At 42.3% G+C, this 70,924-nt stretch overlaps 6 protein-coding genes and 1 pseudogene across 6 annotated transcripts; 5 read left to right on the top strand and 2 right to left on the bottom strand.

Moving 5' to 3' along the window:
- Nucleotides 1-1,717: 1,717 nt before the first annotated feature.
- On the top strand, nucleotides 1,718-6,038 carry LOC120026735 (sialoadhesin-like). Its single transcript, XM_038971455.1, has 5 exons — nucleotides 1,718-2,486; nucleotides 3,032-3,298; nucleotides 3,509-3,605; nucleotides 3,728-4,131; nucleotides 5,578-6,038. Exons 1-4 carry the CDS (start codon nucleotides 2,087-2,089, stop codon nucleotides 3,765-3,767), a joined length of 804 nt encoding a protein of 267 aa, XP_038827383.1. The 5' UTR covers nucleotides 1,718-2,086; the 3' UTR covers nucleotides 3,768-4,131; nucleotides 5,578-6,038.
- Nucleotides 6,039-12,321: 6,283 nt separating this feature from the next.
- On the top strand, nucleotides 12,322-18,018 carry il11b (interleukin 11b). Its single transcript, XM_038971616.1, has 3 exons — nucleotides 12,322-12,413; nucleotides 16,909-17,079; nucleotides 17,383-18,018. The coding sequence occupies exons 1-3, from the start codon at nucleotides 12,339-12,341 to the stop codon at nucleotides 17,545-17,547; spliced, it is 411 nt and encodes a 136-aa protein (XP_038827544.1). The 5' UTR covers nucleotides 12,322-12,338; the 3' UTR covers nucleotides 17,548-18,018.
- Nucleotides 18,019-21,177: 3,159 nt separating this feature from the next.
- Nucleotides 21,178-22,895, top strand: LOC120026793 (serine/threonine-protein kinase SBK1-like). The gene is made up of 5 exons (XM_038971511.1): nucleotides 21,178-21,198; nucleotides 21,508-21,652; nucleotides 21,764-21,966; nucleotides 22,101-22,587; nucleotides 22,666-22,895. The coding sequence occupies exons 1-5, from the start codon at nucleotides 21,178-21,180 to the stop codon at nucleotides 22,893-22,895; spliced, it is 1,086 nt and encodes a 361-aa protein (XP_038827439.1).
- Nucleotides 22,896-37,068: 14,173 nt separating this feature from the next.
- LOC120026752 (adaptin ear-binding coat-associated protein 1-like) lies at nucleotides 37,069-39,660 on the bottom strand. Its single transcript, XM_038971472.1, has 7 exons — nucleotides 39,566-39,660; nucleotides 38,635-38,735; nucleotides 38,375-38,479; nucleotides 38,058-38,139; nucleotides 37,708-37,816; nucleotides 37,386-37,533; nucleotides 37,069-37,154 (listed from the first exon to the last, which is right to left on the bottom strand). The coding sequence occupies exons 1-7, from the start codon at nucleotides 39,658-39,660 to the stop codon at nucleotides 37,069-37,071; spliced, it is 726 nt and encodes a 241-aa protein (XP_038827400.1).
- A 2,028-nt stretch (nucleotides 39,661-41,688) lies between these two features.
- Nucleotides 41,689-47,251, top strand: LOC120026790 (epsin-1-like). The gene is made up of 9 exons (XM_038971507.1): nucleotides 41,689-41,757; nucleotides 42,473-42,628; nucleotides 44,069-44,197; nucleotides 44,592-44,712; nucleotides 44,879-45,060; nucleotides 45,206-45,425; nucleotides 45,771-46,316; nucleotides 46,513-46,665; nucleotides 47,124-47,251. The coding sequence occupies exons 1-9, from the start codon at nucleotides 41,689-41,691 to the stop codon at nucleotides 47,249-47,251; spliced, it is 1,704 nt and encodes a 567-aa protein (XP_038827435.1).
- A 6,088-nt stretch (nucleotides 47,252-53,339) lies between these two features.
- LOC120026789 (germ cell-specific gene 1-like protein) lies at nucleotides 53,340-57,404 on the top strand. Its single transcript, XM_038971506.1, has 6 exons — nucleotides 53,340-53,535; nucleotides 54,114-54,308; nucleotides 55,302-55,349; nucleotides 55,606-55,764; nucleotides 55,962-56,073; nucleotides 57,020-57,404. The coding sequence occupies exons 1-6, from the start codon at nucleotides 53,340-53,342 to the stop codon at nucleotides 57,402-57,404; spliced, it is 1,095 nt and encodes a 364-aa protein (XP_038827434.1).
- Nucleotides 57,405-65,483: 8,079 nt separating this feature from the next.
- On the bottom strand, nucleotides 65,484-69,763 carry LOC120026787 (annotated as a pseudogene).
- Between the last annotated feature and the right edge of the window lie 1,161 nt (nucleotides 69,764-70,924).

Genomic DNA, 70,924 nt, shown 5'->3' with positions numbered 1-70,924 from the left:
TTCCCAGTCATGTGAAATCCATAGATTAGGGCCTCATTTATTTATTTAAATTGACTGATTTCCTTATATGAACTGTAACTCAGTAAAATCTTTGAAATTGTTGCATGTTGCGTTTATATTTTTGTACAGATTATCCATAATTCTGATCTACTTTTTCTATCTCTATGTTTATTTGAGGTGTATTCTTACTATGGAAGGCATCTCAACAACATCACAGATGTTTCTGGGGTTTATTGCTTTCATCACTTTTCTGTTGAAAGGTCAGTTTCTTCCCGATTGTGCATACTGTACTTCCCTCTTAACTTGTACACACTTTGACTTAATGACAATGATATCATCTCTGCAATATGTGCTTGGGTGTTTCGACAAATGTGTGTGAGATTGATAAACCTTTGTGTGTGTGTGTGTGTCCGTGTGTGTGTGTGCAGACAAATGTGTTTTGCTGTTCAGCCTGGCCTCAAAGAGTAAATGTAACACAGTAAATGTGAATATGTGACACTCAAATGAGTATGATATGTTACGTTTGGTTACGTAAAACAGAAGATTACTTTAGCCAAAAACTAAAGGAGGGAGGTTGGTTGGGGAGGATGGGTAGGCGTATAACACGAATGTCTAGGTTCGAACAATCACATCAAGGACAACTTTAGCATTTGAGCTAATTAGCAACTTTTCAACTATTTACTACTTTTTAGCTACTTTGCAGTTGCTTAGCATGTTAGTTAACCCTTCCCCTAACCCTAACCTAACCATATCTCCTAACCCTAACCCCACCCTAGCACACATAGCCACCTAGCTAACGTTTGCCACAACAAAGTGGAATTCGTAACATGTCATACGTATTGCAAATTCGTAACATACAGTATCATATAAAATGGATGATGGACATCCACAAATTAATACATACCATACGAAACGTAACATGTCACACTAAATGGAGGGAGACAGATTAACATTTGCTATGTTACGCGTATCCCTGAGTCCAGGTTTTGCTGTTCAGTGTTTCTTGATGGTGCTGTGTTCTCCAGGTGCACTCTGCCAACAGTGGAGTCTGTGGACGCCCCAAAGCATTGTGGCTGTTGGTGGATCCTGCCTACTGGTCCCATGTACATTTGAGATCCTTGCTACATTTGATGCTGACTTGAAAAACTGCACACCCACTGGGCTTTGGTCTAAAAACAAATGGGGTGGAAATATAGTATTGAGCACAGCCAAAACGGATGACCAAAACATCATAAAGGGAGTGATGGTGGGAAATCTGTTGAGCAAGAACTGCACCACCCTTTTCAACAGTTTCCCTGCAGGATATGATGACACATATCTATTCAGGCTGGAATGTGCTGGAACAAATCGCCTCAAGTATATTTTCTACCCAGGAGTACATATCAGTCATACAGGTACACTGAATTTGACCTTACCTAAGATATTTATGGTTTCCAATTAAAACAAATATTGAGGGCTAAACATTCTAACAAAAGGACTACATTGAATTCTTGTGAATACTAACAGCAAACACAGGTTTAAAAACTTAACACCAGGGCCGGCTCTAGCCTTTTGGTTGCCCTAAGCAAGATTTGGTTGAGGGGCCCCCTCACCAAGCAGTTCTACACATTGTTGCCATGGGGCAAAGAGCAATTTTATAACAAATTTCATGAAATTGTACACATTTTGTCATGACTTATGCCATGTTAATGACATCTGAGTGAGAGTGACCAACAAAATCAATGGGGGCCCCATGGAGGTCAGGCCCCCTGAGCACCTGCATGCTCGGCTAAGATTACAAACATTTTAGATAACTGGCTAGACTAACTTACCAATCTAAAAATTGTTAGCTGAGATGGCTAATTGAGTGACTGACATTGACTGACAAAACGAGAAAAACTGCGGATTTTTTAATTTTTTTAAAATAAATTCAACCTTGCACTTTGTGTATTCTACTATTCTAACTCTCAACAGAAAGTTATTTTTTGGGTCGGGGGCCCTAAGCGACCGCTTATATCGCTTATGCCTGGAGCCGGCACTGCTTAACATGAAAAAGAGAGGGATGTTCTAAGCAGAGTTGGTTTAAACCTGGTTGCCCCATTACGGTATGTCATTGGGCTTTACCCAGGCCTCTTTCTGTCTTGTTATTGATTCTCTCGCTCTCTCTCTCTCCCACATACCTTTATTACCTCCAGACACCCCACCCAAACCCCAACTAACCCCTATTGGCAGCATCACAGAGGGGGAGCTGGTTAGACTGAGCTGCTCTGCCTCTGCCCCCTGCCCTACGTTCCCGCCCTCTCTGACCTGGACCTCTGGGCTGGGTGGCAGTGTTGAGAGCCAGCTACAGGAGGGTATAGATGGGCTCATGACCATGACCTCCACCCTTACCTTTACCGCCTCCCTCCTCCATCACGGGCTGATGGTCAAATGTTCTGCCCGCTACACGCTGCAGCCAGGGGGCACCACCAAGACGACTCTGGGGAACCTGACCCTCAATGTTCTGTGTGAGAGACCACAACAACCATAACCATATGACCACAACTATAAACAGTAGTGTAGTTATAGAATGAAACCAAGGAATCTCCTCATTCTGTTTGTGAACATGATTAGTTAATTGATAGATAATTGATACTGTTAAGTGCTAAACAGTATCAAAGAGCACAGGGCATAAAAAAAACATACTGGTTAACAACATGAATTAGCAGGTAATAAGCAGCCAGTTAGCTATTCATACCTATGCAGTGATTCTTCCCATCCTCATACACTGCATGTGTACCTTCTCAATATTGCTTTCTGGATCATGTTCTCAATAATATGGCAACCTTCCAGCTCACTTGTGAGACTTCAAAATGACACTAATCGTCATCTTTTTTTTCTTCTTCTTTTTTCTCTCATTCACACCAATACACTATTTCTATCGTTCGCACGCTCGTTGACACTCACATGACGAACGTTCCCTTGTGGAAACGGGCCGTTAATCTCACGGATCAAAATGAGCTCACGTACCTCATCAGGAAGTTGATTTAACTGTGTGGATTCTATCTTCCAGATGCACCTAAAAACACTGTAGCCCTGTCCAGCCCATCTGGGCCTGTGCCCGACGGGAGGGCAGTGACCCTGACCTGTCAGAGTGATGCCAACCCACCAGTGGAGCGCTACTCCTGGTACAAAGACATCAGTGGGCAGGTGACGTGGAAGGCTAATGGGCAGACACTAGTCCTCCTGGTCAGCAAGGCAGACAGCGGGCTGTACTTCTGTGAGGCCCACAATGAGAAGGGATCACAAAGGTCAAAGGTCATGCCTCTGGAGTTCAAAAGTAAATCATTTTGTTCACTTGATGACTAACACACAACATTTGACCTAATAGTGCACTGTATGAAATAGGGTGCCATTTTATTTGTTGAAAAGTGCCGTTGTTGAAAAGTGAACATTAAATCTCTATTTTAAATGGTTAACACTCAAGACAAATGGACAACAAATGAATAGTAAACTTTAAAAACCAATGTTCTATTCCCATTATTTGTAGGTGACCAATGTTCCGTGATGGTCCCCTACATCATCTGTGGAGTGATGGTGTTGCTCTATGTTCTAACCGTCACCGTGGATGTGTATAAATATAAAAGGTATCATTGTTTATATGTTCATGCCCATCGAGTTTAGGAATACATTTATAGAAAACATTTATAAAAGGACTGTTCCGATCCACTTTGTTCTAACCCAAGTCCCCCCTTTTTCCTCCCCTAAGTCTGTCCAGAAGACTGAAAGTAAGAGGAACATTTTCATAATATTCTGTTTAATTAACTGAGCAATTTTAAGGCATTGGATGACGCAGTATGATACGATAGAGACAAACGTGTTTCTATGTCAAAGCTTTAACAATTCTCTTTATGACTATTACACATCTTGAATCTTTCACCAAATTCACGGTGGTTTTGTATAAAACGTGCAACACTAATGCTCCTATTACATTTGATATGGTATTGATACCTCTGAGACTGATAGTCTGTTGGATCAGATATAACTCCTCCGTTTAAATACAATTATTTCTCCTCAATATTCCAGCAGCAGCTAGAGCTGTCGGAGAAAGGAGACAACACGTACACTACCCTAACGGTCGCCAGCATCAGCTCTGACTATGACCAACTCCAGGTGATTACGAGGAAAAATGTCCAATATAAACTCACAACAACATACAATGTTGTCGTTTGTAGGTATTTAAGCTAACTGTTTTACGTGTGAGCATTCATTTGAATTAAGTAAAGTCAGTGGTGGAAAAAGTAACCAATCGTCATACTTAAGTGAAAGTAAAGATACCTTAATAGAAAATGACTCAAGTAAAAGTGAAAGTCACCCAGTAAAATACCACTTGAGTAAAAGCATTTGGTTTTAAATATACTTAAGTATCAAAAGTAGATGTAATTGCAAAAAATATACTTAAGTATCAAAAGTAGAAGTAAAAGTATAAATCATTTCAAATTACTTCTATTAGGCAAACCAAACACCACCATTTTCTTTTTACAGATAGTCAAGGGCACACTCCGACACAATTTACAAATTGAGCATTTGTGTTTTGTGAGTCTGCCAGATCAGAGGCAGTAGGGATGACCAGGGGCCTCATTTATAAAACGGACTTACGATCAATTTTGATCTTAAGTGTGACTTATGCAGAAATGTATAAGTAGTTATTTATAAAACCTTACTTTGACGTGGAAATGATCTTATCTCTACGCAAAGTCTAGACTTGACGTACGTGATTTTCCTGCTGGTTATGTCAGGCTATTCTTTTTTCCCCTTGTAGTTTAAGGTCAGACCATTTCTTTTTCTCATCAGCCACAGTTCTGTCTTGCTGCCCCACCTGGTTCACTGCAGCGGCGACACACTCCCAAGCTACCTTTTTGGCCCCCTATTTAGTCCACCGAATAATACGCGTTGCCTATCTTCAATCTCCTCTACCATCACCGTGATCTCGTCTTCCGAAAAGTTTGCTTTTTTCTTTTGGTCCATGGCTATTCCTGACTAAACCCTCATTTGTGCTAGCATTCTATAAGGGGAAATCGCTGATTGTAAAGCACGTTCAGGTGAGGTCAATTTGAAGTTAATTTGAGATTTATAGATCACAGGTGCGTAAGTTACAAATGGGCTACTTAGAACCTGCGTAAGCAAGGTTTTTTATGCTCAGTATCTTTTATGAATCGAACGTAAGCACACCGTCGGAAATGATCTTATGACTAAGTTCAAGAATAAATCTAAGAACATTTTTTATAAATGAGACCCCTGGGATGTTCTCTTGATAAGTGGGTGAATTGGACCATTTTCCTGTCCTGTTAAGCATTCAAAATGTAACGAGTACTTTTGGGTGTCAGGGAAAATGTATGGAGTAAATAATACATTATTTTCTTTAGGAATGTAGTGAAGTAAAAGTAAAGTTGTAAAAAATGTAAAGAAAGTAAAGATACCCCAAAAACTACTTAAGTAGTAATTGAAAGTATTTTTACTTAAGTACTTCACACCAGTGAGAAGTCAAACATCATCAATGTGTATGTGTGTGCACGCATGTATGTGTGTGTGTCTATTTGCAATGTCTTCCTTTGACAGATGACCAGGGCTGCCCGAGGTGAAGCTCACCCTAGCAGAAGAAGTGAAAGAGCTGCTCCTTGAAACCACATGGCAAAACAGATCCAGATTTGACCTTTGCATTTGAACTTTGTTGTATGGAAAATGTTCATCTTGTTATTTTTCTTCAGATCATACTGTATATTTCTGTCACAAAATACATGATATTATATATTTTAACCTGATGCCTCGATTTTATATACCTGTCAGCAACAGATGTGGCTGAAAAAGCCGAATCCACTAATTTGAAGGGTTGTCCACATACTTCTGACCATGTAGTGCAGTACTAAATTGTAGTTGAATGTTTTTGGTTTGTGGTTCAGCATCATCAGTGTATTTCTGTCTTCTTCTCTGTAGATGATGTTAAACCATGCAGGGGGTTGTGGTTTGTGTCAGTCAGGATTATAATGGGCATAATCAGTCGAATAAATCTCTTAATGCCATTCTACCGTGCCTTCTCTCTTGAAATTCCACACATTCCTTTGCCTTCATCAATGAACAGGAAAGAAAGTAGAGGAGTGGGTGGGCGGTGGAGGGGAAATGACGAAGCGGGGCGTGATCTGACATCACTTTTTTGACACCTCCCCAGATAACCAATTTTGATTCTGGGAATGTTACCCGAAGGTTGTGGAAACGTTCCCTGAACGTTGCACCAATGTTCCCCGAAGGATCAATCAGATGGTTTTCTTAATGTTCTTTGAATGTTCTCTTTTCGTGTTGTATGACGGTTCTGGGAATGTTCTCTGAATGTTACAAAGTTAGGAACGTTCTGGGAACGTTCTCTGAAGGTTACAAAGTTGGGAACACACACACCCAGGATTACACAATTAAATATGAACAATTGATACACAATTATAATTTCAGTTATCAATTTGTTTTATAAAACGGGTTCGGAGAAATCTGCAATCTGATTGGCAAACACACCTTTACATCCTCGGACCGAGGCCCGAACTCGGCGGTCCTCACTGCAGGAACTTCATCAACACTCTGGTCAGATTCAATCTCTGAGCTACTGGAACACGTATGCCTCTTTTTGCACATGACGCCAACCTTCCTCGACACACTGCTTCCCTCTACACTCAACTTCTTCTCGACAGTCATCACTGCACATGCCACCACATATAATTGATCCTCACTTTCGTCACTCTCAATTTCCTCAAGTTCTTCCAAAAGTTCAGCAAAATCCCTCATTCCATATTCCCTCATAACCATTTCCACTGTTCTCCTTTTTTTCCCTTGTCCATCATCTTTTCCTTCGCCAGATCTTTCAGAAGACCTGTGCCATCCCTCCACTCCATGTTTACTCATAATATGCTTCACTTTCCGCCTTATTTCCTTTTCCACCATCATCTCCAATCGCTCCCTTTCTACAAACATTTCTCTCTGTGCAACCTCTCCAATGCCATCTGTCATCTTGATAACAGCTCTCTATGGCTTGTGAAAGGAGAGTTCAATATTTTTTGGGAGGCGGGGAATAAAAGCGACTGAACAAAACTATAAATGCAATATGCAACAATTTCAACAATTTTACTGAGTTCATATAAGGAAATCAGTAAATTAAAATAAATAAATTAGACTCTAATCTATGGATTTCACATGAATCGGCAGGGGCGCAGCCATGGGTGGGCCTAGGAGGGTTGGGACTTGGGAGCCAGGGAGCCAGGCACAGCCAATCAGAATGAGTTTTTCCCCACAAAAAGGGCTTTATTACAGACAGAAATACACCTTAGTTTCATCAGCTGTTCTCAGACGATCCCGCAGGTGAAGAAGCTGGATGTGGAGGTCCTGGGTTGACGTGGTTTCACGTGGTCTGCGGTTGTGAGCCCGGTTGGTTGTACTGCCAAATTCTCTAAAACAACGTTGGTAGAGAAATTAACATTACATTCTCTGGCAACAGCTCTGGTGGACATTCCTGCAGTCAGCATGCCAATTGCATGCTGTCGAAACTTGAGACATCTGTGGCATTGTGTTGTATGACAAACCTGCAAATTTGCACCTGTGTAATGATCATGCTGTTAAATCAGCTTCTTGAAATGCCACACCTGTCAGGTGGATGGATTATCTTGGCAAATGAGAAATGCTCACTAACAGGGCTGTACACAAATTTGTTCACAACATTTTAGAGAAATACGCTTTTTGTGCATATGGAGAATTTCTGGGATCTTTCATTTCAGCTCATGAAACATGGGACCAACACTTTACATTTTGCATTTATATTTTTGTTCAGTATAGTTAGCTATTTAAAAAATGATGTGCATTCACATTCCGAGAATACAACATTCCCAGAATGTTCCCAGAACTTTTTTTCTTCCAACATCCAAACGGGAACCACAGGGGAACGTTGCGTAAAAGTTCTAATTCCTCTAGTTCCTAACCAGAACCCAACCAATGACCCCAACCAGTGTAAAGAAAGTTCTAATAATGTTATTTTATGAGGTTATTTGAACATTCTCAGAACAATGTGTTTCTACCTTACCAAAATAGCGACTTCCCTAAAGTGACTTCTTTCATTCTTAGAAAAATTACTTTTCCACAATGTTCTCAGAATGTTCTGTGAAAGTAATTTTTCTAAGAACCGAAGGAGAAATGAAGGATAACCTTTAGAGAACGTTGCAGGAACGTTCTATGCTAGCTGGGTCCCTCCCTTGCCCCCCATTTCCCACCAGGGGGGAAGTGGCAGATCTTTGATGACATCATGGCATGCTCATCTCCTTTGTCTGCTCTGTCTGAGTCTCTATCCGTTTGTGTCCATCCATTAAACAACATCAGGCAGAATGCTAGCGGAGAGATCTGACAGTACTTGCTACAGAGAGGGTTGGGTGGGGTGTTTTTTGTCGGGTGCAGAGTGGGGACATAGGGTCAGTGCCACTACTTTTGTGGGATTACCTAATTCACTAAAGGAGGGGAATGATATAAAACTCCTATAAAAAGGAATCACCACTTAGCAACCATTTCAAACATCAAACATATCTGATAAATATTAGTTTTGAATCATCTCTTTCAGAGAGATTGCAGCTCATCATATCAGAGTTACAGAGTGGGACAGTTTTTTTTAGCGTCTGATTGCATCACTATTTCAAACCCAAAATTATTCCATAGAAAGGCCTGATAATAGAACCCAATCAGTAGAACCTAACCGGTTTTAAGAACCCAACCAGTGAACCAAACCAGTATAAAAAACAATATAAAGAACCCAACTGGCATAAAGAACCCAACCAGTATAAAGAACCTAACCAGTACCCAACCAATGAACCCAACCAGTATAAAGAACCCAACTAGTATAAAGAACCTAACCAGTACCCAACCAATGAACCCCACCAGTATAAAGAACCCAACCAGTATGAAGAACCTAACCAGTACCCAACCAATGAAGCCAACCAGTGTAAAGAACCCAACTAGTATAAAGAACCTAACCAGTACCCAACCAATGAACCCCACCAGTATAAACTAGTACAAAGAACCTACTAGTACAAAGAACCTAACAAGAACCAAACCCATGACCCCAACCAGTGTAAAGAAACCCAACCAGTATAAAGACCCCTACCAGAACCGAACCAGTGTAAAGAACCTAACCTGTATAAAGACCTCAACCAGTGTAAAGAACCCAACCAGTACAAAGACCCCAACCAACCAGTGTAATGAACCCAACCAGTACAAAGACCCCAAACAACCAGTGTAATGAACCAAACCAGTACAAAGACCCCAACCAACCAGTGTAATGAACCCAACCAGTACAAAGACCCCAAACAACCAGTGTAATGAACCCAAGCAGTATAAAGACCCCAACCAACCAGTGTAATGAACCCAACCAGTACAAAGACCCCAAACAACCAGTGTAATGAACCCAAGCAGTATAAAGACCCCAACCAACCAGTGTAATGAACCCAACCAGTACAAAGACACCAAACAACCAGTGTAAAGAACCCAACCAGTACAAAGACCCCAACCAACCAGTGTAATGAACCCAACCAGTACAAAGACCCCAACCAACCAGTGTAATGAACCCAAGCAGTATAAAGACCCCAACCAACCAGTGTAAAGAACCCAAACAGTACAAAGACCCCAACCAACCAGTGTAATGAACCCAACCAGTACAAAGACCCCAAACAACCAGTGTAAAGAACCCAATCAGTACAAAGACCCCAAACAACCAGTGTAAAGAACCCAACCAGTACAAAGACCCCAAACAACTAGTGTAAAGAACCCAACCAGTACAAAGACCCCAAACAACCACTGTAAAGAACCCAACCAGTACAAAGACCCCAACCAACCAGTGTAAATAACCCAACCAGTACAAAGACCCCAAACAACCAGTGTAAAGAACCCAACCAGTACAAAGACCCCAAACAACCAGTGTAAAGAACCCAAGCAGTATAAAGACCCCAACCAACCAGTGTAATGAACGCAACCAGTACAAAGAAACCAACTGGTATAAAAAACCCAACCGGTATAATGAAAAACAAAGAAAGAAAGTGAACAGCCGTGTTTTGGGAGGGGGAGAGAGGGGCCTTGCGGGGGAGTTCTTCTATGAATGGAGAGGGTGACTCAGGTGATGTGTCATCGTACACATTCTATAAAAGAGAACGTTTGGATTTGTGAACTCATTTAGGGGGATGAAAGATTGGGGCTGCTGACAGTTTATTTACAACTTTTGGATTTTGGGGTGACAATGAAATGTAAGTATTTCTGATACTACACTATTGACTGGGGATGTAATGTGTCTGTGTGTATGTGTGTGTTTGTGTGTGGGAGGGGGGGGGGGGGGGGGGGGGGGGTGTATACATTTTGTAACCTGCCAACAATTCTGATTAAAGGTATAATTCAGCGATTTTGCATATTTAGATATTTGTTTCCTTACCTTGAAAGCAGTCTATGGAAAAGGAGTGACTGCAATCCACACTAGCACGTTTGGACCAATTCCTCACGCAAATCAATCTCCACCATTTAGCACCAAAATATTTAAAACCAAAATAGTCAAAATAGTTTGAGACCAACAAAATCCATTCAAGACATGATTTGGGCAAACAAAGTGGAAACAAATAAGCAAATAAATAAATATATAAAACGACTGACTAGTCAGCTAGTCACGCTGCATCGTTTGGAAGGGGTCGTAACCAAGCGTTTCATGGTACAGTCTACCAGATGTATTCGGCGCACATGTCAAATAAAATGTGATTTTGATTTTGATTTAAGCAATTTATTCTACTTAGGAGAGTAATACAGGCAGCTTCAAAACACTATAACGGTAGGTTTCCAGAAACGGAACTTAGACTAATACTGTTCCACTGTACGTAGACAAAGCTGTGCACTTACAAGCAGCAACGTGTGCAGAATTTCTCAAATACATGGGGGTGTTAGGTCAGCCCAAGGCTACGGGAAACTTCAGTGCAGCGCTTTCTGAATCAGCTGTACAGTATAAATACTGGGTCAGGAATAGCTTTTTGACAGTGCAAAAGGAACATACATTTTTTCAAAGAAATGACTGCACAGGAAATAGTGCGGGGGGGGGGGGGGGGGGGGTTCTAAGCAAAAATTTAGAATTGTTTTAAGTGGGGTCTTGTATTTGATAAAATATTGAATTTGGCCTTTACTACTAGAGCCCATAGGAACACATTGAATAACACATTTATAAATCAAATTTAAAAAACAGTAAGAATTACTACCGTATTATTCTACTGGCAATGTACTGTACTGATCATCAACATGTAGCTCAGACAGATTCCATCTCACTTCTTCACGTTCACATGGAATGTAAGGTGTCTACCACAACATACTCAGCATTCATCATCAATGACTTGGCTTCAACTGCAATATCTTGTTTAGTTCTGGTTGGTGATTTATATGAAGGTTTGGTTGCAGTCTGCTGGCTAAGAAAACAGTTGGCATCAATGCTTGTCATTTCGTGATTTGATATCATCAAATGAATCACTAGCCTACTGATTCAGAGCCATAATGCTTGCTAGCAATAACCACATAGTCTAGAAAAGGTTCTTTGAAGTTGTCGGCTTGATGAGTCAATGATGAAACAGTTGCACTCCATGCTGATTGGATGACCCCTTTTTCAAACACAACCTCTTTTTTCAAATGGAAGCTATCAGGTCTATGTATTTCCCGTTCATGGTAGCATATGGCATCTCATGTTAAAAGCAACTTACACTAAAGTGAGGGGGGGGGGGGGCAAGTTAAAAGAAATACCTGTTTCCATAATGGTTCCTTGCTCTCTGGGAAGACAAAAACCTGTTACGTGGTAACCAATCAGTGTGTCCCCTCACTCGAATGTAGGCCTACCATGTGGTCTGGTACCATGTGGTCTGGTACCACCACTTAGCAATTGTTGAATAACAAACCTTTTTTGAAACGTTGATGAATGCTGTGATCTTGAATGTAACCCTGATCCAATGCCTCATTTAATGTAGCTCTCTAAAATGATGATTTATTTCTTACCTCTGCAGTGTGCCTGGACTCCACACAGTCTCTCCTCCTGTTGCTGCTACTAGCCCAGCTGCTTGTCCTTTCCTGGTCACGCCCCACCCAAAAGTGCCCCCTCTGTGCCCATCTGACAGTGATGGTCCAGCAAATGAGAAGCCTGCAGATGCTGACAAGGAATCTACAGGTGAGTGAGTTGACCATAGTTTGGTAGGCACAGCACAGTCACTGCTAGTCAACATACTCTCGTTCTGTGGCCATCCAATTGAACTCTTATCTGTGTGCTCTTCATTTAGAGTGAAAGTGAGTTCAGCGGTATGGAGCTTACGGAGTACAATCTAGACTCTCTTCCCGAGATGGAGCACACGGCAAATCACCTCAGTTCACTAAAGGTATGTATGTGTCTTCTCACGTCCAGTCCTTATTGCATGCTCTCTCTAAACAACTACAGTGCCTTCAGATAACATGTACATCCCTTGACTTTTTCCACATTTTGTTGTGTTACAAAGTGGGAATTAAATGGATTTAATTGTCATTTCTTGTCTGCAATGTCAGAGTGGGAAAAAAAAAAAAAAAAGTGTTTTAATGGAAAATAAAACGAATATATTTTGATTAGATAAGTATTCAACTCCATGAGTCCCCCTGTTAGAATCATCTTTGGGAGTGATTAGAGCAATGAGTCTTTCTGAGGAAGTCTCTAATAGCTTGGCAAACCTGGATTGTACAATATTTGCCCATTATTCTTTAAAACATTCTTCAAGCTCTGTCAAGTTGGTTAATGATCATTGCTAGACAGCCATTTTCAAGTCTTGCCATGGATTTTCAATCCAATTTAAGTCAAAACTGTAACTAGGCCACTCTGTAACATTCAACGTCGTCTTGGGTAGCAACTCCAGTATATACACTGCTCAAAAAATAAAGGGAACACTAAAATAACACATCCTAGATCTGAATGAATGAAATATTCTTATTAAATACTTTTCTCTTTACATAGTTGAATGTGCTGACAACAAAATCACACAAAAATTATCAATGGAAATCAAATTTATCAACCCATGGAGGTCTGGATTTGGAGTCACACTCAAAATTAAAGTGGAAAACCACACTACAGGCTGATCCAACTTTGATGTAATGTCCTTAAAACAAGTCAAAATGAGGCTCAGTAGTGTGTGTGGCCTCCACGTGCCTGTATGACCTCCCTACAACGCCTGGGCATGCTCCTGATGAGGTGGCGGATGGTCTCCTGAGGGATCTCCTCCCAGACCTGGACTAAAGCATCCGCCAACTCCTGGACAGTCTGTGGTGCAACGTGGCGTTGGTGGATGGAGCGAGACATGATGTCCCAGATGTGCTCAATTGGATTCAGGTCTGGGGAACGGGCGGGCCAGTCCATAGCATCAATGCCTTCCTCTTGCAGGAACTGCTGACACACTCCAGCCACATGAGGTCTAGCATTGTCTTGCATTAGGAGGAACCCAGGGCCAACCGCACCAGCATATGGTCTCACAAGGGGTCTGAGGATCTCATCTCGGTACCTAATGGCAGTCAGGCTACCTCTGGTGAGCACATGGAGGGCTGTGCGGCCCCCCAAAGAAATGCCACCCCACACCATGACTGACCCACCGCCAAACCGGTCATGCTGGAGGATGTTGCAGGCAGCAGAACGTTCTCCACGGCGTCTCCAGACTCTGTCACGTCTGTCACGTGCTCAGTGTGAACCTGCTTTCATCTGTGAAGAGCACAGGGCGCCAGTGGCAAATTTGCCAATCTTGGTGTTCTCTGGCAAATGCCAAACATCCTGCACGGTGTTGGGCTGTAAGCACAACCCCCACCTGTGGACGTCGGGCCCTCATACCACCCTCATGGAGTCTGTTTCTGACCATTTGAGCAGACACATGCACATTTGTGGCCTGCTGGAGGTCATTTTGCAGGGCTCTGGCAGTGCTCCTCCTGCTCCTCCTTGCACAAAGGCGGAGGTAGCGGTCCTGCTGCTGGGTTGTTGCCCTCCTACGGCCTCCTCCACGTCTCCTGATGTACTGGCCTGTCTCCTGGTAGCGCCTCCATGCTCTGGACACTACGCTGACAGACACAGCAAACCTTCTTGCCACAGCTTGCATTGATGTGCCATCCTGGATGAGCTGCACTACCTGAGCCACTTGTGTGGGTTGTAGACTCCGTCTCATGCTACCACTAGAGTGAAAGCACCGCCAGCATTCAAAAGTGACCAAAACATCAGCCAGGAAGCATAGGAACTGAGAAGTGGTCTGTGGTCACCACCTGCAGAACCACTCCTTTATTGGGGGTGTCTTGCTAATTGCCTATAATTTCCACCTTTTGTCTATTCCATTTGCACAACAGCATGTGAAATTTATTGTCAATCAGTGTTGCTTCCTAAGTGGACAGTTTGATTTCACAGAAGTGTGATTGACTTGGAGTTACATTGTGTTGTTTAAGTGTTCCCTTTATTTTTTTGAGCAGTGTATTTGGCCTTGCCTTTTAGGTTATTTTCCTACTGAAAAGTGAATTTGTCTCCCAGTGTCTGTTGGAAAACAGACTGAACCAGGTTTTCTTCTAGGTCTTTGCCTGTGCTTAACTCTATTCCTTTTCTTTTTATCCTAAACAACTCCCTAGTCCTTGCTGATGACAAGCATATCCATAACATGATGCAGCCTCCACCATGCTTGAAAATATGAAGAGTGGTACTCAGTAATATATTGTGTTAGATTTGCCCCAAACAAAATGCTTTGTATTCAGGACAAAAAAAAGTTAATTTCTTTGCCACATTTTTTGCAGTTTTACTTTAGTGCCTTATTGCAAACAGGATGCATGTTTTGGAATATTTGTATTCTGTACAGGCTTCCTTGTTTTCACTCTGTCATTTAGGTTAGTATTGTGGAGTAACTACAATGTTGTTGATCCATCCTCAGTTTTCTCCTTTAACAACCATTTAACTCTGGAAGTTGTTAAGTATGGGCCAAAAAATATGAAAATGTATGTCCTCACTACTGTAAGTTGCTTTGGATAAAAGCGTCTGCTAAATGACTAAAATGTACATGTAAAATGTTTAAATCACCATTGGCCTCATTGTGAAATCCCTGAGTGTTTTCCTTCCTCCCTGTTAACTGAGTTAGGAAGGATGGCTGTATCTTTGCAGTGACTGGGTGTATTGACCATCCAAAGTGTAATGAATAACTTCACCATGCTCAAAGGGATGTTCAATGTATGCTTTTTTTGTACCCATCTACCAATAGGTGTCCTTCTTTGTGAGGCATTGTAAAACCTCCCTGGTCTTTGTGGTTGAATCTGTGCTTGACATTCACTGCTCGGCTGAGAGACCTTACAGATAATTGTATGTGTGGGGTACAGAGATGAGGTAGTCATTAAAACATCTTGTTAAACACTATTATTGCACAGAGAATTAGTCCATGCAACTTATTACCTGACTTGTTAAGGACATTTTTACTCCTGAAGCTATTTAGGCTTGTCATAACAAAGGGGTTGAATACTTACTGTCTTAAGACATTTCAGCTTTTCATTTTGAATTACTTTGTAAAAATTTCCTTTACCACAATTGTAAATGTCCTTCAGTCAAGTATTGAACTTCAAGCACAGATTCAACTATAAACACCAGGGAGCTTTTCGAAAGCCTCATAAAGTAGGGCAGTGATTGGTATATGGGTAACAATAACAAATCAGACATTGAAAATATCTTTAAGCATGATCAAGTTAATAATTATGATGTGCTTAATGTATTAAACCACCTAGACACATTAAAGATGCAGTCGTCCTTCTGAACTGAGCTGCAGGACAGGAAGGAAACTGCGTAGGGATGTCATCACAATGCCATTGATCAACAACATTTTAGGGACTCCACAATAATGACCTAAATGACATAGTGAAATATCATGCCAAAAAAACATGCAAAGACAATGAATCAAGTTGATTCACTCAAACAGTGCAAGATGTTTTGGGACTTGTCTGGTTAAAGTTTATCAGATATGTTTGCTTCAGAAAAATGGCAATTAATCCACATATCAGCAATAATGCACAAATCAATACAAATACTTGATCTGAAAGTGATCTGAAAAAACAAGGCACTAAATTATGACTGAAAATAAATAAAATAAAAAATACACTTTTTGGCCTAAATTGAAAGCATTATGTTTGGGGCAAATCCAACACAACACATCACGGAGTAACTGCCTCCTTATTTTCAAGTATGGTGGTGGCTGCATCATGTTATGGGTATGCTTGACATCCACAAAGACTGGGGAGTTTTTCAGGATGAAAATCAATGGGAATTTGAAAAGAGTAATGGGCAAATATTACACAATACAGGTGTGCAAAGCTCTTATGAGACTTACCCAAGAAGAATCACTGCTGTAATCAATGTCAAAGGTGTTCCTAACATGTTTAATACTTGTGCAATGACTATATTTTAGTTATTTAATTTGTAGTCTTTTTTTATTATTTTTTTTGTATAATTGTTCTTCCATTTTGACATTACATAGTATTTTGTGTAGATTGTTGACAAAAAATGACAATTAAATACATTTTAATCCCACTTTGTAAGACAACAAAATGTGAAGAAATCCAATGGGTCGGAATACTTTGCAAGGAGCGGTATACAGTGCCAGTTGTCTGAAAGTGACAAAGTTTTGTAAATGTAGTGACTTAAAGCAACATAAATGTATTCCATAATTCATCACTGCTCAATTTATTTAATCTATTGTGAGGAATACTTCAGTGATGCTTTATAAATTCACCAGGAACACTTTCAGAAACTTTTTTGACGTTGTACTAAATAGGATGTACGCGTTTAAAACACAGTGTCAAGTCCCCAGTCTTCGGAATTCACACCTTGTCGCCCTCTCTTCCCTCTCCCAGCTAAACGACTCCCTCTCACAACTTTACACGGATCTCTTCTCCTTTAAACTGCATGTTGACTGGATGATTGACGCCCGAGTCAATATGAGCTTGCCAGTCTCTCCCAAGACACTAGAGGTCGCTAAAGGCCTGCATAATCTCTCAAGCTTCTGTTCTACTGCACTACAGCAGGTAGGTAGCGCAATTTATACTCTGGATACAGTTCTAGGATCCACTTACGCGCTCAAATTTCAAACCTTATCCATAAGTGAGGGAGTATGTGACCGACCTTAGATCAGAGTATAGGCTCAATGTACCCAAGCATTTTAGCTTAGTCACTGTGTGTAAAGAACATCTATATAATATAACACACATGGGAAAGCTGTTTGGATTTTGATAATTCACTGTGATATGTTCAGGAGTCATATTTTACAGTAACATACGATTCTTAGTTTGCACCATTCTAACCCCCCCCCCCTTCTCCCTCCATTATAGATCGCGTGCACACTACCCCAGATTTCCACCCCCTCCTTCCCAACACAACTCAAAGCCTGGGATGTGGCCCTCCTCTCCTACGAGATTCCTGAGCGGTTACGATTCTACTGTCAATGGTCAACCAGAGTGTTGCTCCTCCTTAGGTCAAAGGTTCAGCGCCTTTGACATAAAGTTTCCCGCCATCTAAGTTCCTACTCTGTGCAACAACGAATGCCTTCCTCGAAAGCAGTGTTATCTTATTCAATTTAACTCAAGGTTTTTAGCCACAGTAAGTACGCTTACTTACTGTGATTGCGAATTTCAACTTGAGTATTTAAAATTCAGCTTACTGTAGCGTCATTCTTTCAAACATAATGCACTCTATAATGTCATTTGCTTTTTACCTCTCCCTTTGGTCTTAGCTCATTTATATGTTGAATTGAAAATTCTTCTTCTCTAATATACAGTCGTTTATAATATCCTTATTACAGGGCTGTTACTGAAGAATGTGATTGAATTAGGGTTAACCCTAACCCTAAATCTGAATGAGCCTATGACCCTGTTTTGTATTGTATTTACTGAATGTACAGTTATTTATTAACCAAGTGTCTCATCTCTGAGCCTATGATATTTTTGATGCTGGCATCACATATTTTTATACAAATACATTATAATATCCATGGGATTTACCCATCTAAAATAAAAAGACAGTGATATATTACCATGTTGTCCTGCATTTCTATACATCATTCTAAATAAACTGACATACTGTTTGTGTAACTTACTTGAATTGTATCTACATAATGACTTCATAACACATTTATAAGGCTTTCATAGCAGTACTATCGACCCGTAGCACTCGCTTCCGCCATCATAAAGTGCTCCGAGAGGCTAGTCAAAGACCATATCACCTCCTCTCTCCTCCACACACTCGACCCTCTCCAATTCGTCTGACAGATCCAGAGACAACACAATCGCCATTGCACTGCACACTGCCCTCACCCACCTGGACAAAAGGAATGCATATGTGAGGATGCTGTTCATCGACTACAGCTCGGCCTTCAATACCATAGTACCCTCTAAGCTCACCGCAAAGCTCACAGCCCTGGGACTGAACTCCACTCGGTGCAACAGAGCTGCCGTGGAGACGGTTAAAAACGTCACGTTCCGTGGCGTACACTTCTCAGAGGAGCTGAAATGGTCGAATCACGCGGACACTGTGGTGAAGAAGGCACGGCGGCGACTCTTCAACCTTAGGAGGCTGAAGAAATTTAGCCTGTCCCCGACGGCCCTCAGTGTTCTACAGGACCACAACCAAGAGCATACCGTCGGGCTGCATCACAGTCTGGTAGGGCAACTCCACCGCTGACCGCAAGGAGCTACCAGAAGGTGGAAAGCTCAGCCGAACACACGATTGGATGCACACTGCCCGCCCTACAGGACACCTACAACACCAGGTGTCGCAGGAAGGCCAAGAAGATCATCAGGGACACCACGGACTGTTCTCCCCGCTTCCATCACTCAGACACGGACAGTATAGGAGCATCATGGTAAAAAAAATGAAAGACTGGCCAATAGCTTGTAACCCCAGACCATCAGGCTGCAGTAGGGACCCTTTAAATGAAGTGTCACCCAGAACTTTGCTACACATGAACATGTAACACCGAGGACATATTGCTAACACAGCTAAAGTGACAGTACAGTTGTAAGTTGCGTGGTAATGCGAGGCACGGAGAAATGTATCTGCCCCAAGGGGGGCTGGAGGGGTTAGAAAAGATGTTGGGCAGAATAGCTGGTGGTCGGATGGGTGGCGGTGGGGGAGATAGTTGGATAGTTGGCAAGCTGGAGGAAATAGAGTTGGCAGGCACTCGAGGTACGAGAGGATCGCACTATAAAGCTGTTTTGGTGCGTGACCCCCTGCAGCTGTTCGGTTTGTCAAATGAGGGGAGAGAGGGAGTTGGAGAGGAAGACAGAAAGAAAGACAGAAGGAATTAATAAAGAAATAAAGAACGAAAGACAAAGACAGAAAGAAAGAAAAACAAAGACAGAAAGACAGAAAGAAAGACAAAAAGTCAGACTGAAAGACAGACAGACAGAAAGACAGAAAGAAAGACAGAAAGACAGAATAAAGACAGAAGGAATGAAAGAGGCACAAAACAGGTGGACAAGTTGAGGAAAAGAGGCCGTCATTTGAAAGCCTGTGATGGAGTGTGTGCCGCTTGTTAAGCACAGGTCACACACAGATGGTTATCCAAGCCCAGGTTTGTCAGAGTGGCATGCCCTCTCTTGCTCCTCTTCAAAGGTGAAATGCAGCAAGAGTGGAGGGAGAGAGAGAGTGGAAAATGAGAGAGTGTCTAGATAAGTGTTTGGATAGACACAGGCGTTTATTTGTTGACTGACAGATCAAACTCAAAACATTGACTGGCCTTGGGCTCCACAACAGGGAGGGAAGGCACCAGTGGGAGTGGCTGGCTTTCGACTGATGGGACATACAGCTCACCAGAGAATCCGGAAGGAGGGAGAGAATGAGGGAGGAGTGCGGAGGTGAGGAACAGGGGAGCAAGATAATGTAAGGATTAAAGTAGGGGAGGAGATATCAAAACGCACAAACAGCAGAGATAGAAGGGCCTTTGCCGAGAAAGACAGACACGGACAACTATTCGACAAGATCTCTAGAGCAAGGACCTTACCTTGTGATTGGAAGCGCTACAGTGCAGCTTATGTTTTGTGGAAGCATTTCTGAAAGGTGCACTACTTGGTGGATGTGGGCAGGGATACAGATTCACTGCAACCTGTCTGTGAGGAACATCACAATATCAGTGTGAAGTCAACCACAGAGCCAAAATGACAGTAAGTAAGCCGTCCTCTCAACCCCATTTTCCTCTGCAACCAGGTAAGAATTAGGAGCAATGTGTTTCATTCAGCCAATAATCATCAAGGTTTAGGGAGACATTTGTAGAAGTTTTCTAAGATGCTGACTTCTGGAATTGATTTCATCCAGTTTAACCTCATCAATTTTTTCTCCGAAATTTATTAATAGGAAATTCCCTTTTATTGCACTGTTATATAAACAAGGGGGGGTCCAGTCTCTAATGCATGTACTGCCTCCGTTACAATAGTGTATTTTCCTTGCTGACTACGCCAATGTAGAATTTACATCATACATAAATGCACCCCCCCCCCCCCCCCCCCCCCCCCCCCCCCCCCCCCCACACACACACAAATGTACTCATAATGCTTAGAATATTTATATTTCATTGAATTTTCATTTAGGATAAACAATACAAATGTAAATAGCCGGTTAATATTGAGCTGTAGAAATGCAAGCAACATTTCTGCCTTATACCGATGTGAGATGTCCCCGTTATGTGACAAAATGCTATCACACGTGACACTGATACTAGACAGCAGGCTATTAAATACAACCAATTGAATGTGTAGTATACACTATTTGGTAACACATACATTGTAAATGCCTATACATGTTTTTAAATGCTTTATAAATGATTATAAATGCTATGAAAGCTTATGAATTGGAATCCTTGTAATGCTTGTAAATAATGAAATACCTATTTATTAACAGTTAACTAATGCTTGTTCATGATAGGTTTTATAAAGTGTTTACCCATTATATTGATTCATATTCATATCAATCCATACTGTTTCTGCTTACACTATTGATATGGAACGTTCCACTATTGTAATCCATATTGAGTAGTAGATAGAAGTGGGGTAGAGGACAAGACAAGCTTAATCCACAAACCACACAACTCTCTTTCCCCCAACACAAAGTTACATAACCAAGGTGTTAAATCCATGTCCCTACAGGCTATTCAGGTAATGCCGTGCTGGCAGGGGTCTGGGCTGGGCTTAACCCTGTGGAGCTAGCTATGCAACAGAGATGTACTAATGGGGAGCCTTGGGGTCAATCCGGTCGGCAAATACAGAAAAATCCCACAATAGCTCTCCTGGTGCCAATCAATGGAACAGACAACAACCAATCAGAATAAATCAACGGCTTTGTTGAAATAGGAGGTGTCCAAAAACTGTCCATCAAGCCGTTCATAGGGCTATAAAGGGAAGTCTTTACATCTGGTTTAGTGATAAGCATCATGACAGATATCTGTCATGCTCCCATCTCCGCAGGCTGCCACGAGACTATTGGACGAGATGTGCCATCTCACGGCCCAGTCGCTTACATCACTGGAGACCTCGGACCACTTCCAGGTGGTCAAGATGTTAGGGGAGGGGTCGTACGGGAAGGTCATGTTGGCTGTACATCGGAAAAGAGGTAAACTATGGATCTGTTTTAATCCTAACCCCAGTTTGCCTGGCCTCATATCTCCAGAATGTCTTTCTTTCTTTTGTTCTGATCACTTTTCTCTCTTTCCCTTCCCTCAAGGAACTCCAATGGCCCTGAAGTTCTTTCCTCGTGATTCCACAAATCTCTTCTCCTTTTTGCGAGAGTATAACCTCTCCCTCTCCTTCTGCACCCACCCGTCCCTGACCAAGGCCCTGGGCATTGCCTTCTCCACCCCCTCACATTACGTTTTCGCCCAGCAAGCCAGCCTCTTCGGTGATCTATACGACGTCATTGTCCCTGAGGTATAATATACAGTATGTGTAAAAAAAAAAAAAATCCACGCCCATGAGACATTTGTCAGTGTGTTCTGTTATGAATCTTTGGTAACTAACAGAATGGGAAATGTAGTTCAACTGTGCCTATGTCTATGTCTCAGGTGGGTGTGGAGGAGGACTGCGTCCAGAGGGTGGTTTCCCAGCTGTGCGGTGCCCTAACCCACCTCCACTCCCTGGGCTTCGTCCACCGTGACGTCAAGCCCGAGAACATCTTCCTGGTCGACGCTGCCTGCCGCTGGGTCAAACTGGGCGACTTCGGCATGGCCAAGGCCACGGGAACCAAGGTACCCGGTGTGTGGTACAGTTCTGCTTACTGTACGCCCGAGGCAGAGATAGCGAAGGAGTCGGAGGATAGTAGACATAATACTGCATCAAAACCTGATGGAGGAAATGGGTTGGACAACAAGATCAAGAGGGTGTGGGTGTCGGTGGAGGTCAGTACAGACTGCTGGGCCTTGGGGATCCTCATCTACGCCATGCTGACTGGCAGTCTACCCTGGACGCAGACCGCGTCCGACGACCGCTCGTACATCAAGTACCAAGAGTGGTTTGACCAGCAAGATGGTCAGGACGACGAACTAGACCTATGGGGGGAAGGAAAAGACGAGGACATCATGAGGAGTTTGGATGAAGACAAGCCGAATCGGAGCAAGAGAAAATCCCATCCGGTCGCCCCCCAGTTTGCCTGTTTCACCCCACTGGCCAGTTCCCTTTTCCTGTCACTACTTCACCCGCAGCCTAGGCTTCGCGGTAGGCCCGACGATGTGCTGGGCTACCTCGGAGGAGACTGGTTGCAGGTGAAGGAGAAGATACAGCTGGAGGAGGAGAGGAAGAAAATGAGAGGGCGAGAGGTCATCAGGAACGAGACAGAGAGGGAGGGAAGGGGAGAGGGATAAAGGAGTGGCGACACACGATCATGAACTCACAAACTCAGAGGTGAAAGAGACAATATTTTTTGGACCTTCCAGAAGACAATACATATCCTCTGATGTGTCACATTGGTGCTTAAAAAGACATTGTACAGTATATAATACCACTACAGTTGCACTTACTGTAAGATAAATATCCATCAAGTCATTGTTGATACTGGATAGCATTTGGGGATAGACACAGCTGCAATTGGCTACTTTAGGGACTTGTAAGCACTTTACAATTATCATTTCGATGTGTTCAATCTAGTAAATTCTAAGTGTGACTTGATGATGGTGTTTCTGTATTCTAATGTTTTTTTATAATATGTAAATGTCATCTGTATGTCATATCATTTCTTGTGGTTGGAATTGAGTCTAATAAACATTTTATTATGAGTTATCATTTGGATTAAACTCATAAATTCAAAGTTTTCCTGGGCCTACCTCTCTAGATTGCTATGATATTTACAAATGTTAAAGTCTTCTGCATTTTGTGTTGATTCTACAGTAAGTTATCTGGCTACTCTACTGTATTAAGTTAAGCAGGAAAATTGATCAGATTTCTGATTGATGATTTATTATTGGACTTGAAAAGTAGAATAACAACTGCGACTGCAAGCACCGCACTAGGCAAAAAACTGGTTGAATCATCGTTGTTCCCATGTCATTTCAACAACAAAAATGTAATGTGATGACATTGAGTTAAAGTGGAAAACTGATTGGATTAGCAAAAAGTCATCAACGTAAGGGTAAGTTCAGTCTTTTTCACCCAACGTTTAACCTAAATATAATGACATGGTGACATGTTTTGTTGATTTCACGTTGAATTCAGGTTAACTCAACCAAATGTAAATCAAAACTAAACGTTGAACTGACGCCTGTGCCTAGTGGGATATGACTATCACTCCATAATGTGAACTCCATGCAGTAGGCAGTTGGCCTTCAACAAGTAGCCGTACTCCTTGCCATAGAAGGAACTGGTATTATGATACAACATAAATCTGCTCGCCTGCACAGCAGGGTGCTCCAAAATCCCATAATAATGCACAATGTCAGCAGAACGTCATCGTCCCCATTGCAAATGGACGGAAATACAGAGGCCATTTTATGTGTTTGGGACCATCTCACTCCACAAGACGACACGGTGACTGTCATTCACTTATCATGACAAACAAGATCCAAAGAAGATTGGAACAAAATGGCTGCTTGTTATGACGCATTTGCATTGTGGTGTGCGAGTAACTGAACACTATTTAATAACCATAACATGACACCCTGGCATGCATCGGCATACATACAAACACACCCTCACATACAGACACTAACACACAGAGTACCAAGCACACACAGTGAGATCTTCCCAGGGTGCCACATTTAAAAATAGACCGGCCGCAGTTTATTAACCACGACGAGCCATCATCATCCCCAACCCCCTGCTCTGCACCTTTCTCACTTGTGGGCCTACAAAGTTCTCAAACAGTTCACACAGCATTCACTTAACCCACTCACACACACACTTTCAGTCAACATTATCACAAACAATGGGTGAATTCCTTGAACAGACCACACATGAACACGTAGGCCTGTCAGCTCTCTTTCTCATACCATCAATGCACATACACAACCGGTCAAAAGTTTTAGAACACCTACTCATTCAAGGGTCTTTCTTTATTTGTATTTTTACTATTTTCTACATTGTAGAATAATAGTGAAGACATCAAAACTATAAAATAACACATATGGAATCATGTAGTGACCAAAAAAGTGTAAACAAATAAAAATGTATTTTATATTTGAGATATTTCAAATAGCCACCCTTTGCCTTGATGACAGCTTTGCACACTCTTAGCATTCTCTCGACCAGCTCCATGAGGTAGTCACCTGGAATGCATTTCAATTAACAGGTGTGCCTTGTTAAAAGTTCATTTGTGGAATTTCTTTCCTTCTTAATGCATTTGAGCCAATCAGTTGTGTTGTGACAAGGCAGGGGTGGTATACAGGAGATAGCCATATTTGGTAAAAGACCAAGTCCATATTATGGCAAAAACAGCTCAAATAATCAAAGAGAAACAATAGTCCATCATTACTTCAAGACATGAAGGTCAGTCAATCTGGAAAATGTAAAGAACTTTGAAAGTTTCTTCAAGTGCAGTCGCAAAAACCACCAAGCGCTTAGATGGAACTGGCTCTCATGAGGACTGCATTAGAGTTACCAGCCTCAGAAATTGCAGCCCAAATAAATGCTTCACAGAGTTCAAGTAACAGACACATCTAAACATCAACTGTTGAGAGGAGACTGTGTGAATCAGGGCATCATGGTCGAATTGCTGCAAAAAAACCACTAGTAAAGGACACCAATAAGAAGAAGAGACTTGCTTGGGCCAAGAAACACAAGCAATGGACATTAGACCAGTGAAAATTTGTCCTTTGGTCTGGAGTCTAAATTTGAGATTTTTGGTTCCAACCGCTGTGTCTTTGTGAGATGCGGGGTGAATGGATGATCTCTGCATGTGTATTTCCCACCGGAGGAGGTGTTATGGTGTGGGGGTGCTTTGCTGGTGACACTGCATGGCTACCACAGCATTCTGCAATGATACACCATCCCATCTGGTTTGGGCTTAGTCGGACTGTCATTTGTTTTTCAACAGGACAATGACCCAACACACCTCCAGTCTGTATAAGGGCAATTTGACCAAGAAGGAGAGTGATGGAGTGCTGCATCAGATGACCTGGCCTCCACAATCCCCCGACCTCAACCCAACTGAGATGGTTTAGAATGAGTAGGACCACAGAGTCAAGGAAAAGCAGGCAACAAGTGCTCAGCGTATGTGGGAAATCCTTCAAGACTATTGGAAAAGCATTCCAGGTGAAGCTGGTTGAGAGAATGCCAAGAGTGTGCAAAGCTGTAATCAAGGCAACGGGTGGCAACTTTAAACAAATCAAAATATATTTTAATATTTTAAATTCTTCAACACTTTTTTGGTTACTACATAATTCCCTATGAGTTCTTTCATAGTTTTTGATGTTGTAACGGCTTTCTTCTGTGGTGGATGAAGGAGAGGACCAAAGCGCAGCGTGGTTAGTGTTCATCATCTTTAATAACAAGAAAAAACGTGAACACTACAAAATACAAAACAATAAATGTAGAAAAACCAAAACAGTCCTATCTGGTGCATAGAACACAAAGACAGAAGACAACCACCCACAAAACCCAACACAAAACAGGCTACCTAAATATGGCTCCCAATCAGAGACAAACGACTAACACCTGCCTCTGATTGGGAACCATATCAGGCCAAACACAGAAACAGGAAAACTAGACACACAACATAGAATGCCCACTCAGCTCACGTCCTGACCAACACTAAAACAAAGAAAACCCAAAATAACTATGGTCAGAACGTGACAGATGTCTTCACTTTATTCTACAATGTAGAAAATAAAGAAAAACCTTGAAGTCAAAAAAACACCCTTCGTCGAACATTCTCACTAAATAATAAATCTAACTTTCAAATGTTTTTTTTTACCCTCAAAGCTTAATTAACATCAAATTTTTTCTACCATGCATCATCCATAAGATGCACAAAGACACACGACTCCTTTTGAAGGTTTTTATTGCCACTTTCGCATGTCATGATGAGTAATGACGACCAAGGCAATAAATCATAAGTACGCATCCAGTGACAGGCAAAGGGTGGGTATTTGAAGAATCTCAAATATAAAATATATTTTGATTTGTTCAACACTTTTTTTGGTTACTACATGATCCCATAAGTGTTATTTCATACAATATAGAAAACAGTACAAATAAAGAAAAAACATTGAATGAGTAGGTATTCTAAAACTTTTGACCGGTAGTGTACATGGACAGTAAACGCATATATCACACTAACTCCATGTACCACACAAGGCAACTGATGTACAATAAGTCTGTCAATAAAATAGTTATTCTTTAGGACTATTGTAATAAGTCTTTGTGTACAACCCTACATGGGTCAATTCTGCCTGACTGTGTTTGGCTAGTCAATTTATTAGCTTGAATACATTTGCTCTCTTGACACTCGCAACTTCTTGGAAACGACAGCGAGGTCAGTGGCAAGATATCTACATGTACAGTATGTTGAACCCAGTCAAATCAGAACATTATAGAACTGTAACTCAACCAACACAAGGCAACTGGAAAACGTGTGGTTGTGTCATTCATACCTAACACTTTACATTACAACCTGGTCTCAAATATGTAAATCCAGGACACTCAAATTAGTCTGATATGTTACATTTGGTATGGTTACCTAAGACGATATTTACCACTTTCTCCAATTAGAAAAAACAATACAAGAATTCAACATCTATTGGGTTTGAGTCATCTTGACCCATAGACTACATTAGATCCCAAAGACCAACAGTCGGTCCTTACAAACCACTGATTCCATGTTGAGTCCTGGGTGATACAACTCCTGATCCCCTTGTAAAACACTGAGGTTGAAGCACCCAATGCAAGATAGGTCACACTACAATGGGTTGTCCTTTGTGTCCTTTGTCCTTTGCGTAAATCAAAGCGTAAAAACTCTGGTTTTATGAGCAAAACCAGGGGCAGAAAATGGCGGCAGAAAAGGGGCACTAGCCAGTAGTAAATGTATATGGAGGGATAAAATACAGTTGTCATCTGCCAGGCTAACAACACCAGGTTATAACTCACTCGGCCAAAACTCGTTAATTATGGCTCGTTAACGGCTGGACAGTTTAATTGGGGTATTACACATGGGAAGGAGAGGGGCTGGGTTGGAGGGGGCTGAGAAGGATCGCTGCACAGCTCCAATAAATGACTACAACCGCGGCTCACTCCTGACATTTCACCTGATATGAGTCATTAACGGTGTGTGCTTGTAAAAGTATGCCAAAGTTTGTGTGTGTGAGTGAGAGTGAGAGTGAGGGCATGAAAGATCAAGAGAGATGCAAGAAAGTGCATTTTAGGTATGTGTAAAATGTATTTTCTCGTGGCCACAACATCAGAACATCCCATGCCAACTAAATTCAAACCGATCTGTCTAGTATTTTGGCTTAGAGTTTCATAGAAATGTATTAAATGTTGACATACAATTTTACATAAGGTGCCAGTCTCTGATGGGTAAGTTAATATTAGCATCCAGTAGCTACAAGTCTGTTAATGGGCCTAGCGCACGACTAGTGCAGTCAGGCACTCTGCGGTCTGACACCTGAACCCCCGCACTGCCTTCGACCAGGCCTGTGTTTGTGAGGCAACTTTAAAAAATGATGGATGTAGGACATGAGAGCATTGGAAACAGAACTAGAATCTCTTGTGCTTGTATACAAATGTCATAACTCTCAAATATACTTTGAATCACAAGGTAAAGAATAACATTACATAACATAATAAAGTGACTTTTCAAAGATGCTATTCAGTCACGTCCTCCTGAAAAGGATACTTTTATAATATGAGTTGGATTGAAGTGTTTGAAAGATGTTTCAGATATATTTTCAGAATTAATGAGTGTCTATGGTAATACTGAAAACACCTAAATCAAATACCTAAAGCGAAATACAGCACATTTATCCAAAAATATTTTTCCGGAATCGACAACCACCAAGTTGATGGAAACATCATGTTAAATTGTGTTTTGAGAGCAACATCCCTTCGTCTGCCACAACTATCCACTGCCACCAACCACTAATTTGAGCATTTTCTAATGTAGGATAATGAATGTCCCCTAGTTAGCATGCTTCAAATATCATGTCCAAATCATCTCTGAAAGAGATTGTGTAGTTCAAATGGAGTTTATTTTGGATGATTTGGGCATGAAATTTAAAGCATACCAACGGGGGACATTTACTTACATGGGTTTTGGTTAAAAAATGCTAATATTAGCAGTTGGTGGCAGTGGCTAGTTGAACATAACAAAAGTGTGGATTGCAGTCTTTTCTTATACATACAGCCATAGACTAAGGAAACAAATATGCTTATTTCCAATTTGGCTAAGTTATCCCTTGAATGTGAAAAATGTAAGGATATTTGACACTGAGCTTGGTCCAGACCCTCTTGGTATTTTCACAGTACGTCATCTTCAAAGCATTAACAGACTAATAGCATTGCAAGTCCCGTTCCTCAGAACTATTTGTATGTGTATGAGCCACGTGTTGCCAATTGATCAGTTGAACGATATCCTGGGACGGATGGGGACAGATGGGGGAATAGAGAGAGATAGATGAGGCTCAGTGGAAGTCATTGAGACTGTACCTCCTCTCCTTTTTCCATCTCTCTCATGACTCTCACTATCCATCCATCTCCTTCCTTCGTTTTCTCTGTCAGCAATGCTAAAAGCGACCAGCCGCGGAGAGATCATGCACTGACCCCCTGTTCCTCACCTCTCCCTCACTCTTCCTTCTCGTCTGTCTAGGTCATGTCACCAGCAACCAGTCATGGAGTCACACTAGCCCCCTCTCACCCCCACCTCTTTCTCTCTCCCCCTCTCTCTCCCCCACTCCTTCTCTTCATTGACTTCCAGCCTCTGCCTGGCTTGTTGTCACAGTCTTATCAATCTGTCTGTCCACTGTGTTCTTCGCGTGATGTTCCCTGTGCCCATGTCCCCCTGACCCTGTTGTGTCAACTTGGTATTTGTGACGAATGTGTCAGGTCTATTAAAAGGTCCAATGCAGCTATTTTATTTCATTATCAAATAATTATTGGGTTAATAAAATAAATATTATACTTCTACTTATTCAGGGCAACCCAATTGAGACCAGTGTCTCATTTACAATGGTGCCTGACAAAATTACATCAACAAAATGATTAAGAAACTATCAGACAGCTATAAATACATCAGGTTATTACAACAAGTTATAATAATACATTGTGGGCTATACTCAGGCTATACTCGGCCTTGTCTCAGGATGGTAAGTTGGTGGTTGAAGATTCCCTCTAGTGGTGTGGGGGCTGTGCTTTGGCAAAGTGGGTGGGGTTATATCCTTCCTGTTTGGCCCTGTCCGGGGGTATCATCGGATGGGGCCACAGTGTCTCCTGACCCCTCCTGTCTCAGCCTCCAGTATTTATGCTGCAGTAGTTTATGTGTCGGGGGGCTAAGGTCAGTTTGTTATATCTGGAGTACTTCTCCTGTCTTATCCGGTGTCCTGTGTGAATTTAAGTATGCTCTCTCTAATTCTCTCTTTCTCTCTTTCTTTCTCTTGGAGGACCTGAGCCCTAGGACCATGCCTCAGGACTACCTGGCATGATGACTCCTTGCTATCCCCAGTTCACCTGGCCGTGCTGCTGCTCCAGTTTCAACTGTTCTGCCTGCAGCTATGGAACCCTGACCTGTTCACCGGACGTGCTACCTGTCCCAGACCTGCTGTTTTCAACTCTCTAGAGACAGCAGGAGCGGTAGAGATACTCTCAATGATCGGCTATGAAAAGCCAACTGACATTTACTCCTGAGGTGCTGACTTGTTGCACCCTCGACAACTACTGTGATTATTATTATTTGACCATGCTGGTCATTTATGAACATTTGAACATCTTGGCCATGTTCTGTTATAATCTCCACCCGGCACAGCCAGAAGAGGACTGGCCACCCCTCATAGCCTGGTTCCTCTCTAGGTTTCTTTCTAGGTTTTGGCCTTTGTAGGTAGTTTTTCCTAGCCACCGTGCTTCTTCACCTGCATTGCTTGCTGTTTGGGGTTTTAGGCTGGGTTTCTGTACAGCACTTTGAGATATCAGCTGATGTACGAAGGGCTATATAAATAAATTTGATTTGATTTGATTGAAACAATTGCACGCTTCAGTAAACTAATTTAACACCAGAGTTTTAAACTGCTCTATCGGCAGCAGGGAATCCATTTTGCGCAGCAGGGAATCCGTGACAGCGTCCTGCTGTTCGTAGAGAGGTAAGATCGAAAAGATCATTAAAATAAGCCCATCTTAAATCTTAGCTTTTTAATTAGCTCATCTGTATACATTTCTTTAATATTAGATCTTATCAATCCAAACGCCCAGATATTTATAGGCGGGACCCCGCTCGATAAGAGAACCAAGCATCCAATGAGTGAATGTGTAGCCCATGTGAGATATTTTCCTGTGAATTAGAGAACAACATACTGTATATTTAGTTTTGCCTGCATTAAGTAAAAGTTTTAAATCAACAAGGGCTTTCTGTGAGGTAACAAAATCAGATTGCAGCTCTAACATACGTTGGTCAACAGTCGGTGCGATGGCATCTATACTGTACACAGATTCATATTACAGGATTTAATACATAGACCAATATTATTTGTATAAAGAGTAAAGAGAACAGCTCCCAAAATCGACCCCTGCGGTACACCTTGCGTAATATCAAGGAAACTAGACTTATCACCACCCGAAAGCACACATTGTGTCCTGTTTGTCAAATAGTTCTTAAACCGTTTGCAAGACTCCTTATCCAGGCCCATTTCAGACGGTTTTTGAATGAGTAGGGAATGGTCAACTGTGTCGAAGGCCTTGGAACGGTCTCTAAATAAGGCAGCACAACGATTCTTATGATCTAGGCGATTTAACCCATCAGCTGAAACAAGCATAGTGGCTGAAACAGTGCTATGTCCAAGTCTGAAACCAGATTAGTGGAAATGTAGAAAAGATTGAGAAGTTAAAAAAGGTTCTTAGCTGGGAGTTGGTCCAAATCTTTCCAACTCTTAGGGATAACACCTAGAATGCAATTTGTCAAGTTAAAAATACAGGTTAGAGGTTCAACGACGAGTGGGGCAGAGAGCTGTAGTCAGGAGAGGTCAAGTGAATCATCTCCTGCATAAACATTACACCATAGAAATCAAATGGTTGAAATGAAAATGAAGTATGTGGGGGCGGCAGGTAGCCTAGTGGTTAGAGTGGAGGGGCGGCAGGTAGCCTAGTGGTTAGAGTGGAGGGGCGGCAGGTAGCCTAGTGGTTAGAGTGGAGGGGCGGCAGGTAGCCTAGTGGTTAGAGCGTTGGGCCAGTAACCAGCAGGTAGCCTAGTGGTTAGAGCGTTGGGCCAGTAACCGAAAGGTTGCTAGATTGAATCCCAGAGCTGACAAGGTAAAAATCTGTTGTTCTGCCCATGAACAAGGCAGTTAACCTACTGTTCCAAGGCTGTCATTGTAAATAAGAATTTGTTCTTAACTGACTTGCCTAGTTAAATAAACGGTCAAATAAATGTGTCTGCCTCATTCTCTACAATCTGTTCTGATGTGACTAAAGGACTCCCTCTAGTGGAATGAGATGCATTTTCATAGATTATCCTTTCAAACAGACGGCTAGCTGACGCAAAATGGTTATTAAAAGCACTACAAATTTCCGTTTTGTCTAGTATGGGACCAGAGGCTTTCAAAACCTGCTGGGCATTACGACATTACGACGGGGTGGAGTTTTGTTTGAAGGATTTTACCACTTTCCAGAAGTTGCCTTGATTACCACCACTCTCCGATACACAATTCAAGAAATATGTTGATTTAGCTTTTCTTTGAGATAGATGTCCATTTCTCAAATGTCTGAAGGACAAAAACATCTTCTTAGCAAAGAGCAATTTCTCAAGCAAGTATTTTGCTAGGACTGTCTGGGGGTGGTTTGAGTGTCGAACTGAAAATTAGCTGTTATTGGCATTGAGGTTTGGAACTCTGTTTCTTATTGGCCTAGTAACTAATTTACCGCATGGTGATGTCACCACGGAAGGCCAAAATTCCCTCACACTAAAACAGTGTGTAAATATATGTACATAAAACCCCAAAAAGTCCCGTTGACTGCACTGGGCCTTTCATTTCTCAACCTTTCGTGCTTTAGATCATGTGAGGTAGTTCAACGTGGGAATCGGCATGGGCCTGTGTTAACATTCATGTCCCGTGTACAGTATATAGGTGTGAGTAGATATATTGAGGCTGGGGTGGCAGGTTAAAAGCACAGTGGTGTAAGTACTTAACTAAAAATACTTTAAAGTACTACTTATGGAGTTTTTTTTGTATCTGTACTTTACTATTTTTATTTTGGACAACTTTTACTTTTACTTCACTACATTCCTAAAGAAAAGAATGTACTTTTAACTCCATACATTTTCCCTGACACCCAAAAATACTTGTTACATTTTGAATGACTAGCAGGACAAAAAAATGGTCCAATTCACACACTTATCAAGAGAACATCCCTGGCCATCCCTACTACCTGATCTGGCAGACTGCCTAACCACAAATGCTTCATTTGTAAATGATGTCTGAGTGTTGGAGTGTGCCCCTGCCCATCCGTAAATAAATAAAAAACAAGAAAATCGTGCAGTCTGGTTTGCTTAATATAAGGAATTTGAAAGGATTTATACTGATAGTTAAGTACATTTTATCAATTACATTTACTTTTGTTACTTAAGTATATTTAAAACCAAATACTTTTACTCAAGTAGTATTTTACTGGGTGACTTTCACTTGAGTCATTTTCTATTAAACTTATCTTTACTTTTACTCAAGTATGACAATTGGGAGCAGAGCATGTACAAAGCAATTCAAAGTGGCTCTGTGGTGGTCAGCGTTGGGCTGTCCCCCTAGTGGTAAAGGTTGACAGCTACAACAACTATTTGACATACTTTTTCCCTGTCAGGGGATATAGGGATGTAAATGTAAAACTTGAAATATGAATATCCAAATTTTTGGAATGTATTTTGGGAAGCCATGTTTTCTAACACCTTTGACATACAGTACCAGTCAAAAGCTTGGACACACAGCTTGGTTTTTATTTATTTGTACTATTTTCTACATTGTAGAACAATAGTGAAGAACTCAAAACTATGAAATAACACATATGGAATCATGTAGTAACCAAAAAAGTGTTAAACAAATCAAAATATATTTTTGATTTTAGATTCTTCAAAGTAGCCAACCTTTGCCTTGATGGCTTGATGCACACTCTTGGCATTCTCTCAACCAGCTTCACCTGGAATGATTTTCCAACAGTCTTGAAGAGGTTCCCACATATGATGAACACTTGTTGGCTGCTTTTCATTCACTCTGTGGTCCAACTCATCCCAAACCATCTCAATTGGGTTGAGGTCAGGTGATTGTGGAGACCAGGCCATCTGGTGCAGCACTCCATCACTCTCCCTCTTTGTCAAATAGCACTTACACAGCCTGGAGGTGTGTTGGGTCATTGTCCTATTGAAAAACAATTGATAGTCCCATTAAGTGCAAATCAGATGGGATGGCATGTCGCTGCAGAATGCTGTGTTAGCCATGCTGGTTAAGTGTGCCTTGAATTCTAAATAAATCACTGACAGTGTCACCAGCAAAGCACCCCCACACCTCCTCCTCCTCCATGGTGGGAACCACACATGCGGAGACCATCCATTCACCTACTCTGCATCTCACAAAGACTTCGAGGTTGGAACCAAAAATCTCCAATTTGGACTCATCAGACCAAAGGACATATCCACCAGTATAATGTCCATTGCTTGTGTTTCTTGGCCCAAGCAAGTCTCTTCTTATTATTGGTGTCCTTTAGTAGTGGTTTCTTCCTTCATGTCTTAAAGTAATGATGGACTGTCATTTCTCTTTGCTTATTTGAGCTGTTTTTGCCATAATATGGACTTGGTCTTTTACCAAATAGAGGTGATGTACAGAAGATAGCCCTAACTTATCACAACACAACTGATTGGTTCAAATGCATTTAGAAGGAAAGAAATTGCACAAATTAACAAGGCACACCTGTTGATTGAAATACATTCCAGGTGACTACCTCATGAAGCTGGTTGAGAGAATGCTAAGAGTGTGCAAAGCTGTCAAGGCAACGGGTGGCTACTTTAAACAAATCAAAATATATTTTAAATTCTTCAACACATTTTTGGTTACTACATAATTCCCTGAGTTCTTTCATAGTTTTGATGTCTTCACTTTATTCTACAATGTAGAAAATAAAGAAAAACCTTGAAGGCAAGAAAACACCCTTCGTCGAACATTCTCACTAAATAATAAATCTAACTTTCAAACATTTTTTACCCTCAAAGCTTAATGAAAGTCTAATTTTTTCTACCATGCATCATCCATAAGTTGCACAAAGACACGGCACCTTGTGAAGGTTTTTATTGCCACTTTCACATGTCATGATGAGTAATGATGACCAAGGTAATAAATCATAAGTACGCATCCAGTGACAGAGCCATGTGAAACCATGTTCTGGGGAAGGTAAACAAACACTATTGACATGAGGCAACTTTAGTCATTCACTCCGAACAGCATTCATCAATAAACAGCAGCACATCCTCCCCAACAATAGCTGGAGTTGTCATAGATTCATCAAAATTACACTGTTAGACAATCATCATATTTCACAGCCTGGTTGCCAGATTGGTTTCTGCATTGGCTATTGATAGAGGAGCAGGCAAACACAGATCTGGCATCCCAGGCTACTTATTTCATAAACAGACAAATGAAACATTGAATAGCACTTTTGCGCACATCATTCGTTTTATACCGATTTACTTGTCATTCTTTTCATTACAAATATGCATTTTAACCCATTTTTCATCCAATGTACACTACATCACAACTACCTACCTACAAATGGGCTGTAGAGTGCTCTGTCAAGTCCTCCAAAGTAAACACAGATACATGCTCTTCTCTCTTCAAAAAGGCCCAGTGTGTGAGGTGGTCAGTACAAAGGTAACAGATACATTCAACAATATGAGATCTACTCCGTTTCTCCCCGTTCTCCCAAAAACCCACTATAGTTGATATGCAATCATAAGGAATATGGGAGATTCCATCCAGCCAATGCACACACTAATCCAATGCTTTTAAATCCTTGAGGGGGGAGTGAACAAATGCACACTGAGGAGAATCGGAATTGAGCTACTGTCCTAGCAATTACAATTCATTACTACAAATCCTTTCCCCTATTATGACCAGAAGAAAACCATATGGGAAAGGATGTCTCCCTATGGGTTGTCCTCTATAAATCAAGCATGTCGTGATGATTAGGTAAACATTAACAAGAGGGCACTGTTTCTGGGTAAAAAGCAGTACTGTAATATTGCTGCTACTCTTGTGATAACAGGAAATTGAAGATCCTATCATAATAGCCCTTAGGCGGTATTGAAGACCTCCCATAAATCTCATATGACCAAACATTGAATATGTGTGATAGATTTGCATTATTATCCAAAATATAACTTCATTATTATTTTTTACTTTGGGAGGAGATTATAGCCTACATTCATGAATAGTTTTGATAAAGACATTCTAGAAGTACATGGTGTTCCTTGTCTCTTGGACAGTTTTCTGTTGTATTGTAGCGACAGAGGGAGGCGGTGCGTTCAGCGATGGAATCAAATAAAAAAATGCAGTGACGTGGACTCAAAACTGGCCCCAATTCAGAGTGTGCTGTTGTTGCGATGTTGGGGGGAGAGAACTGAAGATAAAGATACAATTTTTACAGGCTGATTGACTCATAGCAATACCGGTGTTACTGAATATCAAGCATGTACAGTACCAATCAAAAGTTTGGAAACACCTACTCATTTAAGGGTTTTTCTTTATTTGTACTATTTTCTACATTGTAGTATAATAGTGAAGACATCAAAACTATGAAATAACAGATATGGAATCATGTAGTAACCAAAAAATGTTAAATCAAAATATTTTTGATTCTTCAAAGTAGCCACCCTTTGCCTTGATGGCAGGCTTTGCTTATTTGAGCTGTTCTTGCCATAATATGGACTTGGTCTTTTACCAAATATGGCTATCTTCTTTATACCCCTCTACCTTGTCACAACACAACTGATTGGCTCAAACACATTAAGAAGGAAAGAAATTCCACAAATTATCAAGGCACACCTGTTAATTGAAATGCATTCCAGGTGACAGCCTCATGAAGCTGGTTGAGAGAATGCCAAGAGTATGCAAAGCTGTCATCAAGGCAAAGGCTGGCTACTTTGAAGAATCTCAAATACATTTTGATATATTAAACACTTTTTTGGTTACTACATGATTCCATATGTGTTATTTCATTGATTGTCTTTCCTATTATTCTACAATGTAGAAAACAGTAAAAATAAAGAAAACCCTGAAATAAGTAGGTGTGTCCAAACTTTTGACTGGTAGTATGTCATAGCATAACAAGAAAAAGGGCTAAAATAAGCTCATCACAGACAGTTGTAACAAGTTACCTTGCAGGAGTGGAGTCTCCCCAAAGATCAGTGCTGGGGTTGGATGATTGGACCACAGTGTTGGAGTTACTACTGTCCAGATCTAGCAAACAGCCTAGAGAGAGAAAAAGAGACCCTTTTGTGTGTTCAATGGCAACTGTTCATTTGTGATTGTTTATTTCAATTGCTTTGGCAATGTTAACATGTGTTTCCCATGCCAATAAAGCCCCTTTGAATTGAGAGAGAAAGAAAAATCAAAGCTAACAAATTAAAGCTTCATTTAGCTATAAAGAAACATTTATCAAGGCTTTATTGAGAGTTTTAACTGCTGTACCGATCTCTGGGCCTCCTGTTTGAGGCACTGTGTTGTGATTGGAGAAGGTAGAGGAAGGAGGAGTAGCCATCTTTCCTTTTGGTGGCGGCGGTAGGAGACCAGACCCACCTGCCCCCTGTGAGCGTGGCTTATCCCTTTTTTTGCCTTGCTGGTAGAGAGAAAGGATGATAGAGAGAAATATTGAAATTGGAACGCTTAAGGAATATTGGGTGTTGGTGAAAAGTTAAATGGCCAATCGCAAACAGACCCCAGGGTCACAGGCTATGATTTTGTTATACAATTTCTATGAGAATGATCTAGTTTAATTGTTCCAGGTCTTTACCCCAATATTAAGGGTGATGGTTTGTCCTTCTTTAAATCCCAAGTCCAGCTTTGGTCCCGAAGCTGCCCCCTGAGGGTTTTTGCTGATCTCATTCTCTTGTTTCACCCACCTGTGAGACACACACACAAAATCAACCTAATATGCACTGACACTGGAAAAAGCAATGTCACAGTTGTTTTGGAAACGGCAATATCTGGAACAAGTATACTCAATGACAGTTTTGGCTGGCAGCTTATGCTGCAGACAGACCACGGTAGGCGTGTTTGTTATTAGTGGGAAATGGTGAAGCACCCGTGTTTGAGTGCCTTGACAGTCACACTGTCCCTGGAGTGACCCCTTCCATCACTTACTTAAAGTGGTCCTGCAAAGACACGTTGAAGTCAAAAGAGTCCCCTCTGTCCCCGAATCCAACACCAATGAACGCACTGCGGCCTGAGAGAGTAGGTTGACATAGCTGTATGAGTGCATAGGCATGGAGCTGACAGTGTGTTGCGAATTGACATTTGAGGAGAGCTGACAAATTCAAATGCGATCCGAGACATGATGTTGACATAGACTGATGAAAGTACCATAACCTGCTAAAGGAAGCTGACATAAAACTATATGACCTGTGTAAAAGTCTGACAGCTATGAATGCACAGAGAGGGGCTTTCACTCATATACACACCATTGCCATCCTGTATTCGCAGGACAAAGTAGCGACTGGAGTCGCTTACGGTTTCAACTGCGATGCCGGGATACTCTGTGACAGGGGCTTGGGCGAACAGCTCCCCTGCAGGATGGGAGGAGAAAACAACATAATAATAAACCACACAGATAAGCTGTATGAAGTTCATTTTACTGGCTACATCGAAAGGGTGCCTGATGAGCAATGCTGGGACAAAGGGGCAGCTGTGCAACACACACACAGTTTCATGATTCTCTCACCTGAGACTTTGTCTTCCAGTTTGATGTAGGCCACTTTGCCCTTCGCCGTGATCCGCATGCGCCCTGACCAATCGGGCACATCCAGCTTCCAGTCTGCTGCCCTACAGTTAATACCCAGGTAGCCAGGTAGCCAATAACACAGCAAAACAGGAAGTACATCATAATGTCAGTAAACAGTGCCTATTTAAACTGTTCTCAGACAGCTTCTGTAACAAATAGTACTGTGTAATATGGAGATATTTCTGAATTGACCCAATTGTCTTGTTATAATAACACCTGAAGGCTGAAGCAAGACTATTATGAAGATCACAAACCCCAATTAATAGCATATCAGATCATCTACGGTCTTAGAGATTCTCAATTAAAACCATTTAGCCTACAGTTAACTGGGCCACACACACACATATAGGCCAGATTGAAAACAGTAGTCTGCTGAAACTACTTTTTATAGACAATAGACAATGGTTTCATTATTTGAGCAATTCTGTAATAAAATGTTACTATCATAATAAGACTGTTGTAGAATGATTGCTAGCCTTGGCCAAAGGATATAGGGCTATTTATCACCTATATACATTCATATAACATTTGCTGTCAATGCATTACACCAATACATTTCCTGTGTAAACTATGGTGATAAACAACACACGCAAATAGACATATCATGCCATTCACTGTCGATTCATCCGCACTCATAGTGCCAGCTTTGCGAGTGTAACATCAATATTGCCAATGGGGCAGAATAATGAATGACTCATAGGCCTACGCAAAACAAATATTAGACACACATCGACAGCGGTAAACATCCTCTGAGCAAACAGACAGAGATAGGCGCACACACACACAATGCAGCACGATGACCACAGATAGAACCACCGGCACCGCGCGTTTAGTCCAACACCCCCAAAATGGGCCAACCCTTTGCATTTACCTGTATCCACGATTTGTAGCCCTCGGTGGTATGCGATAAACATTGATGTCGGGTTTAACGCACAGGATTGACTCATATTCGCCTTCGGTCGCCATTTATGTAAAAAAAAATTGATGATGTGTGTCGAATTTATCGGTCCTTTCGGTTTTTGCGAGTGGCCTACACACTCACAAGCCACGAGACGGCGATGACGTGACGGGGATTCAAGAGCGGAGTTTGTGTTCCAGGATGCATTGACCCTGAGCACATCCCCCAATGTTATAAGGCAGCATACCCCTTCCAATAATTAGCGGTGGAAAAAGTACCCAATTGTCATAATTGAGTAAAAGTAGACACCACAAGTAAAAGTCACCCTCTAAGTAAAATATACTTAAGTATCAAAAGCACATGTAATTGCTAAAATATACTTAAGTATCAAAAGTTAAAGTATAAATCATTTCAAATTCCTTATAAACCAGATGGCACCATTTTCTTGTTTTTATTTTATTTACGGATAGCCAGGGGCACACTCCAACATTTAGACATAATTTACAAATGAAGCATGTGTGTTTAGTGAGTCCACAAGATCAGAAGCAGTAGTGATGACCAGGGATGTTCTGTTGATAAGTGCATGATTTTGACATTTTTCCTATCCAGCTAAGCATTCAAAATGTAAAAAGTACTTTTTGGTGTCAAGGAAAATGTATGGAGTAAAAAGTACAATATTTTCTTAATTAAGGAATGTAGTGAAGTAAAAGTAGTCAAAAATATAAATTGTAAAGTAAAGTACAGATACCCCCAGAAAACTACTTAAGTACTACTTTAAAGTATTTTTTCTTAAGTTCTTTACACCACTGCCAATATGCATAGATGTGTAAGCACCCCTAGATGGCATTTGTAACCAAGGTAAACAGATGTTTATGTAAACATTTGAGACCCCAAAAATGCCGACCTTATGAGAAACAGGCAAGACTGCTCCCAATAATAATCCGTTAATTTGTGGAAAAACAAAGAAACGAACAGAGTCGTTTGTTTCCCTCTCAATAAAGACACTGTTACTACATTGTTTAATTTGATTGACTACAATGTAGCCTAACATCCTCGTGATTATTAAGTAGGGGGAGTGGTCTTTTAATCAGGTGCGGATTGCAGACGGAAGCGGAAATTGTAGTTTTTTTTTCTTCTGATCTCTGAAAACATCTCGAAGGTTCGTATTCCTTTGAAATAGACGCAGGATCATATAGATAAATGTAGGTGTCAGTTGTCCATATAAGTAGACCAAAGCTGTCATCAGATGACTGTCGTTGACAGCTAACTGGTTCGCTTGCTAAAGCTTGCTCTAAAAACAACATTCGACAGCCATGAAGACACACTGACGTTTTTTTTTTTAGCTACGCCGGTCGCTGTCCATGGTGCTGAATCGTGATGCATTTTGTAGATGGATGTATATAACGCAACTAGCGTTCGTGACAAGACGAAAATTGCCAAATAACATGCTAAATCGACAATAGCCTACTCAGGTGCATAGCTAATCTGTAACACTGCAGAGCCTGGATTTGTCATTGGCATTGGCATTGCAGAATGCTAGCTAGCTAGCCACAGAGCTAGCTTAGTTTATCAATCATGACTAGGTCTAGTTTCTAGGCTGCTTTCGGCATTTTCTGTTTGGCATTTACATGATAAAAACACAAACAATTTGTTGCCCAATGGCATGCCAATGTGAAGTAGCTTCTTCACTAGCCCTAGCTATGTCATTGCTTTGCTCCCTTTTAGAAGAATTGTTCCTGATCTGTGTGTGCTGGGACCCGATGTCGTCGTGGAGAGAGAGACTAAAAGAATGAGCATCCAGTGAGCCAGTGAGACCAGATCGCAAGACAGTCTTTGAGATCCCCCGCTATCCGTTTTATTTCAATAGGTAAGGAGATGTAGCTATCAGCAGCATGAGTTGGGCTAAGTGCCAAGCAGCTTCTCCTGTGTTGATACCTGCCATTCATTACGTGAGGCGAGACAGAAGCTTCATTAATATATGGATGAAAGCTCTGTCTGCTTCCGTTGACTATGCGTGCGTGCGTGTGTGTGTACATGCTCTTACTAGTCTTTATACTGACTAGGTCCTTGTGGTTTGAGACACCCCATTAGGCGTCATGACGTCCTCTATGCTACGCCGACAATTGAAGAACCTCGTTCAAAACTTCTCTGAGGCTGAGGTCAAGGTAAGGGAGATGATTTACTTTACCCCATCCCCCATCTTGTCTTTGACCCCTCTCCTTTCCCCTCTTTCCTTTTCCCTCCACTCTCACTTTTCCTTCTCTTCTGTCATCACTCACTCCTCCTGTTCTCTCCTTTCTTGCTCTCTGTCCTGCGTTCTCAGATTTGTCTCCTGATTTTTGCCTCATCTTCCTCGCACTCTCTGCCACGACATGCTTCCCTTCATCTTGACTATCCCTCTCTTTCTCCCCTCTTGATGTTGTACCCAGGGTGCGTCAATCTTACCTTGCAAGGGCCGGTGTGGGTTCATTCTTTTGTGCCAGCCAATTAGTAGTACACCTAATTCAACTGATCACAGTCTTGGATCAAGGCTTTCATTTAGTAGAATCAAGCTAGTACTGTTTGGCTGGAGCAAAAGCCTGCATCCACACTGGCCCTTGCAGAGTAAGATTGGCCACATATGCTGTTCAGTTGACACTGTCAGCATTCCAAAGTACCTTTGCAACATCCTTCTAATATAAGACACACCCTCTGTAGCAGAGCATGAGTCAGTTCTCCATCTGTTACCCCTATCTGTAACACCAGTGACTCTATCACCAGTATTTCCCCTACAATTATATACAGTAGTACAAGTTTGGTGCCAGAAGGCCTGGATGCTTTGGGAGCCTTTGTTCTCCATCTGGACAACAATCTGTATTAACACTGCTGTATGTCTGTCAGGTGAGGGAGGCCACCTCCAACGACCCATGGGGCCCCTCTAGCTCGCAGATGGCCGACATCTCGGACCTCACCTACAATGTGGTGGCCTGCAATGAGATCATGACCATGCTGTGGAAACGCCTCAAAGATGACAAGAACTGGAGGCACATCTACAAGGTGAGGCCAAAGAGAAATAATCACGCATGTACAGTACCAGTCAAAAGTTTGGACACACCTACTCATTCAAGGGTTTTTCCTTATTTTTACTATTTTCTACATTGTAGAATAATAATGAAGACATCAAAACTATGAAATAACACATATGGAATCATGTAGTAACCAAAAAAGTGTTAAACAATTCCAAATATATTTTATATTTGAGATTCTTCAAAGTAGCCACCCTTTGCCTTGATGACAGCTTTGCACACTCTTGGCATTCTCTCTACCAGCTTCATCTGGAATGCTTTTCCAACAGTCTTGAAGGAGTTCCCACATATGCTGAGCACTTGTTCCCTGCTTTTCGTTCACTCTGTGGTCCAACATCCCAAATCATCTCATTAGGTTGAGGTCGGGTGATTGTGGAGGCCAGGTCATATGACCCAGCACTCCATCACTCTCCTTCTTGGTAAAATAGCCCTTACACAGCCTGGAGGTGTGTTGGGTCATTGTCCTGTTGAAAAACTAATTATAGTCCCACTAAGCGCAAACCAGATGGGATGGCGTATCGCTGAAGAATGCTGTGGTAGCCATGCTGGTTAAATGTGCCTTGAATTCTAAATAAATCACAGACAGTGTCACCAGCAAAGCACCCCCACACCATCACACCTCCTCCTCCATGCTTCACGGTGGGAACCACACAAGTGGAGATCATCCGTTCTTGTACTCTGCGTTTCACAGAGACACGGTGGTTGGAACCAAAAATCTCAAATTTGGACTCATCAGACCAAAGGACAGATTAACACCGGTCTAATGTCCATTGCTGGTTTTTCTTGGCCCAAGCAAGTCTCTTCTTCGTATTGGTGTCCTTTAGTAGTGGTTTCTTTGCAGCAATTGGACTATGAAGGCCTGATTCATGCAGTCTCCTCTAAACAGTCGATGTTGAGATGTGTCTGTTACTTGAACTCTGTGAAGCATTTATTTGGGCTGCAATCTGAGGTGCAGTTAACTCTAATGGACGTATCCTCTGCAGCAGAGGTAACTATGGGTCTTCCTTTCCTTCCTTTTTATTTTTGTTTTTTCAAGTGCTTTGTAAAACTGTAGCCCATATATTTGATCTTTCTGTGAAAAGATGGTCTTTATATTATTTGACACTTTCTTCTTTGTTTTGTTTCTATTGCCACAAATCAGATACAAATACATGTCCTCCACAGGATTTGTATTGGCATGGGAAATATATACAGTATGTGGGGTAATCTTTCTCAGTTTTTACAATCCGCTTGTAATTTCATAAAAACCCTCCCATCTTTGCCACACTATGGTGTCATCTTAACTTTTTATGTATTTATTGTTCTGTTGATGATCGCTCCATTCAGTGATTAAGTCGCAGAGTGTTTTTAAGGAGCAGGGGACGCTCATCTGGATCCCCCATTTTGTTTTTCTCCCATCCCCCAACTGCAGTCATTGACTCTGCTGGAGAACCTGTTAAAGACGGGCTCAGACCGCGTTCTGAATACGATGCAGGACAACGTCTACATTGTGAAAGCGCTAACAGAGTTCCGTTTCCAGGACAAGGATGGGAAAGATCAGGTACTAAAGCTTGCTAAATGCATGTTTGTCCCACCAACTCCTCTGATATGCAGGTTCCATCTCCAATGTACTCTTTTTGAAGACTCCTCACTTGAGAAATTGACTGTGAGCTAATTTACTCATGAATAATTGTTATTAGCATAATTCCAGCATAACTCCAGTGAAAGTGCTTTGTAGAACAGGATAGGCTTAAACTGGTCCGGGAGACCAGTCCAATAAGTGAGTGAGGCTTGAGGTATCTGGCTCCACTAACATCTAAGCTAACACATTGCTTTCCCATGCATACACTGATCATTTGAGCTTCCCCTTACCAGTTCTGCACAGTTACATTTAGGGAGCACCATGCTTCAGAAAGAGAGCTGCCTAGCAGTACTCCTCATGTTATCCTTTACAGGGGGTGAACGTGAGGGAGAAGGCCAAGGTAGTACTGGTTCTTATGGAGGACGACGAGAAACTAAAGGAAGAGCGAGAGTTTGCACTCAAGACCAGAGACAAGATCTCAAAGAACGCCACTGGTGAGCGTTACAGAGCACACCCAACATTTGAGAGACTTCAATTGACCATTTCCCTTAAAACATTCTTGGAAAATCCCCACAGGACACAAAAGTGAATTGACCCCAACCCTGCTTTACCATAATAATGTATCTCGTTATGCTATATCTTATCGGGCTCTTTCTACAGCCTCCTCGGATGACCCCAAGGACCCCAAGGACCCAAACTACAAGCCAGTGTATGTCCCAGGAGCCACCGGGCTCCCCTCCCTAGCCAACATCCCGTCTGTGGCTGATCTCGCCGCCAGCTTTGAGGCCAAGAAGCAAGAAAAACTGAGACTAGAGGCCCAGAAAAAAGAGGAGGAACGAAGGGTAAGTATTACACCTTAATAGTCAGATTTCTCCCTTTATTTGGACTTTCAAAGGTAAATGATTGTACACTTAGGACATTTTGGATCATCTACCAGTTAAATGTGTGTTTGGCATCATGATTGTCCAGTCTCTTATGTAATTGCAGTCAAAGATGAACAAGGAAGAGCTTGAATGGGAGGATGCCGCCAAAGCAGGCAAGCCTACGGTTGCTGACGCCTTTGGCGGGGCAGATGAGCCATCAGAGGAGGATGCATGGGGCGCAGCATCCAAAGCACCCGCTCCTGATCCTTGGGGGGGTGCGCCCAAAGCTCCATCCGAGGATGCATGGGGTGGAACATCCAAAGCTCCATCCGAGGATGCATGGGGTGCACCATCTAATGCTACAACAGAAGAAGCAGATCCTTTTGCGGCACCAGCCAGTGCCCCAATAGATGGTTCAGATCCTTTTGCGGCGCCAGCCAGTGCCCCAATAGATGGTTCAGATCCTTTTGCGGCTCCAAAAGATGGTTCCGATCCATTTTCGGCACCATCCAATACACCATCTAAAGTTGAAGCGGATCCGTTTGGGGCATCAAAAGATGATCAATTTTCAGCACCATCCAATACACCAAAAGGGGGTTCTGATCCATTTGGGGTACCAAAAGATGATCCATTTTTAGCACCATCCAATACACAAAAAGGTGGTTCTGATCCATTTGGGGTACCAAAAGATGATCCAGTTTTAGCACCATCCAATACACAAAAAGGTGGTTCTGATCCATTTGGGGTACCAAAAGATGATCCATTTTCAGCACCATCCAATACACCAAAAGGTGGTTCTGATCTGTTTGGGGCACCAAAAGAGGATACATTTTCAGCACCATCCAATACACCAAAAGGTGGTTCTGATCTGTTTGGGGCACCAAAAGAGGATACATTTTCAGCACCATCCAATACACCAAAAGGTGGTTCTGATCTGTTTGGGGCACCAAAAGAGGATACATTTTCAGCACCATCCAATACACCAAAAGGTGGTTCAGATCCCTTTGGGGCACCAAAATACGATTCTGATCCTTTTGGGGGCCCATTGAATGACCCAACGAAGGGTGCTGATCCTTTTAGGGCACCATCCAGTCCAAAAACCGAGGCTTCAGACACGTGGGGTGCTCCATCCAATCCACTGTCTGAAAAGAAGGCTGATCCCTGGGGAGACGAGGGGACCACAGATCCATTTGGCGATGGCTCGAAGGCTGATGATGACGCATGGGGACCAACAGGTAAGCAGTGATAGTTATAATCTTGTGACACCATCACATGTGCTCTTAATTCAGATTTTTGTCTCAATCCTTAGGTTAAATACATGATAGAAAATGTGTATACGGTCATTTTAAGATGTAGAGCACAATTTCCATATAACAATTTTTCATTGGAGTTCCCCTTTAAATCGGTTTAACCCCACCCCCTTTACACCAGCATTGACTCCGCCCACCGCCAGTGACCCTTGGGGTGCACCTGCAACTCCCACCGACACAGCATCCACAGACGACCCCTGGGGAGATGGAGGGGCTTCCACCACTACAGGCGCTATGAACTCTGACCCATGGGGAGCTCCAAGTAATGGCACAGGTAATACAGTACTGTAGTACATACAGTACTGTAGTATTGTATGCTTCCTCAAGGCTGTTGCCTCCAAGCTCTGAGGAAGGCGTCTGACACGCCACAATGTAAGCCTGTCTGTTTGTCCTGGCTATAAACCCTTGCATGCAGACATCTGAGTGGCACCTTTTTCTTTTTCTGGGATAGTCGGCAATTGAAGTGCCCTGGGGTAAGATGTTTTCTTTGGATCCCGTTGTTGACCACCGTATTCCATCTTTCAGTCAAGCTGAGCTGAAGAGCGTCTGCGTACACTAACCAGTAATGTGTTTGTGTGTTAGCGCTCCGTCTGTCTTCCCTCTATGTCTGTGCCTCCACCACTATACTTAACATGTCCTTGTCGTCATATATCTTCATGATATACACTAATATTGCAATACCGGGATAATATTGTAATATTTCGCAGGCCTAATTTTCCTCTCTCTCTACAGACAGTGGAGCCACAGCGGACGAAGACAACAAATCGCCAGCTTCCTTCCATGGTGCCGGCGTTTTGCTCGTGGACGTGGGCTCAGTCCTTTCCCCCAAACCCAAACAACCCCCCCCCCTCGCCAAGTAACAAAGTAAGGACGGGTAAACGAGAGACCAGACCCTGAGAGAGATAGACAGAGAGAACCAGAGGGTGAATATGAGAAGTATATTTATGTTCATTTAAAGCAGTGTTTGTGATTCAGTGTTTTTACTAGGCCTTCCTCCCCACTATAGTGCATAACTGTTGTGTGGGTCAGCATCGGTAGTTGTAGATGCATAGATTTTAGAGATGTAACCTTTTCACTCCTCTCTCTGTTCTATACTCTCTCTTGGAATGCTCTGTACTGTATATCTGTTCCTCCCTCCCTTGCCCCATTTTCTTTTGCTTTTCCTAATTTCCTAGGCGTTTTACAAGGCCCAGGCATGGCTGGACCTATGGGCAGAGTGACATCCATTGCTGGAGTGTCTCGTACTACAATCTCCCCAAACTCCAGCCTTTTTGGTTCCACCCATATGTCCTACGGTGTTACCCGCCTTTGGGTCCCACGACCCCTTGCTGGGGCCTCCTTTATCCCAGCTAGCATCCCATTCCCTGGGAATGCCTCATCCTGGCCTGGCAATGCCTGCAATGGGACCTCAGATGGCATGCCCCTGTTTTGGAGCTGGGATGGTACAACCCAATTGTCTGGGTTGGGTTCCTCAGGCAGGACACTCTGCAGTGGAGCTTCCACTCCTCAAATGGGAGGGTGGTCCCTTTGCAGTGTCACATGGTTTTAGACACCAGAATGGGAGACGGAACAACAATCCTATACTTTTTTGAAAAGCTACAACCTGTCCAGCTCACCTTCCTCAACCCCAATATCTACAATGGTTAATATAATGTACACGTCCAATTTAAGTGTATGCAATAATATGTAAGAAATGAAACGAGACAAAATATAAGTATCTCAAAATAGTTTTTCCAAGAAAAACATTCCATTTTGGTTGATTCGATGTTCATTTCGGTTCTTTCAAGAGTGGGAAGCTGAGATGGGGCCCGTAGGAGTTAGTTCCATTTATTCCTTGTGTGATTTTGTTCTTTTTCAATTAGACTGGTTCTTATCAATGCTCACCTTCTCTATGCTTGACTCATAAGGCTCTGAGAAAGGTGGATGGAGGGTTAAGAAGACCTGATGAATCATTACAGTAGTCTACAATGGAACATGTACACAAAAAGAACAGGATGGCAGTAGAGCCGCTATCAGGAGGGTGTGTGTGTGTGTGTGTGTGTGTGTGTGTGTGAGAGAGCATGTTTTGTGTGAAGATGAGGTGAGATCCTTGAGCAAAAGTAACCATAACGCAATAGTAACTTATTTGTGATTTTTTTTTTAAAGTACAATTGTATCTATTTATTAATTTACTTATTAGCCTATTTACTGTATTTATTAATTAAATTATTTGTTTCTTGAACACTTGGCCTCCAACAGATACTTTCAAAACAAACTAGAGCCATATTCAAATTCATTCATCTCACATTACTGACAGCAAGCATCAAAGTTGTCATTGTCCTGTGGGTTTCTTGAGTTGAACATTGACTTTGGTTGGAAAAGGTCATATCCAATTGGATAGAAACCTAATCATCCACATTATCAGCCAATAACCAATAGTGGCTTTATTTCTCTTTTGTCATTTTATACACATAAGTCTACTTATTTACTTGTGTTTGGGAACAAACACATTGTATTCAAATGAAATCTGAATTTGTCATATCCTTTTTTTCTGTCCAGCGTATGTTGTTGAAAACTGTATCTCAGTCAGTTAAGTCTTTTCGTCAAATATTTGTATGACAAGACAACATCCCATGCATACGGTATTGTTATGTTTTCCTATCCAGTGAGTTTTCATCGTAAGGCCTCTGAATCCTATGGGATACTTGTCATTCTGTGTTTTGCATTTCCTCTCTGCCCTCAAACAAAACAGTTGAAATACAACAAGACAGTACACAAAATGTGAAGCGAAATGAAAATTGGACTGGAAGTCACAAGATTGATTTATCTGAATCGTAGCGCAAAAGGATTAGTTTTGTTACGATAATACATGTTATCGTAGCTACTATTATAATTTAATTTGTATGATATACTTTTTATTTTATGTCAAGGCTGTGGTGTAAACTGTGACAGTACACATTTGAGAAATAAAGTTATTCAAGCCTTGAGATCTCAGATCTGACTATGGTATGGGCAAATTCTCTCTTTTTTTGTTGGCATTTCTTGTTTTAAGGTGTCTCCATCAATGCCTGTTATCTCTTTTGATTGAGGTGTATGGCCTATGCTCAAACCACATTTGTCTCAATCAACATCAGTGATGGTACCTATTTCAAATGGCCACATGAGGGCTGGTGAAACATCTGCCACTACAGTCACTTCAGTACAGCGTTATATCTCCCTTTTTTAGTTTGCACATACATGCGTACTACGCTACAATACTAAAGCCCAATTTCAATTATCTTCATTCAGTCACTCACATCACTCTTTCAGTTCCTCTCCATAATCGTGACGATTCAAAGTAATTTGTGGACAATTTGAGGAACAGCTGTTTGAAGGGGAGTGATCTCAACGGAGTAGAGATTGCTGGGTCGAAGGGAGATTGGGTGGATCAGTGTTGATGAATGTACTACATAACTTGAACACTCCAAATGACGGGATGAAAGCGAGGGGTTGAGCGGTGAGCGGCGCACATACTGTACATTCTCTAATTCCGCTCTTCATTCAGAGTATGGCATGACCTTCGGAAAGCGGGGCGGTGACTCGTCATCCGGGTCAAGATGGGGATTCCCCGGAGGCGAACAGATAAACAGTATAGAACAACACATGACCCTTAAATAATATGTAGTGAACTACAAAGTAGGATCATGGATTTGCTTAAAGTGGAGCGTAAGAAATGGTGGGAGAGAGAGCGAGAGAATGTGACGATGGATGATAGATAGATATTAGGGAGCAAAGGGAGAGAAAGTAACAGATGGGTTTGTGAGGATTAAGTGAAATCTGGGTGGGTTTGTGATAGAAACTCACCCAAGAAAGGCAGAAGCGTGAGGAAGAGAGGGAGAGAAAAGGTAAAGAAAGTTAATCTGGTAGAGGACAGAGTGTAGAGAGTCGATGTCTCTGAAGGCCTTATATGGTATGTTTTTTTGCTTCTTTAATTTCAGTTTCCTTTTTTTTGCTTCATTCACAAACATCGGTTCAGTAACTTTCATGCATGTATTGTACAACCGTATGGGGGGACAAGGACTCTATGGAAAGCCCGGCGATATGCAGCACAGAGAAAATACAACTGGTATGGCCATTTGAACTCAAATCTAGTCACAGCTATTACAGGAAATTAAACTGCGTGTGTGATTGTGTGGCTGTGTCATATTTAATCATATTGCTGGACAATGGGGATAGGAGATTTTCTTTGGTTTACGCATTAAATTGAAGCGGTTCCTAGACTGCTGCAAATATTTTCCGGTTTCGAGTCAAGTATAAAAAAAAAAAATTGCCGGAGTATCTGGATTTAATATGGATGAGACTCTTAGGAAGGAGATATTGATTGACAGTTTGCAACAAACGTTTTGTTGAAACTCTTACAGATTTGGAAAATTAAGAGCTTGTAATTTAATACTTTTTGGGGAAATATACAATGTTTAAAGGATATTCTAAATGTTGACATTTTTTGGTGGCATGATGGGATAAATTAAATACCGGAGTCTGATTAACTCCTCGTTTTACTGTAATGAGGAATAATCTCTGTCATTATTTTGTGCCGCAATTGACAAACCAATCTGGCAACAACACAGCTTTACTCTCTTCGAAAAAAGGGTTCCAAAAAGGTTATTTGGCTGTCGTCTTTTTATTACATTTTTACATGTAACATATGCTCTTATTCAGAGTCCAGGGTCCTACATGGAACCCAATAGGGTTCTACCTGGAACCAAAATGGGTTCTTCAAAGGGTTCTCCTATGGGGACAGCCGAAAAACCATTTTGGGTTATAGATGGCACCTTTTTTTCAAAGAGTGTATAGTGGTAATGTATGCAGATGGACTGATGCAGATGTCGCCAGATTAAATAAAAATACACAAACATCTGTGATTCTGCTATCTTTGTCAGATTGCTATTTTACATAAAGACCATATCAACACAGATGGATTAATATTTCAATGATTATTCCCAAATGCAAGGTTCGCGGACGGAATTTGTCCCCCCAAGTTTTCTGAGCAAAAAAAGAATAAAACATTTTTTGTTTCATTGTAGAACAGTAAAAACACCAGGAAATAAGATCCAAGTGATTTTAATATAAGAAATCTGTTCCCAAGTATTCCCACGCATAATAGAGAAAAATGTGATGGTAAGCGAGGTTGAAATGATTGCTTTATTTAAGTATTATACTGTATCTGTTTGTTTTTTTGCGGTCAATTTGCAATCTACAAATGATTTGTAATTGTGTTCCGGCCCCCTGACCATCCGCTCAAGAACAAATCGGCCCGCGTCTAGTCGATGATCCCTGCACTAAAGTATCCAATTATCATTCATGGAGTCAAGACAGACCTCAGAGGTGCGTTTAGTTAGCTTGAACGTTTGCTACGTTTCTGAACGGTTTGTTCGGAACAACACGTTTCCCCAAAACTTTCTTGAACAAAGTTTGAGGTATGTTTGCTCCTGTTTGGTGGGTGTGGCGAGGTGTGGTTTGAAGCAACGTGTGACGTGTTTAAAGGGCAGTGGCCATGCTGACTGCGTTCCCCATCTCCCAACCCCTCCTTGTTTTTCAACTGGTCGTTCGGTACCTTTTCTGTACAATTGAACGTTCCAGAACGTAAATCGTACTGAACTCAGCCCAGACCAGTACACTAAACCATCCGCATAGTATGATGAGTGTGATGATGTAGAAGATTGTGATTATGAAGATTGTGATGACAATTATGACGATGATGGGATGACGATTGTGCGGATGATTGTGATGATGCAAAAGATTGTGATGATGATAAAGATTGTTGTGACGATGAGATGATGATAATGGTCTGTTTACGTAATCCACATAGTCCAATGTATATACAATATGTAATCTCACATTTTGCTGACCATATGGATTACATTGTTGTCTCAGCCTATTGCCATGTGATATGAAATGTTTCTACATAAAGGAGATTACATCATGAACAGTGCTTTCTGTAGATTGTTTCCCCTTAATTACTCCTCCCGAAACTAATCCAAATGATTTGTCTTGCTCTATAGGTGGTTGGACAGACGTTACGAGTGTGGGATTAAACAGATTGATTTAGTACAGGGAGATTAACAAAGATTAATGAGGATTACGGGTCAACAGAGAGGTAGACTAATCATTATATCAAATCACAATCTTCCTAAGAAAGCCGAGATGCACGGGAAGAACAGAATGTTTCCTGAGAAAAAGGAGACAGGAGAAAATAATTAGTGGTTGTATAAAACGTGGTAAAATGTGTTTATCTTCCAGGACACAACTGTATACCAGCGAACACATGACAAATCCATGTCATATACTGGAAATATGGGATGTAGCATATGGACGTAAAATGTAAGAAATTCATTTATTATCATTTTTTTCTTCCCAAATCAAAAGCTCTCTGCCTGATTGCCTCAGTTCAATGACTGCTTTGATTTGCAAATTAATCATCACAAGTTGTTATTGCGGGACCACAGCTGGATCAGCATGTAAAGGGTGGAGGAATATCGACAGGACTAATTGAAGAAGGTGACAGAGGCTAGCCCTCATCCAATCCATCTGGCTCGGCGAATAAATTCCTCCACTCTATTGCTTCTTCTTCTACTTCTTCCATCCCATAATTTTCTCACAGTTTCCTAATCCCACTCTGCCATACCATCCCTTTGTCAATCCCCCTTTCTCTATATCGCTCCATTCCATTTCCCTCATTCTGCCTTGTCATTGAGTCCCCCCACAGTTCCCCCCTAATCGTTGTCACTGCCCTCACTCTAGCTGATCTCTCATCTGTCATCCCTGTACCCGTCCTCTAACCAGCCCCATCACCCTGTTTCACCATCATTCGTCTCAAGCTCCTCTTGAGACACCCCGTCTCTCCCCCGACCTCTCTCCCACCTCTGTCTCTCCATCGGAGGGCCACTATTTCTCTTAGCAGTGGCCCTCGCCCCACACCCATAAGCCACCATGCTGGAGAACATGTCACGATGCAACCGCTCCCTGCTCTCCCTGTCCCTTACCTCACTGGCCCTGGCACTGTCCATCCTGGCCTTCTGCACCTCGTACTGGTGCGAGGGGACCCACAAGGTTGCCAAGCCCCTCTGCCTCTCCCCGGTCAAGTTGAAGAACTGCGGCCAGAACAACAGCCAGCCCTACACCACAGGTAGGGAAATAATTCACCTATTCACCTGTGCAAGAATGAATGTGGAGCCCGTTACCTAAATAATGATTTGTTTCCCTCGCTCTGTACTTGTGGACTCACCCATGTTGAACCAACCCCTGAACATGAATCCTGACACTGAGAATTGTTGCTTTTTAGAGAAGGCACACAAAGGTTTGTTGACAAAGTCCAATGTATGTAATCTCAAACTTTGTTGAATATCTGGATTACATTGTTGTCTAAGCCTATTGCTATGGAATATGCTATTTTCTACATAAGGTAGATTATGTAAAAAAAATGAGATTTCATACGGATTTTGCTGTAGATTGTTGCCCCTTCATTCCGTTGACACTAGGGAGCGGTTTATGAACTTATAGGCACTTTTGACCTCTGTCCCTGAAGAATATTAAATGATGGTCTTGAAATGCCTTTAAAAAACATGGTTTGAAGATGTGTGTTTCTGGAGTTTATTGTAGAAAAAAATTACAGTAGTACGGTGTGTAGACTAGACGCATATATTTTGCCTAAAACTGTCCAACCGTTCCTGTCCCAATGACCCTCTTACCCTCTCTTTTCCTCAGAGAGTCCCACTCTGGACCCTAAGAAGCCGTCAAACAACATCACCTTGTCGCCCCTGGAAAAGGAAGAGCAGGCGAGGCTTCAGAAAAAGGCCATCGCCAACGCAGTGCACTACATCTGGGAGACAGGCGAGGATAAGTACATGCTGCGCTACTTCCACACAGGTTTCTGGTTGTCCTGCGAGGCACACAACGAGGGTGAGCATTGGGTCTTTATCCAGGCCATTGTTTGAGTATGCTTTACCTTTATAGAAAGGGGGGTTAAGTAGCCTTCATCCCAAGAACCTAATGATGCCTGGATCTTGCACTGTAAGATCCAGTCTCCTCAATGAATGTACTTGCTATGACTGTGATATGTGGTTGTCTCACCTAGCTATAATGAATGAATGCACAAAGTAAGTCGCTCTGGATAAGAGCATCTCCTAAATGAATCTCTAGCCTTAGCCAGTAATTGCTTGACACGGAGAACTTCATTGGAAAAATGAATAAAACATTAGACAGCTCTTGTTTTAGGCTGTTGATCTACAGAACCTTGATTGAGTAAAGTCTTACAATAGAGTCGGAACTAGGACGTTGCCTTGTGGAACCCCAATAATGACTGGACACTAGTTATTAGAATGCACTATAATGTTGATATATCTATCAGCAATTGCCATTGTGTCTTTGAATGTGGCTGTTTTGCTGCTCTACTGTCAATCTATCTCTGCAAGACTGGTTGCTTTAACACCAGACGCATTCACTGATTTGGGATAGTCCCTAATCAACCAAGGCTATTAGAAGTAAATTATCACAAGCGGGTGCTCTGTTAATAATTGAATAATCTTTAATGTTGGCAATGTAAGCTCGAGTCAGTGAGGGAAAACTCAAAGTAATGTCTTTACATGTCGCCTTAGGACTAATTTGCAAAATCACTGTAGAGAGGGGAGAGTTAGAGCTTTTGTCTTGACCCTAGATAGAGAACATCTGGTGAATTTCTCCCTCTCAATGTGGCTTATTCTACTACAGAAAGTGTCCCCTTCCGATTACCCATGCCAATTGGAGCACTATTTTAAGATCTCACAACAGACACTCAAGGGATCTAAATTAAATCAGTATGTCAATCTCCTTGACAAGGCCCTGAAAGACACAGTACAAGTGAATATACTGACTTAAGTTGTATTTGTTGCTAATCACATTGTATTTGTCTTACAGAGGAGAAATGCCGGAGCTTCATTGAATTGACTCCAGGAGAGACACAAGGTTTGTGCTCATTGCAAGTAGATATAGGCGAAGCTAATACGTTACCATTAAATTGCGGGTCGTCAAGTCAAATAAGCACTGTATGCCAACTTTTTCTCGTTCTACCTCTCTCCAATCTTAATTTTCTCTTTCTATTGCTCTCTTCCTCAATCTATCACTCACTCACTCACTCACTCACTCACTCACTCACTCACTCACTCACTCACTCACTCACTCACTCACTCACTCACTCACTCACTCACTCACTCACTCGCAGGGGTGCTGTGGCTGTCAGTAGTATCAGAGTTTGCGTACATAGGCCTGTTGGCCATGGGCTTTCTCCTCATGTGGGTGGAGGTGCTGTGTCTCTGTGCCCATAAGGAGATGTACGCTCTCAAGATCAACGCCTTTGCCGCTATATGCACTGTCCTTTCAGGTGAGACGGCCACGACGAGCACAACTTTCTCTTATCACCAAAATGATCTATACCAAGGCTTTTGAGCATTCTGTAAAAACATTCACAAGGTTAAGCATTGATTATTCGATGTTGGTCAAATAAATTAAGAGATTGTCAGCAAATAAATCCCCCTTTCTCTCTTTCTCACTCTTCATCCCCCTTTCTCTCTCTCTCAGGTCTGATGGGGATGGTGGCTCATATGATGTACACCACAGTGTTCCAGATGACTGTGAGCATTGGGCCAAAAGATTGGAGACCACAGACCTGGGACTACGGCTGGTCATTTGTGTAAGTATTCCCTTAGGAATAGTTCAACCAAATTACAAAATTGCTTATTTTGTTCCCTTACCCCGAAAGCAGTCTTTGGACATGGAGATACTACAATTCATGATTGGTTTGTTTACCTAGGCACGGTCTCCAACCGTTAGCTTAAGCATTTTCTAACCACAGTCCAATTGAAAACCGTGGAGTCCGGAATGATTGGATCCCTTCATAAAGATGAGCAAAAAACCCTGTCTAAAATAATTAATACAATACTGAGCTATATTGTATGTTATTTTATTTTTTATAATTGTATTATTTTATACTAATACAATTTCTCAGAGAAAGAGATTTTGTTTATCAACTAGTACAAATCTCAAAAAGATAGGGGTCCAAATCCACAAAGAAATGGTTCATTGACCACAAAATCTATATTTTCCAATGGCCATCTCAGTCTCAGGATTTGAACCCCATTGAAAACCTGTGGTTTGAATTGAAGAGGGAAGTCCATAAGAGCAGAATAAGGATATCAAGGATCTGGAAATATACCTGTATGGAGGAATGGTTTAAGATCCCTCCCAATGTGTTCTCCAATTTCATAAAACATTTTATAAAAAGGCCCAGTGACCTTATCCACGCAAGGGGAGGGTGCTGGAGTATTGAAAACAAGGGATCCAATAATTTTATTGAAAAAAATGTTGTATTACTTCTTAGACAAAATAAAAAAAAGTCTGAGCAGCTGTATTAGTATAAAACAATATAATAATACAAAAACGTGAGCATACAGCACAGTATTTGTATTGTTTATTTTATACTGTGTTTTTTGCCTATCTTTATCAAGGAATCCATTAATTCTGGACCCCTCAGTATGTACCCGATATCATCATATTTTAAACTTCTAGGCCATATTTACAGCCTATTCATAACCAATGACCACCACGGCCCTACCATCCTTTCTCTCTCTTACCCTCAGTCTGGCCTGGATCTCCTTCAGCTGCTGCATGGCGGCGGCTGTCTTCACCCTCAACTCCTACACCAAGACGCTGATAGAGATGAAGCACCGCACTCGCGTTCGTCTGGAGGAGGCCCGGGCGGCCATCCAGGCGCCCTCCTACGACGAGGTGTTGCAGGCGGCCGGGGCCGTCTGCTCAGTCAGCGGCCTGCTCCAGCACTGCAAGCAGGGGGCGTTGATCGACCCCGGTCCGGGGGTTCCAGATCACAGAGGGCTGGTGATGATGGCTGGTGGCTGTGGGACAAAGGGGTGTGAGGACTGCGAGAGAGAGATGGATGAGATTGAGGACGCCCTGGATAGGGAAGAGAGGGAGGAGATGGAGGGAGAGGACTGTGAGAGGTGCTGAGGGAAGGGAGGAGAGGTTAAAAAGAGGTTCTAGCCACCTGAAACTTATTTTTGTCTTTTTATTTTTTACATGTTTTGGATTGAACTGTGAAATGGACTGTGCTTGATTTCAGTACCTCAACCCATAAATTACATCTGAGTAGATAAAGCTCTGTAAAACCACACACAGAGATTGACATGTATTGTCTGGGTAGAGATCAATAGAGACAATCGCTAAGAAATGCCTGGCATTGGCCACATTTAACATATATATTATATATAATTTTTATTGTGTTGATGGTAACCCTGTTATTACTATCCTGATATTGATAGTAACTGTGGTGACATTGTGAATAAAAGTGTTTTAAAAAAGTGAAACTGTCTCATGACAATTACTTAGTATTGAGTCTCTGTTGTCATGCCAGTTCTAATTAAACTGGATGAATCCCGGGCATTGTCGGTTGGGACAACTCTCTCAATATCACCGGTTGATGTCCAGAAAGAGATGAAGTGATCTTGTAGTTAAACAGACAGTGATGCAAAGATTACATAAAAATACAGGGAGCTTTGGAAGTTAAAACAGATGCTTGACAGAAGATTATGTCAATAATCTCCCCAGTCAGAGGAACAAGGGCAAAGAGCGAGAGCGAGAGAGGGGCTAGGGAAGGATGGACTGATGTGTGTGACAGTCATCTCTGTAAGTCTGTAGGGATATTCATATATATACACAAACGGACACCCCCTTCAATTAGTGGATTTGGCTATTTCAGTCCCACCTGTTGCTGACAGGTGTATAAAATTGAGCACACAGCCATGCAATCTCCATATTCAAACATTGGCAGTAGAACGGCCTTACTAAGGAGCTCAGTGACTTTCAACATGGCACCATCATAGGATGCAACCTTTCCAACAAGTCAGTTCGTCAAATTTCTGCCCTGCTTGAGCTGCCCCAGTCAAATGTAAGTGGTGTTTTTGTGAAGTGGAAACATCTAGGAGCACCAGTGGTAGGCCGCACAAGTTCACAGAATGGGACCGGCGAGTGTTGAAGCACGCAGCGCGTATAAAATCGTCTGTCCTCGGTTTCAATACTCGCTACCGAGTTCCAAACTGCCTCTGGAAGCAACGTCAGCACAATAACTGTTCGTCAGGAGCTTCATGAAATGGGTTTCCATGGCTGAGCAGCTGCACACAAGTCTAAGATCACCATGCGCAATGCCAAGCGTTTGCTGGTTTCGTGTAAAGCTCGCCGCCATTGGACTCTGGAGCAAAGGAAACGCGTTGTAACGGCAGTCTACTTCGTCCTCCTCCTCAGACGAGGAGAGGCGAGAAGGATCAGAGGACCAATGTGCAGCGTGGTAATTAGACATAATGAATTTAATTAGACAAAACAAAAACACTATACAAACTGACAAAACACACTAACCGTCACAGTCCCGTGTAGCACCAACACTGACACAGGAACAATCACCCACAAACAAACAGTGAACACAGCCTACCTTAATATGGCTCTCAATCAGAGGAAACGTCAAACACCTGCCTCTAATTGAGAACCATATCAGGCAACACATTAACCCCAACATAGAAACACAACACATAGAATACCCACCCCAACTCACGCACTGACCAACTAAACACATACAAAACAACAGAAAACAGGTCAGGAACGTGACAGAACCTCCCCCTCGAGGTGCGAACTCCGGGCGCACCCCTAAAACTCAAGGGGAGGGTCTGGGTGGGCATCTGTCCGCGGTGGCGGCTCCGGCGGAGGACGAGGACACCACTCCACCATTGTCTTTGTCCCCCTCCTTAGCGTCCCTTGAGTGGCGACCCTCGCCCCCGACCATGGTCCAGGAACCTTCACCAAGGCCCCTCCTAAATAGAGGAGACAACTCAGGACAGAGAGGTAGCTCAGGACAGAGAGGTAGCTCAGAACAGAGAGGTAGCTCAGGACAGAGAGGTAGCTCAGGACAGAGAGGTAGCTCAGGACAGAGAAATCGCTCCGGACAGAGAGGTAGCTTAGGACAGAGAGGTAGCTTAGGACAGAGGGACAACTCTGGACTAATGGCAGCTCCGGACTGAGTGGCAGCTCCGGACTGAGTGGCAGCTCCGGACTGTAGGGCAGCTCATGACTGTAGGGCAGCTCATGACTGTAGGGCAGCTCATGACTGGAGGGCAGCTCATGACTGGAGGGCAGCTCATGACTGGAGGGCAGCTCATGACTGTAGGGCCGCTCATGACTGTAGGGCAGCTCATGACTGTAGGGCAGCTCATGACTGGAAGGCAGCTCATGACTGGAAGGCAGCTCATGACTGGAAGGCAGCTCATGACTGGCTGGCGGCTCTGGCAGCTCCTGACTGGCTGGCGGCTCTGGCAGCTCCTGACTGACTGGCGGCTCTGGCAGCTCCTGACTGACTGGCGGCTCTGGCAGCTCCTGACTGACTGGCGGCTCTGGCAGCTCCTGACTGACTGGCGGCTCTGGCAGCTCCTGACTGGCTGGCGGCTCTGGCAGCTCCTGACTGGCTGGCGGCTCTGGCAGCTCCTGACTGGCTGGCGGCTCTGGCGGCTCCTGACTGGCTGGCGGCTCTGGCGGCTCCTGACTGACGGACGGCTCTAGCGGCTCCTGACTGACGGACGGCTCTAATGGCTCGGGACAGACGGACGGCTCAGATGGCTCGGGACAGACGGACGGCTCAGATTGCTCGGGACAGACGGATGGCTCAGACGGCGCTGGGCAGACGGATGGCTCAGACGGCACTGGGCAGACGGATGGCTCAGACGGCGCTGGACAGACGGATGGCTCAGACGGCGTTGGGCAGACGGATGGCTCAGACAGCGCTGGGCAGACGAGCAGTGCAGGCGGCGTTGGGCAGACGGCCGACTCTGACCTGCTGAGGCGCACAGTAGGCCTGGTGCGTGGTGCCGGAACTGGTGGTACCGGACTGGAGACACGCACCTCAAGGCTAGTGCAGGGAGCAGGAACAGGGCACACTGGACTCTCGATGCGCACTATAGGCCTGGTGCGTGGTACCGGAACTGGAGGTACCGGGCTGAGGGCACGCACCTCAGGGCGAGTGCGGGGAGCAGGAACAGGGCACACTGGACTCTCGAGGCGCACTATAGGCCTGGTGCGTGGTACCGGAACTGGAGGTACCGGGCTGAGGGCACGCACCTCAGGGCGAGTGCGGGGAGAAGGAACAGTGCGTACAGGGCTCTGGAGACGCACAGGAGGCTTGGTGCGTGATGCCGGAACTGGAGGTACTGGGCTGGAGACACGCACCATAGGGAGAGTGCGTGGAGGAGGAACAGGGCTCTGGAGACGCACTGGAAGCCTGGTGCGTGGTGTAGGCACTGGTGGTACTGGGCTGGGGCGGGAAGGTAGCGCCGGATATACCGGACCGTGCAGGCGTACTGGCTCCCTTGAGCACTGAGCCTGCCCAACCTTACCTGGTTGCATGCTCCCCGTAGCCCGTCCAGTGCGGGGAGGTGGAATAACCCGCACTGGGCTGTGTTGGCGAACCGGGGACACCATGCGTAAGGCTGGTGCCATGTACACCGGCCCGAGGAGACGTACTGGAGGCCAGATATGTAGAGCCGGCTTCATGGCACTTGGCTCAATGCTCACTCTAGCCCGCCCAGTGCGGGGAGGTGGAATAACCCGCACCGGGCTATGCACCCGTACAGGAGACACCGTGCGCTCTTCCGCATAACACGGTGTCTGCCCGTACTCCCGCTCTCCACGGTAAGCATGGGAAGTGGGCGCAGGTTTCCTACCTGCCCTCGCCACACTACCCTTTAGCCCCCCCCCCCCCCCCCCCAAGAAATTTTTGGGGTTTCTTCACGGGCTTCCAGCCCCGCTTCCGTGCTGCCTCCTCATACCACCGCTCCTGGGCTTTAGCTGCCTCCATCTCTTCCCGAGAGCGGCGATATTCTCCAACCTTAGCCCAGGGTCCTTCTCCGTTCAATATTTGCTCCCATGACCATTCCTCCTGGTACCGCTGCTGCTGTCGCTGCTGCCCGTTGCCACGCTGCTTGATCCTTGTTTGGTGGGTGATTCTGTAACGGCAGTCTACTTCGTCCTCCTCCTCAGACGAGGAGAGGCGAGAAGGATCAGAGGACCAATGTGCAGCGTGGTAATTAGACATAATGAATTTAATTAGACAAAACAAAAACACTATACAAACTGACAAAACACACTAACCGTCACAGTCCCGTGTAGCACCAACACTGACACAGGAACAATCACCCACAAACAAACAGTGAACACAGCCTACCTTAATATGGTTCTCAATCAGAGGAAACGTCAAACACCTGCCTCTAATTGAGAACCATATCAGGCAACACATTAACCCCAACATAGAAACACAACACATAGAATACCCACCCCAACGTGACACGCGTTCTCTGGAGTGATGAATCACACTTCACCACCTGGCAGTCGGACGGACGAATCTGGGTTTGAACGCTAGCTGCCCCAATGCAGAATGCCAACTGTACAGTTTGGTGGAGGGATAATGGTCTGCGGCTGTTTTTCATGGTTCGGGCTAGGCTCCTTAGTTCCAGTGAAGGGAAATCTTAATGTTACAGCACACAATGACATTCTAGATGATTCTGTGCTTCCAACTTTGTGGAAACAATTTGGGGAAGGCCCTCTCCTGTTTCAGCATGACAATGCCCCCGTGCACAAAGTGAGGTCCATACAGAAATGGTTTGTCGAGATCGGTGTAGAAGAACTTGACTAGCCTGCACAGAGCCCTGACCTCAAACCCATCAACACCTTTAGGATGAATACGAGCCAGGCCTAATCGCCCAACATCAGTGCCCGACCTCACTTAATGCTCTTGTGGCTGAATGGAAGCCAGTCCACGCAGCAATATTACAACACCTAGTGGAAAACCTTCCCAGAAGAGGCTGTTATAGCAGCAAAGGGGGGACCAACTCCATATTAATGCCCATGATTTTGGAATGAGATGTTCTTTTTTTTTTAATAATATGTTTATTATTTTCCAATAAAAAAAGAAGACAAGAGAAACAAACATTGACAATCATTGTAGTGTTGAACGGGATGGCAAATTTAGAGGACAAAGGTAGGTCGATTTGCCCGGGCACCGAAGACGTGGGCAGCCCTCCGCACCTCTCTGATTCACAGGGGTAGACACATTTCAGTTGAATACATTCAGTTGGACAACTGACTAGTTATTCCCCTTTCCCTTTCCTTTCCCTAGGTACTGTCTCCAATTTCCAAAATTGCAATATGAGCCTTTTGGCTAATAGAGTACAAAGAGAGACAGCTTTCCCTTCCTGGTTATTCCCATCAACTGTACCAAACAGAGCGATCAATGGGTCTGGGGCTAGAACTCTATCAAAGGCTTTAGATAAGTAATCAAAAATGAGAGCCCAGTAAGCATGTAACTTAGGACATGTCCAAAATAAGTGGGTCAACGTCCCCTCATCCTGCTTGCACCTCTCACACAGTGGTGAGGTGTCCGGGAATATTTGATGCAGTTTTGAGTAATGTAACCTGTATATCACCTTAAACTGAACAAGGAATGAGAATTTCAACGAGCAGGTGTCCACATACTTTGGTCATGTAGTGTATGTAGTAAATGACAGACAATGTAAATAAAAAGAGGATAGGAATTATGCAACAGTAGCCTATATGATCAGCAATGTAAGTAGTATGACAATACTGTATGGAATGTATTTGGCAAGAGTTTATATGTTGTATGGATCGATTTTAAATTTAACGTTGACATTGACATTTCCAATCAGAAAATAGCAATTTCTTTTAATAATGTATCAACCGTTAAAATAACTTTTCTTGACGTGAAATGCTTTATCTCACAATAATTATTTTGAATCAAAACAGAAAACAAATTGTTTGCAAAAAACAGAGGGGTAAAACACAAATAACACAATCAAACACAAAGACAAATAATCATCTGATAGACAGATTTGATTTTGCCTTCCCATACACCCCAGCTCTCTAAGAACTGTTAAAGAGACATATTTATCGAATGAAGCTCGAAGCTAATGGAATCTAAAGTTCACGACAAATCTTTCATAAAGTCAACATCTTATCAAAAGAAAAGGTTTGCACATTAAATAAGTGAGACTTTAAATGCTAGAACCATGCTCCAACAGACAGAGAAAATACTAGTTCAGCAATACTTTCAGTCGAAGCGTTTGCACTTCCATTAAGTTTGTGTCTATCATTTTCAGAGGGTAATATTAAGTCAAAGAAACTGATTGAAAAGCACAATAATCCTTATCCTTCAATAACAGCGGCAAACTGTAGCTTCAACAAATTTTACCAAGTTTCTTTCTACTTTAAAAAGAGAAGAGATTTCATGAGGTAAATGTCATAAAGACTTGTATCGTAGTTGGCATTGTGTGTGTCTACAGTATTTAACCCTTGACCTTCATATTAGATTTTGTCTGTTGGTATCAGGACTCATGTCTTTACAAGTTCAATTTTAAACACATTCTCTAAAACGTCCTAAAACATTATCTTATGATTGCACTCCCTTTGTTATTATTGCTTCATTGATACACATTTCAAAATATGTAACGAATGATTAGCTAATGAATAGCACATTTGGTGTTAAGTATTATCAACAGATTACTCATTGCTTGCTTTAAGTTCCTAAACCCCTTGTAACAGCTCTCAATACTCTTAAGCCTTTCTCAAATCATTCAGAAGTTAAATATCAAGTCCAAAAATGATATAGCTATTATTTTTTCATTTTTTTTCTTCAAACAATACAACACAAAACATACACACACAAAAGACAACATACAGACGCACACAAACATCAACAACATCTGTTCTCACTCCTATCTCCAGTGCCTGTACTTCTCTCCGACACATGTCCTCAAATTGCACCATTTTGTTCCCCTCCGTCGCCCATGCTCAATATTTAGAAAATCAAGCATATGATTTTCCATTGTCTTAAAGATAGAGGATTGGTTTATTTCCAGTTTAAGTATACGTTTTTTCAAGATAATTGACGAGAAGAGTATCGTCCAACCCATTGGTTACATTGTAATACTTCTGACAGACAACCTTCTATATTTATGCAATACTAGGATACAGTAAACACGGATTGCACAAAACATTATGAACACCTGCTCTTTCCATGACATAGACTGACCAGGTGAATCCAGGTGAAAGCAATGATCCCTTATTGATGTCACTTGTTAAATCCACTTCAATCAGTGTAGATGAAAGGGAGGAGACAGGTTAAAGAAGGATTTCTAAGCCTTGAGACAATTGAGACATGGATTATGTATGCATGCCATTCAGAGGGTGAATGGGCAAGACAAAAGATTTAAGTGCCTTTGAGCGGGACATAGTAGTAGGTGCCAGGCGCACCGGTTTGTGTCAAGAACTGCAATGCTGCTGGGTTTTTCAAGTTTAACAGTTTCCCGACTGTATCAAGGACAGTCCACCAATCAAAGGAGATCCTGCCAAATTGACACAACTGTGGGAAGCATTGGAGCCAACATGGGCCAGCATCCCTATGGAATGCTTTCGACACCTTGTAGTCCTTGTAGAGTCCCAACGAATTGAAGCTGTTCTGAGGGCAAAAGGGAGGAGGGTGCAACTCAACATCAGGAAGGTGTTCTTAATGTTTTGTACACTCAGTGTATAGTATAAAGTATATACTTCAGTATATGGCAATTGCGCAATAAATCATGTACATCATAACATAAGTCAGTGAGTGTTACATTGACTTGGACATGTACATGTTAATATTTTCTTATAGATGTCCTTCAAATCTCTTTCTGGTCGACAGTGCACTTTAGAATCAGACCTGGGTTCAAATAGTATGTTTTCACAATCAAGCACAGCTAAAGTATTTGAAGAAAAAAAATACTATTTGAACCCAGGTCTGATCAATTTTTGACATTAGACTGGGATTAAAACAAAAATACTTCCTGAGGTATGATGGGTAAATTGAGGATAGCGGTGGGGATTGTGGAATGTAGGAGCCTGAACCCAGATCTGTTTGCGCTGTCTTGCCAACTCCTTTTGTCAACTCCTATGGTCAAACAGATCTGGGACCAAGCTAGGAATGTAGACCGGAGGTAACAGAATTTATTAGCAGAATTTATTAGCATACTGAATGAGGCGAAGCGCATTCTCATCACACCCATGATGAACTCTCCGTCTGTAACTCGCGCTGAGGTGGGGAGAGAGAGCAAGAGAAAGAAACAGACAGGAATGATCATCATCAGGTTTATATTACAGTTAAAATGTCAAAACACATTAAACAAGACTTTATTCTTCTCACCATTGTCTTTTTTCTCAAAGAATGTCCAGAGTTTTTTGGCCCTCTTCTCCGGTGTGTTATCATCGTTGGGCAGCTCAGCCTGTGTTAGGAATTAGTTTGAAAATAGCCGGTTGGATACACAAGGGGCATAGTTTAGGATCCGTAAAATATCAGGGAGGGACTAAATATGGTATAGCTTTTGCTCAATACAATTTTGAATAGACTACCACACTGTTTATTGTGAACAGTATGACCAGTATGAACATTATAATAACAAATCCATCGCAGATCAACGACTAGACTGCCGATCATACACGACCATTTCGCGCTTCAACACCATGAAGAACGATACCGGTGATGTCGTGTTTCTTTTTGGTGGCGCGATGGCTAGCAACAATGACAGAATTTTGTAAAAATGTTTTTAATGCACATGACCATGGGGATATCAGAGCTGTGTCCATGGTAATCTCGTAAACAATTCATTTAGACCTGGTGTTTATTTGAAACAGGTGTTTTTTTGCTGAAATAGGCATCGGCAGCTATTTGAGGCAGCTATCAATTATTCTGTAACGTGGGAGTGTTACTGACAAATACGTAAAACCAATCGTGGCGACTACGTCAAAAATCATGGAAGCATTTGATCCACATTCATTTAGGGAATTACGCTCAATACAAGCGGCTTGTTGTTGTAAAGTGTTTGTGAAACGATGTCATGGAAATTCTCTCACCCTACATCAACTATAAACACCAGATCACTGCAGTGAGAACATATCCTTAGAACATCCCAATCCTGTTCTTTTTAATCTTCTCACAAAACCATATCCCAGGCCTGATTACGTTTATATGGGAACATTTTAAACGAGAGATTACTGTGGAACATTGATGGTTGTACTATGAAACAATCAAGTTATAATCTTTACAGGTAAGGATAAAGAAAACATATCCCTCCGAAGCGTCAAAAACACACCGCATTCTTTCCTGAACAATGTAAATGTATGAAATAATCATATACCGTGAACATTGTAAAATATTTGCGTTCAGGGAAAATATGTTGGTTTCGATGGATTTCAAATGTTAGTATCTACCATTTATAAATATGCTTCCCATCTGAACCTTAGTTTTGATTAAATCGCATTGTGTTCCCATGGCTTGTAAGCAATCAAAATACGATTTTGGAGAGAAGAATGGTGGTACAAAAACCACTAAATCACATGTCAGCATTTCAACTGTAAACATGGAGCTTAAAGAAGATTAGAGCCGAAGGACTGGTGCCAACTGACAAATCAGCAGCAGCTTGTTCTCATTTACAGTTCACACAGACTTGGTTTGTTGAAAAGGATTTAGTCCTTTTTTAATATACAGTACCAGTGAAAAGTTTGGACACACCTACTCATTCAAGGGTTTTTCTTTATTTTTACTATTTTCTACATTGTAGATTAATAGTGAAGACATCAAAACTATGAAATAACACATATAGAGTCATGTAGTAAAAAGTGTTAAACAAATCAAAATATATTTTACATTTTAGATTCTTCAAAATAGCCACCCTTTGCCTTGATGACAACTCATCCCAAACCATCTCATTAGGTTGAGGTCGGGTGATTGTGGAGAACAGGTCATCTGATGCAGCACTCCATCACTCTCCTTCTTGGTAAAATAGCCCTTACACAGCCTGGAGGTGTGTTGGGTCATTGTCCTGTTGAAAAACAAATGATAGTCCCACTAAGCACAAAACCAATCAAGTCTCTTCTTCTTATTGTTGTCCTTTAGTAGTGGTTTCTTTGCAGCAATTCGACCATTAAAGGCCTCATTCACGCAGTCTCCTCTGAACAGTTGATGTTGAGATGTGTCTGTTACTTGAACTCTGTGAAGCATTTATTTGGGCTGCAATCTGAGGTGCAGTTAACTCTAATGGACGTATCCTCTGCAGCAGAGGTAACTATGGGTCTTCCTTTCCTGTGGCAGTACTCATGAGAGCCAGTTTCATCATTGCGCTTGATGGTTTTTGCGACTGCACTTGAAGAAATGATCAAAGTTCTTTACATTTTCCCGGATTGACTGACCTTCATGTCTTAAAGTAATGATGGACTCTCATTTGTCTTTGCTTATTTGAGCTGTTCTTGCCATAAAATTGACAAATAGGGCTATCTTCTGTACACCACCCCTACCTTGTCACAATACAGCTGATTGGCTCAAACGCATTAAGAAGGAAAGAAATTCCACAAATTAACTTTTAACAAGGCACACCTGTTAACTGAAATGCATTCCAGGTGACTTCCTCATGAAGCTGTTTGAGAGAATGCCAAGAGTGTGCAAAGCTGTTATCACGGCAAAGGGTGGCTACTATGAAGAATCTCAAATATATTTTGATTTGTTTAACACTTTTTTTGGTTACTATATGATTCCATATGTGTTATTTCATAGTTTTGATGTCTTCACTATTATTCTACAATGTAGAAAATAGTCAAAATAAATAAAAACCCTGGAATGAGTAGGTGTTCTAAAACTTTTGACCGGTATTGTATGTAAACCACTACTAACCCCAGCAAAATACAGTATGTGGTGTTTGCCATTGGTCACATTTACACGGCAAAGCACTGACTGTTCAGATATTGGTTGGAAATATTGTACACTTCACCATGATCACTACAGGGTGGGTAAACTCACTGTCATTCTTTAGCATATATCCAGCTCGAAGGGCCATATAAGAAATGGTAGGTTTAAAAAAACATTTTCATTTGGCCTAAAACATTATTCACGATTTTAGTATTCAACATCCTTTGCATGTTTGAACAATTGACACATTTACTTCCAGACAGCCATGGGAGAAAATTGCACAGTGAGTGTTACGTACATCATGACCTGCAGCCCAGGACACACTGAGATCTGTCTTTAAGTCTTTAAGACACTGTTTATCCCTCCCTCCTACACACTTTTAGTTTAACCTCAGTACTAGGTCATGTTTAATTGTTTACCGCTCGTTAATTCTGACCACCCTCAGTATACAACTGGTTACCTAAGTGATGGAGAGCTGACTATGGGTCCGGGTGAATACGGTCAGACGCTGCAGTGGAGTGGTATCAGTGCCAGAATGAATCTGCACCGCAGGGACATTGACACTATCGCTGAGGCAAAACAATTTACACCAGCCTCCAGGTCACTATAATGCTACCTGAGCCTCCATAGCAGGAGCGAGGCACCAATGCAAGGAATTTTGAGATTTTCAGTGTTAACATTTTCTTTGTCTAATGGAAAGTCAAGATTTTTTTGATTGAACATTACATTTTTTGGCTTAGTTTGCTCTTGTTATAAAGTGTTTAATTATCCTATGGCTGAGAGCCCTTGATATAAGCATTGCCCATTTCTGGGTAAAAGGTTTGTGTGTAGCAATGTCAGAGGATCTGTTCAGGGGACAAGTACTACATCTTAGAAGCTAAAACAGAGCTTGAGGCTTATCCCTCCTCCATACTGCCTGAGACCCTAACCACAGCCCCTCCCCCATCTCTGTCAATCACCAAGTAGCTCAACAAGTATTACAACCATATGATACTTGATGACCAGAATCAACCTCACACAACCTTAAACCTTAACCCCTCAATGTCAATACAGAGGCTTAGTTTAAGGCTAGTTTGGATTTAGATGACAAGCATCAGTCAACAGCATTAGTTTCTAAAATGCATGTCATCTCTATTGATCTGTCTATTTATCCACCCATCCATCCATCCACTCCCCGCTTCCCCTCCCCCTCCCGACTTGGTGATGTATCCGTTCTTGTCCAAGTCGAACAGCGAGAAGGTCCACTCCAGCTTCCTGGCGGTCTTGCCCGTGGACGTCAGGTGCAGCGCAATGATGTACTCTTGAAGTCCAGGGTGCCGTTATCATTGGTGTCGAAGGAGCGGAAGACGACCTGCGCATACGTCTGGGCGTTGCTCTCGGGGAAGAAGCGGCTGTAGATGACCTCGAACTACTTGGGCGTGATACGTCCCGTGGGACACGACTTCCGGAAGTTCTCGTACCAATGGGTGATCTCCGTCTCTGTGAACTTGGTGCTGAGCTTCAGGTCTTCCAGGATCTCCTTGGAGACGGCGTTGCTCTTGGCGTTCCCCATGTTGTGTTTTCAGGTGAAATAAATAGTCCCCTGTTGTGTCCTTTACAGGACAAATGTATATCAACACGGACTGTGATGTGGAAAGAAGATATACATTGATGAATTCAAAGCTTACCTGTGTGAGTGACTCAGAGAAGACGAGTCAAGATGAAAGTGATACTCACATGGTCAGCGGAGAGAAAAGGGGATCCTGCTACACCTGCCGGCTGGGCTAAGTCAATTATACAGGATTGTTAAGGTGCTGAGCCACAAACACACCCAAATGAACTTCTTATCTGCACATTTTTGTTTCTCCATCAATCCATGTCCACACGTTAAACACACACACAATATATTTTATGCAATGTCTATGTAATGTCTTAATATGTCGTTATTTTTGTATTGCCCTTTCTTAACAAGTACAAACATCTTTAAATAATTACATTATTTTAAACCTATTGCAATGAGCATTTTATCCACATACTGTAGACTGCTGTGTAGGTTTTGTCTGTAGCTTTACCTTCAACACCATCAGTAAGACTTGTCCGTTGTCAACACTTGAGTTGAATAAACAACAACAATGGTCTTACAGATATGAGCTGTTTTCACAGATATGAGCTGTTTTCACAGATATGAGCTGTTTTCACAGATATCAGTTATTTTCGCAGATATGAGCTGTTTTCACAGATATGAGCTGTTTTCACAGATATGAGGTGTTTTCACAGATATCAGCTGTTTTCACAGATATCAGCTGTTTTCATAGATATCAGCTGAGGTTAGTGTAGAGGGGCCATGCAACCATTTCTCAACACATTGTTGGCAGTTCCTAGATAGCCAACTGTAGGTCCGTCTTTTAGGTTTAGGTGCTTTAGTCAGTTGGGATCCCACCTTGAGGGTTTGGTCAAACTATGTACAGTAATATAGAAAAAAATGTCATGTCTGCTCGCCGTTTCTTTGTTGCCAGATGTGGTTATTTAACAAACCGTCAAGCTTTATTCAAATCACCTTTGAGGTAAATGACCACGTTAGTTTTATTAAATCATCATGTTAGCTTTATTAAATCACCAGGTTTGGGAGCAGCATAACAGTGAACGAAGATTCCTTTGTTGACGTAGATCTTATTTTTGTTGAGCTCCTGTTACCATTTAAGATTTTCATAAAACCCCGTTTCCATCATGCACA

Source organism: Salvelinus namaycush, chromosome 32 (genome assembly GCF_016432855.1).
Source record: "Salvelinus namaycush isolate Seneca chromosome 32, SaNama_1.0, whole genome shotgun sequence".
Taxonomy (NCBI): Eukaryota; Metazoa; Chordata; class Actinopteri; order Salmoniformes; family Salmonidae; genus Salvelinus; species Salvelinus namaycush.
The sequence above is the reverse complement of the archived record's forward strand: the minus strand, read 5'-3'. Positions and strand labels throughout refer to the sequence as shown.

Bases quoted from the DNA above. Each gene is read 5' to 3' on its own strand.
- LOC120026735 (XM_038971455.1), top strand. From the start codon at position 2,087: ATGTCATTGGGCTTTACCCAGGCCTCTTTCTGTCTTGTTATTGATTCT. The intron at 2,487-3,031 runs GTGAGAGACCAC...TCTATCTTCCAG, and splicing joins CCTGACCCTCAATGTTCTGT to ATGCACCTAAAAACACTGTA. The intron at 3,299-3,508 runs GTAAATCATTTT...CATTATTTGTAG, and splicing joins CATGCCTCTGGAGTTCAAAA to GTGACCAATGTTCCGTGATG.
- il11b (XM_038971616.1), top strand. From the start codon at position 12,339: ATGGAGCTTACGGAGTACAATCTAGACTCTCTTCCCGAGATGGAGCAC. The intron at 12,414-16,908 runs GTATGTATGTGT...TCCCTCTCCCAG, and splicing joins ATCACCTCAGTTCACTAAAG to CTAAACGACTCCCTCTCACA. The intron at 17,080-17,382 runs GTAGGTAGCGCA...CCTCCATTATAG, and splicing joins GTTCTACTGCACTACAGCAG to ATCGCGTGCACACTACCCCA.
- LOC120026793 (XM_038971511.1), top strand. From the start codon at position 21,178: ATGTCCCTACAGGCTATTCAG. The intron at 21,199-21,507 runs GTAATGCCGTGC...CCATCTCCGCAG, and splicing joins TGTCCCTACAGGCTATTCAG to GCTGCCACGAGACTATTGGA. The intron at 21,653-21,763 runs GTAAACTATGGA...CCTTCCCTCAAG, and splicing joins GGCTGTACATCGGAAAAGAG to GAACTCCAATGGCCCTGAAG.
- LOC120026752 (XM_038971472.1), bottom strand. From the start codon at position 39,660: ATGGCGACCGAAGGCGAATATGAGTCAATCCTGTGCGTTAAACCCGAC. The intron at 38,736-39,565 runs GTAAATGCAAAG...TATTAACTGTAG, and splicing joins GCTACAAATCGTGGATACAG to GGCAGCAGACTGGAAGCTGG. The intron at 37,534-37,707 runs GTAAAGACCTGG...TCTCTCTACCAG, and splicing joins CCATCACCCTTAATATTGGG to CAAGGCAAAAAAAGGGATAA.
- LOC120026790 (XM_038971507.1), top strand. From the start codon at position 41,689: ATGACGTCCTCTATGCTACGCCGACAATTGAAGAACCTCGTTCAAAAC. The intron at 41,758-42,472 runs GTAAGGGAGATG...TATGTCTGTCAG, and splicing joins TCTCTGAGGCTGAGGTCAAG to GTGAGGGAGGCCACCTCCAA. The intron at 44,198-44,591 runs GTACTAAAGCTT...TATCCTTTACAG, and splicing joins ACAAGGATGGGAAAGATCAG to GGGGTGAACGTGAGGGAGAA.
- LOC120026789 (XM_038971506.1), top strand. From the start codon at position 53,340: ATGCTGGAGAACATGTCACGATGCAACCGCTCCCTGCTCTCCCTGTCC. The intron at 54,309-55,301 runs GTGAGCATTGGG...TTTGTCTTACAG, and splicing joins CTGCGAGGCACACAACGAGG to AGGAGAAATGCCGGAGCTTC. The intron at 55,350-55,605 runs GTTTGTGCTCAT...ACTCACTCGCAG, and splicing joins GACTCCAGGAGAGACACAAG to GGGTGCTGTGGCTGTCAGTA.